The 71,323-nt window shown below is 49.8% G+C and overlaps 2 protein-coding genes across 2 annotated transcripts; one reads left to right on the top strand and one right to left on the bottom strand.

Annotated features, from left to right (window-relative positions):
* Positions 1 to 17,435: 17,435 nt before the first annotated feature.
* ZDHHC22 (zDHHC palmitoyltransferase 22) lies at positions 17,436 to 23,978 on the top strand (the record flags this gene model as incomplete). The annotated part of the gene is made up of 2 exons (XM_080707803.1): positions 17,436 to 17,961; positions 23,713 to 23,978. The coding sequence occupies 2 exons, from the start codon at positions 17,436 to 17,438 to the stop codon at positions 23,976 to 23,978; spliced, it is 792 nt and encodes a 263-aa protein (XP_080563929.1).
* Positions 23,979 to 40,811: 16,833 nt separating this feature from the next.
* CIPC (CLOCK interacting pacemaker) lies at positions 40,812 to 52,876 on the bottom strand (the record flags this gene model as incomplete). The annotated part of the gene is made up of 3 exons (XM_080707367.1): positions 40,812 to 41,705; positions 47,520 to 47,686; positions 52,741 to 52,876. The coding sequence occupies 3 exons, from the start codon at positions 52,874 to 52,876 to the stop codon at positions 40,812 to 40,814; spliced, it is 1,197 nt and encodes a 398-aa protein (XP_080563493.1).
* Positions 52,877 to 71,323: the final 18,447 nt, after the last annotated feature.

The raw sequence follows: 71,323 nt of genomic DNA, 5'->3' as shown, positions 1-71,323 counted from the left end.
GTGTGTGTGTGTGTGTGTGTAGCTCCTGTGTGCTAGCTGGAGGTGTGTGTGTGTGTGTGTGTGTGTGTAGCTCCTGTGTGCTAGCTGGAGGTGTGTGTGTGTGTGTGTGTGTGTGTGTGTGTGTGTGTGTATAGCTCCTGTGTGCTAGCTGGAGGGGTGTGTGTGTGTGTGTGTGTGTGTATAGCTCCTGTGTGCTAGCTGGAGGTGTGTGTGTGTGTAGCTCCTGTGTGCTAGCTGGAGGTGTGTGTGTGTGTGTGTGTGTGTGTGTGTGTGTGTGTGTGTGTAGCTCCTGTGTGCTAGCTGTCTCTCCCTTCCTCTCCCTCGCTCCCTCCCTCCACAGCGAGCCCCCCCCTGCAGCTCTGGGAATGACTCAGCGGGAAAGCCAGGCCTGCTCCTCCACTCTGAGGCCGGGCAGCTGTCCCGCTGGGCACCCAGTCCCTGGCTTCTCCTCATCGATGGGACCCAACCGACCCCAGTCACAAAGGCGGGGACTCCCCTGGCTGCCCCTCAGCTTCCTCCCAGGCTGCCAGGCCCCTCTCCCCTCCCCATTGCCCATTCCAGCTGCTTCTCCGCTGTGGTGGGGGATCCCAGCAGGATTTCACTCTGTCTTCAGAGGCCCTCTGACTATCTTCAGAGGGAGGGACGGGCTGCAGCTCACTCCCCCCACCCCCGTGGGCTGAAGGGCTGGAGGGACAGTAACCAAAGAACCATAGGTGGCAGCAGTAAAGAGCTAGAAACAGCTGGGAACAACCCAGGACACATTACGTAAATAATGGTGCGGCTGCACAGTGGGATAGCATGCAGCCATTAAAAAGGACAGGAGCTCTGCATGCAGGTGGAGTAGAGCAGTCAGGAGGCACAGTGAGAGAGCAGAGCGCAGAGGGGTGTGTGAGGAACTGGTGGCCCTGGGGAGGAAGCAGGAGGCTGCGGTGGGACTGGAAGATGAGGCACTACCCGGTTCAAATCCCAGAGAGAGCCTCTGAAAGTGAGAAACTTTCCAAGAGCGGGAATGCGGTGTGTTAGAGAAAACTGCGTCCGTCCAATTCCGAGAAGAGTTGGAACCTGTGTACATGTGTGTACATGTGTATACCTGCATGCCTGTTTCCCCATGTGCACGAATGTGTATTGTGTACTATGTGAGTACCAGTGTGCAGGGGTGTATTATAAAGGAGCAAATGCATTTGAACTTTCACCAGCTCCTGGCCCCCAAGGCCTGGTTCCGAGAGGTGGCCACAAGCCCTCCGAGGCAGCAGGAGGGAGCCAGAGGAGAGGGGAGGAAGCCTGTGTGTTTGGGAGCAGGGTGGGGGGAGCAGGCTGCCCGGGCTGGCCTCCTTGGCAGGACTCTCTGCTAAGCCAGCCCTGGTGGAGGGGGAAGGCACCCTTCCCCTTGGCCCATGGGTCCTCCCCAGCACCGCCCTGGTCTAGCAGCCTGAGGACCAAGGAGTGGAGGCAGGAAGACAGCCCAGAACAGAGCTGTGGGGGGCACAGGGGATGACAGGCAGCCAGCCGAGCCTCCTTTGCTGAGCAGAGGGGATTTGCTGGGCTTGGAGAGATTGGAGAGTGGGCAGAGCAGGGGTCCCTGGAGACCAGGTTTTGGGATGATGGAGAGGCTGCCTGGGTGGTACAAGGGTGGTGGTACCCACAGCCTTTGTCTACAGGGCTTGGGGCTTGCAGCAAGGTAGGATTGTCTCTCCCTTGTCCACACTTCCCTTGAAAGGCTATCAGGGATGCTGGGTGGTGTGCACACTCTCAGGCCCCCACTGTCTCTGCCAGTCAGGCTGTCTGCTTGAAATCCCACCATCAGATTCCTACCCGGAATGGAGAACTCATGGAGGCAGGTGGCTGTGGAGTCTGCTGCATAAAGATGCGCCCCATGGGCAGATGGTTCCTCACACGCAAAATGTGGTAGAGAGTCTCGTGCTTCATCAAGAACCACTCTCCCAAGCCTGGCGTGGTGGCGCATGCTTGCAATCCCAGCACTGGGAGGCTGAGACTGGAGGATCACGGTTTGCGGACAACCTCAGCTACTTAGTGAGGCCTTTTGCAACTCAGTGAGACCCTGTTTCAAAATAGAGAATAAGCCTTATATTTTTAAAACAGGGTTTCAAGCTGGGCGTGGTGGCGCACGCTTGTAATCCCCGCGCTTGGGAGGCGGAGACAGGAGGATTCCGCAGGTTCGCAGCCAGCCGCGCTGGCTTAAGAGACCCTGTTTCCAAATAAAAGATATAAAATGGGTCTGGGAGTGTAGCCCGGAGGTAGAAGGGCTTCCAGGAACCCCAGTACCCCCCCCCACACACAAATAGAGAATAAAAAAGTAGGGCTGGGGGTGTAGCTTGGAGGTAGAATGCCCCTGGGTTCCATCCCCAGTACTGAAAAAAAAAGAACCACTTTCCTAGGAATCAGACTCATCATTTTTAGCTAGGCATAGACCTAGCAGAAGGGCAGGGAGGTCCCACGGAGTCTCTTCTGCTAGGACCTCGGAGGGCGTTTACAATGGTGGAGGCCACACTAGTATCGAATCATGAGGCGGCCTCAGAACCAAAAAGGAAGAAACTGTGCAAGGATAATTCAGATTCAGAAACACGATGGCAGGGCTGGGGGTGTAGCTGAGGGGCAGAGCGCGTGTGTCTGTGTGAGGCCCTGAGTTCCATCCCCAGTGCAAAAAAAGGTCACTATGTTAATTGGATTGTTCTCATGGGACTGTAAGTAATCTGAGGGTAGAAACTAGCAAAAAGTACAGCTCAACAACTGTTTGTTGGCTGACCACCTGGCACACTGTGTGGAGGAGTTTAAAGTAGAGGCCAACTCCAAGGCTGGGATCAGAGCCTGCTGAGCGGTGTGGCTGGTACCAGGGCCAACAAGGCCAGGATCGGAGCCTGCTATGAGGCAAGGCCGGTGCTAGAGCCAGCGAGGCTGGATCAGAGTCTGCTGGGTGGCCCAGCCGGTACCGGTACCGGGGCCGTCAAGAGTGGGATCAGAACCTGCAATGCGGCATACACAGAGAAATATCACAGAAATTAAAAAACCAAATGCTTTCCCTAATATGCAAAAACTAGGAAGAAATGGGTAATAGGAGAAAATCTAGTTGAAGAAAGGGCCCTATGGAGGAGCAATTAAGGTGACCAATCAGAGGGGTTGGAATGGGGGAAGATGGAATCTCTTTAAATCACATGATGTACTTAAACAAATATATCAAAGTTAATCACTAAATCAAGCATGGGATCGAGGGACGGGGAGGGAATGGGATGGGGATTGGATAAAGGCTAATTGGATGATGTGTGCTTGTATATCCTCACAAGTCTTGTATAACATTGTGATGTTTGACTACAATGCACCAATAAAAAGATATTAAATAAAAAATAAAATAAAGTAGAGGCCAAAGCTCCCCCTGGGGACAGAGTAGTGGTGAAGGCGCAGGAGAGAGAATCTCATGAGAAGATGACTCAGGGACCTGTGACAAAGCTGGATTTACATGGGCGTGCCTGCACAAGCACACACACACACACCACACACACACACACACACACCACACCACACACACACACACCACACACACACACCCACACACACACCCACCACACACCACACACACACCACACACACACACCACACACACACACCACACACACACCACACACACACACCACACACACCACACACACACACCACACACACACCACACACACACACCACACACACACACCACACACACCACACACACACACCACACACACCACACACACACACACCACACACACCACACACACACACCACACACACACACCACACACACACCACACACACACCACACACACACACACCACACACACACCACACACACACACCACACACACCACACACACCACACACACACCACACACAGACACACCACACACACACCACACACACCACACAAACACACACCACACACCACACACACACACCACACACACACCACACACACACACACCACATACCACACACACACACCACACACCACACACACACACCACACACACACCACACACACACACCACACACACACCACACACACACCACACACCACACACACACACCACACACACACACCACACACACACACCACACACACACCACACACACACACACCACACACACACCACACACACACACACCACACACCACACACCACACACACACACACCACACACCACACACACACCACACACACACCACACACACACACCACACACACACACACACCACATCCTCCCTGCCGGGCTGGGCAAGCTGTGCATCTCTTGTCTTCTCTGTGGGGGACACTCTGCTGGGATGGGGTGCTGTGGAGCTAGTGACTTGTGGCCACGTTCAGGGAACATGTCCAAGTGTTCCCATAACCCCAAAGGCTGCAGCCCTACCAGAAGAGAAAGCTGGGCCCAGAACCCTGACGTCCAAGATCACTCACTAGGAAGCGCAGGAGCCGGACCTCGAGCCCCAGGCTTCTGAACATGAGCATCACCTTCTAGGGCCCAAGGCTGCAGGGAGACTCCCTGACTCCACAGCCTCTCCTAACTCCTCAGCCCAGCTGAGGCCCCGGGCAGAGTTTGGGGAACCCTGAAATGGAGAAGCGTGGGACAGGAGAGGGAAGAGCTGTCAGGACACCTCGCAACAGCTTAGCCAGCACCACCCAGACCACATACGGTGCCTTTGCACAAACAGGAAAAGGAGCCCTTAACTAAAGGTGCTTCACCGCCACCTACTGGAGCTGTTTCAGAATAAGCCATCAGCTGCCAGAACCTGAACCACTGTACAAAGCAGCCTTCTCTTGACTGAAAGCATGAAAACCAAAAACGAAGCCGCCCTGCCATCAGGGGCCCAGGTTCTGCCGCTTCCTTCTCTGGGGAGCCCCTGGCGCACAGAGGGTCTGTAGCAGTCTCTCTCCTGGCTCCATCTTCTAAGGCCTTGTAAATTTTTATTTTGTGGTACTGGGCATGGAACCCAGGGGCTTTCCCACCTCCAGCCTACACTCCCAGACCTATATTTTATACTTTATTTGGAAACAGGGTCTCACTAAGTTGCTGAGAGCCTCACTAAGTAGCTGAGGCTGGCTCTGAACCTGTACGATCCTCCTGTCTCAGCCTCCCAAGCGCTGGGATTACAAGCGTGCGCCACCACGCCCTGCAATCTAAGGCCCTGTAGAGTCCATCTGTCCCTCCATCCACCCCATGTATGTGCCCAGGTCCTTGTTTGAATTCTTCCCCATTTACAAACTGTGAGCTCTTGGGCATTTCCTTAAAATGCTGGCTCCTCCTCTGTTAGGTGGGATAATAGCTCAGCTACGTGCTAGCTCAAAAGCCAAGCCCGGAACAGAGCAGGCTTGGTAGGCACTGTTACCCGAGGCTGGATCCCAATGCAGGACGGGAGGGTCAAGGGGTCTGGGGATTTTGGAGATAGGAATAGGCAGATTTCATTTACCTGTAGGAAAAAATAATGTTGATTGTTCCTAGGCCAGGCTGCTGGGGGCCTTCATTAGGGCTATAAGCAGGGCTACTTGGCCCCCTGAGCTTCAGATTCTTTATGCATAAAAAGAGGCTAATCATACTTTCTTTGTATCGTTATTGCAAAGATTTGAATACCAGAGTCCACTACAGCCAGGCGTGGTTGTGCATGCTTGTAATCCCAGCATTCAGGAGGCTGAGACCAGAGGATTGTGGTTCACGGCCAGCCTCAGCAACTTAGTGAAGCCCTTTGCAACTCAGTGAGGCCTTGTTTCAAAAGTTTAAAAAAACTAAAAAATAGGGCTGGGTGTGTAGCTTGGAGGTACACTTCCCCTGGGTTCCATCTCTAGTACTGCAAAAAACATGAATCCACTACAATGTTGGAAAAAAGGTAAACATAAAATAAATGGTAGCTGCGATCACAATGGTGGGCTCCAGGGGGCGTGTGGAGCTTCTGGCTTCCAGCTGCCAACAAGGATTGGGTATAAAGATCCAAGCCAGGTGTGGTGGTGCATGCCTGTAATCCTAGTACGTGGGAAGCTGAGACAGGAGGATCACAGGTTTGAGGCCAGCCTCAGTAACCTAGCAGGACCTTCAGCAAATTAGTGAGATCCTGTTTCAAAGTTTTTAAAAACGCCTTTAAAAAAAGGGTTTGGGGTGTAATTTGGAGGTAGCATGCCCCTGGGGTTTAATTCTTAGTACAAAACATATAAATGAATGAATAAACAAATAAATGCAGGTGCAAAGCTGGAGAGAAGCCACGGTCTAAGCTCCTCACCCCACCCCACTCCGCTTATGGGAGGGAAGCGGGAACCAATGTTCTGAAGGGTACTTGGGCAATAGGGACTCTGGACCCAGCCACTCCACTTCCAGGAATCCAGACAAGGAAACGGCAGGCCCAGCAGAGCTGCTTGTGCTAGGACACTCACTGCAGCGCTGCTAATAATAGTGAGAAAGGGAAACGCTAGGAAGTTGGAGAGGCCTCGACACACATTTTGGTTGAAGGCCAGATGGTGAAGTGTTCAATACGGAGCCCAAGCCCAGGCCGGTGCCCAGCGTCACCTTCATGGAGAAAATGCCTTTGATAAAAAGAGTGCATTTAAAATTTTATCAGAGCTTGTTTGCAATGACAGTGCCCTTATTGACGATGAGTTTCACTGTTGATGTTTAACATGCAAGAACAATGCTTTCTTTTTATTTATTTTTTATTTATTTTCCAGTCCTGGGCATGGAACCCAGGGGCATTCTACCACCAGGCCACACCCCAGCCCTATTTTATTTTTCTTTGGAAACAGGGTCTCACCAGGTTGATGAGAATCTCACTGCTTGCTGAGGCTGGCCTCGAACCTGCAATCCTGCTGTCTCCGCCTCCCAAGTACTGGGATTATGAGCGTGGGCCACCACGCCGGGAACGACGCCTCCTTGGCAGCAGCAGTGTGGAGCTGGCCCCTGTGTTGCACACTGTGTGCATCTGACCTGATCAGCCGGTCGCTGGCTGCTGACAAGGGAGCAGGCGTGAGCCGCTTCACTTCTCCTTCACAGTCACTATAGTCCTTCCCGGGTTGGGTTAAATATAACTTGCTATGGGTATTATTAAATGTCATTTCAGAGTTTCCCCTTAGGAAATTAGATAGTCGACATTCTGTTTTTCAAAATCTTTACAAGATATTAATAATTACATTGGGGCTCTTTTTGGGGGGAGGTATTGATCCCAGGAGCATTTTACCTCCAAATGACAACTCTAGCCCTATTTATTTATTTACTTACTTGTTGTGGTACTGGGGATTGAAAAAAGGGGCATTCCACCTCTGAGCTTTACCCCCAGCTCTATTTTTATTATTATTTATTTATTTATTTTTTGGTACTGGGGATGGAACCCAGGGGCATTCTACCTCTGAGCTTTACTCCCAGCTCTTTTATTATTTTTATTTTTATTTTTTATTTTGTGTGGTACTGGGGGTGGAACCCAGAGGCTTTCTACCTCCAGGATATACTCTCAGACCTATTTTATACTTTATTTGGAAACAGGGTCTCACGAAGTTGCTGAGAGCCTCACTAAGTAGCTGAGGCTGGCTTCGAACCTGCACAATCCTCCTGTCTCAGCCTCCCAAGTGCTGGCATTACAAATAAACTTCCATTTTAGTTTAAGTGAGTATTTCTATTACATGCCAGAGATCCTAATAATAATTAATAATAATAGCTATTGCTTATGTGCTATGCTAGCCACCCTTCTATGTACTTTATGTTGTCTGGTTTAATCTACGTGACAACCCTATGTGGTGGGAACTGTAATCAACCCTGTGTCACCAATCAAGAAACTGAGGGGCAGCAGCTAACTGGTGCTGCGCTTTGAATGAGGTTCTCAAATCTCATGTGTAAGAAGCTTGGTCCCCAGTGCAGCAGTGTTGAGAGCTATGGCTTGGGGAAGGTGACTGGCTCACGAGACCTTGTAAGTGTATTATTCTATTCATGGGTTAATGGAGTAAAGGGTTTGAATGTGGCCTGTTCCCCAAACACTCACGTGTTGAAGACTTGATCCCAGGCCAGAGGGTAGGATTTGGGGAAGTGGTTGGATCATGAGGGCCCTGACCTGGTGGATGGATTCATCCATTCGATGGAGAAGTCATTTGGCTTTTTTTTTTTTTTTGGCTTTTCTACCTCCGGGCTAATATTTCCAAACCTATTTTTACTTTATTTGGAAACAGGGTCTCACAAAGTTGCTGAGAGCCTCACTAAGTAGCTGAGGCTGGCTTTGAACCTGTGCGATCCTCCTGTCTCAGCCTCCCAAGCGTGGGGATTACAAGCGTCCGCCACCACGCCGGATGGAGAAGTCATTTGAATGGACTACTGGGAAGAGGTGGACCTTGTAGGCGGGTGGGGTGTGGCTGGAGAATTGGCCTTGGGGACAGTAACTGCCTCTGGCCCCCTCTCCCCCCCCCCCTCTCTCCTTTCTGTCTGCTAGGAGCTGAGCAGTTTCCCTCTGCCACACCCTTCTGCCATGAAGTTCTGCCTCACCACAGGCCCAGAGCGATGGAGCCCGTCAGCCATGGACTGAGACCTCTGAAACCCTGAGCCAAAACAGAGCGTTCCTCCTCCAAACTGTTGATGTCGGGTATTTCAGTCCCAGCAATGAGAAGCTGAGTAGCACATGGGTTGTGGGCAGGGTGGCTTTGTCGTAACCATGAGTGGCTGTGGCTTGCTGGCTCTCACCCTGTGATGTCCACCGTGTTATGAACGCAGCAGACCCCTCCCCAGATGCCAGCACTGTGCTCTGGGGTGTACCAGCCTCTGGAACCATGAGCTAAGCAAACCTCTGTTCTTTACACATCGCCCGGTCTCTAAGAACAATCTCCTGGTTCCTATAGCAACAGGAAAAGGACCAGGACAACTGTGCTCCAGATTACACAATGCTTGGAGCTGAACAACGAGCGTAGGCCCCTGGACCCCAGCACCCTCTGGATGCTCTCAGGACCCCCTCTTATGATTCCCTTTTCATCCCGTCCCATCTACGCTTCTGCCCAACCATTGCAGACTATTTTCAACTCCGTCCCTCCTCCCATCCCACTCCTCCTCTCCAGTAAAAAGCCCCCTCTCTCACATCCTGCTTCACTGGGAAGACTGGCTGATTCACACTGCAGTGTGAGAGGTCGACATCAGCATAATGTTACCGCTCTGTAAGGAAAATAGGTTATTTATTTCTATATCCGTACAAAGGTTGGTGGGTGAGAGACATGGGGCTTTGCCAGGCGAGGCTCGGACCTTGAAATCGAGTGACTTGGGTTTTGCCGGCTGCCAGCAGCGTCGCCACCTTAGCACATCTCTTACCATCTGAGCCTACGTCAGGTTGGCAGAGTCTGACTTTCACGGGGCAGGGTTGCTGTCAGGATGAAATGAAATGAACAGTGTGTAGGTACCTGGCGTCCCAATGGCCGGCTCAGAAGAAACAGAAATCTTCAGTTGAATTCCTTTTACCAATCCCTCCCCTGAGTCCATTTTGTAAAGGTCAGGTATGGAGGTGGAATTTATTACTTATTTATAATTATACTTATTTATAACTTATTTATCCAAATGTTTATTGAGCACCCGCTGGTCCAGGCACTGTGTTAAGGTGCAGGCCACGGAAAGAAGCTGCCAAGAAAGTTCTTGGCCTCGGGGCTTTATAGATAGAAAGAGGCGGTAAGCAAGAAAATAAGCACAGGAGATCACGGCAGGACCGGGGAGCCCTGCCGCAGGCCCCGCACTGTGGTAGAGGCACCTGTGCGGCACAGTCAGGTGAGCGGGGCAGGAGCAGCCAACCTGACGTCTTTGCTGCTTAAGACTCATGACGAACTCTGCAAGTTAGCTAAAAAATCCCGTTTAATGGAGAGGGGATTTGAGGCTCAGAGAGGCTAAGTGGTTTGGTCAAGGACATACAGGGAGTAGATGGGAACATGGAGATTCAAGCCCAGGTCAGTGGCCGCCAAAATCTCCCGCTTTTTCATTATGCCACCTCCCCCCTCTCCCGGGCCCAGGGCCATCTCTACTGGGACAGGGGGAGGGAGTGCGGAGGGAGGCAGGAGGGCTCCTGGGGTGAGGTCTGTGCTGCCTGCTGCTCTGTGGACCCGGCAACCTACCCCAGAGGCCTCTAAACAGTCAAGGGAACTGTGGTGATCTTCCTTCCCGGCTTCCCTCCTCCTCTGATTGAGATGTCAGCCTTCTGCCTCAGTCCTTCCCATCCTGGACACCTGGCCTGGCAGGGCTCACCGCCGTGACAGCGGATGCCCCCTGCGCCTGGAACATCCTTCATCATGAAGACATACACCGTGGTGGGCCAGGCAGGTGTGCTCCCTCCTCCTCCTCATTTCCTCTCCCCTCTGCTCTCTCCCTCCCTCCTCTTCTTCCCCCTCTCCCTCCTCCCCCTTCCCCCTGCATGTTCCAGGACAAGCCAATTCATCTTGCTGCCACCAGCACGGCATAGCTGCTGGCCACGGCATCCCTACCAGGCCTGCTTATGTGGTCTCTGGAAAGTGAGACTAATTGGGAAGAGATTACACTCACTCTTCCACAGCCTGAGAGCTGCAAAAGCAGTTCTTCCCAGAAAACCCAAGATTTCCACCCTGATGCATCAATCACCAGGGAGACTCCGGGGCTACCTGTCACCCACAGGGTGTGTCTACCTTGGTGTACAGGCCTGGATGCTGAGCACCCCTGTCCCCCACACACATCCCACAAACATCAGAGCATGAGAACATTTGATTGCATGTTTCCTTATGCCTAGGATAGCCATTTGTTCATTTATTCAATGCTTGTTGATCTCCTAGTATGTACCAGGCACAGGGGATACCGCAGTAAACAATACGAGCCCAACACTGCTCTCCTGAATTGGCATTCCCATGGAGAGAGTTAGGCAGCAAGCAGATAAATATATACCATGTCAGATGGTGGTAAGTATTGTTGGGGACAAATAACAGAGTGTAGATGGGCTCAGGGTGAAGAGCAGTGTAGTTTTAGACAAAGGGAGAGTATGTAGGTCTTTTATTGGGGGAGGTATGTTATATACCTGCCTCCTTTATGTAAATACAGGTAAATGCCATCTTCCAGAAAGGTTAGGTATCCTGTGATATTTCATATGAAATCACATTTTATTTTATTTGTGGTGCTGGGGATTGAACCCAGAAGCCTTCTACCTCTGAGCCACATCCCCAACCCCATCTCATTATTCATTTTTTATTTTTATTTTTTGGCGGTACTGGGGATTGAATCCAAAGGCATTCTACCTCCAAGCCACACCCCCAGCCCTATTTTTTTATTCTTTATTTTGAAACAGGGTCTCACGATGTTGCAGAGGGCCTCACTAAGTAGCTGAGGCTGATCCTCCTGTCTCAGCCTCCCAAATGCTGAGGTTATAAGTGTGTGCCACCATGCCTGGCTCTTATTTTGAAACAGGGTCTTGCTAAGTTTCTGAGGCTTCACTAATTTGCTGAGGCTGGCTTTAATTTTTTTTTTTTTTTTGAGGTACCAGGGATGGAACCCAGGGGCATTCTACCTCTGAGCTACACCTCTAGCCCTATTTTTTATTCTTTATTTTGCAACAGGGTCTTACTGAGTTGCAAAGGGCCTCACTAAGTAGCTGAGGCTGGCCGTGAACCATGATCCTCCTGTCTCCACCTCCTTAATGCCGGGATTACAAGTGTGCAGCACACGCCTGGCTCTGAGGCTGGCTTTAAACCTGTGATTCTCTAATCCTCTCGTCTCAACCTCCCAAGTACTGGGCCTACAGGCCACTATGCCCAGCTTTTAAGCCTCATTTTAAATTGAATACAGACAAGGCTTGCAAATTAACATGCAGAAAATCTCCAAACCTCGGTCTCTTCATAAGACAAAAATGGGTTTAAGATTTCTTGCTCCAGTTAGCTGACAGAACTGTTGAGAGACCCACAGGATGAAATTTTAATTTTGTAGAGGTACTTTGTCACCTGCAAAGCACTTTATTACCTCAAAGTAATGTAATTGTTGTTAAAAAAAAAAAAAAAGGAAGGCAACATTGACAAAGTAAATTACCACTTCCAAATAGAAATTCTGTGATAATCCAATTTTCATGTATTCGGTTGGCTAAGATGCAGATTACACTTATATGTTTTCCAAATCCGGGCAGGCAGGGATGGCGTCTCATTAAGCCTTCTGAGGTTTGGGGAGCACTTTGTGGCCGCCCTTGGCTATGATTTGTTGTTGGCACCAAAAAGCATCCTGTCTGAGGCTATCTATTACAATCTTGATTTCAGAGCATCAGTTAACCTTGGGACCCCAGCCTATACTGGCCCTGGTCAGTCTGAAGTAAGAGCATGAGAATAAAAACGGAACCCCACCAGCCCTCTTCCAGGAGGCTCCCTGCAGCTTGCAATGGTCTCCATCCAAACATCGGGGAGGTGTGGGGCCTGACAGACACGGGGGAGGGTTGGTCCCTCACCCACGGGAGAAGCTGCTGCTGCCTGCTTCATTGAATTTCTTCCTTGCGTACAACATTTTGTAGCAAAATGGAATGATTGCCACTTGGAAGGGAATTCATTTTATTCAAATAACACCACTATATAGCAAGATTTATGACACATATCTCAGGGAAAGAGCTTGTCTGTGCTCCTACCCCCTTAGGACCACCTGCAGGGACGGATACAGCTTAACCATGAGGAAGGATGGCAGAGGGAAACAGGGAATGTGGTTTGTAGATTATTTTCTGACACTGTTTATGGAGGAGACTATCTAGTCAGAGTGGGTGGTGGCAGGAGCCAAGATCAATGGCAAGTGTGTCCTCACCAGACGTTTCAAAAACCTCAGAATACAGCTTTTCCTTGCAGAGAGAGCCCAGTATTGATTCATGAGTACATGTGGGTCTACTCTCGGCAAATCAGTCAAGACCCCAGAATATTTCCAATACAGGTCAGGAGTTCTCATTGTGTGTGTGTGTGTGTGTGTGTGTGTGTATGTGTGTGTATGTGTGTGTGTGTGTGTGTGTGTGTGTGTGTGTGTGTGTTTGCAGTACTGGGGATGGAACCCAGAGGCATTCTACCTCCAAGCTACACCCCAAGCCCTATTTTTTAGTCTCTTATTTTGAAACAGGGTCTCACTGAGTTGCAAAGGGCCTCACTAAGTAGCTGAGACTGTCCAGGAACCTCAATCCTCCTGTCTCAGCCTCCTAAATGCTGGGATTACAAGCGTGTGCCACCACGCCGGGCAAGAAGTTCCTGTGGATAAATACACAGAGCTTTAGTGTCGGGCGTGGTAGCGCACGCTTGTCATTCCAGCATTCGGGAGGCCGAGATAGGAGGACCACAGTTCGCGGACAGCCTCAGCTACTTAGTGAGTCCCTCTACAATTCAGTGAGACCCCGTTTCAAAATAAAAAATAAAAGAGGAGGCTGAGGGTGTGGCTCAGAGGTAGAATGCCCCTGGGCTCAAAAAAAAAAAGAAAAAAGAAAAACAGCTCAAAAGAGAAATTGGAGATGCAAAGCTGGCAGTGTCCAGCTTCCTGCTGAGTCCAAAGCACAATGCATGGTACTCCTTCCCCTGCACCACACAGCACCGCCAGGCCCATTTCACAGAGGAGACTGCGGAGGGCGGAGAGATTGGACGGCTTCACTCTGATAGGGCCAAGATCAAAGGGAAGTTTCAAATTGACCTGGCCTTTAATTTGGCCAGGGAGGAGCACTGATATTTAGAAAAACAAAACATTTGACTAGCTTATTTTTGCTCTGTTCCTTAAGGGGGTGCGGAGGAACCACTGGCTTTTCCGTCCACAGCTTTAACGTGCTTTCTGTTGATAACTATATTCTAAACAAGCGATTGTCCTCGCCCATCTGTATGAGCTCAGCTGGATCTCCCTCCTCTCTCCTGGCTGACTCTTCCCTTCCCCCACTGACATCTTCCCACGTTCGCTTAGCTTTTCCCTCTCTCTTTCTTCCCTCTCACACACAAATGCAGACACACACCTTCCCACCACACACCCATATGCAAAATAAAATTAGAAATACCACCCGACTCTCAAGGTATTTAAGGAATGGAGATCTTCAATCAATATGGCCCAAACCAAGCGCCCCAGGCTCCCTCCCTCCCGAGCCAGTGTGAGAGGCAGGCAGAGCTAGCCAAGGGGGTCAGACCGTCCTGCTGTCACGTGGAGCTGCTCCTCAGATGAAGAGGCCACTGCAGCTCACAGGGCTACCGGTCCTCGGAGGTCACGGCCTGGCCTGCTATGCTTATACGTAGGAGCCTTTCAGAACATGAAAAGGTTTCCTGGCCCCGTTTTTCATTTTTATGTATGCTGATAAAATACAGAGAAAACAGTGTCTGGTGATTCAGAAATAGAGGCTGAGCCGATCAGCATATGGCCCTCACTTCAAGGGATTGCTCTTGTTTTAATCAACCGGTTGAGAAAACAATAAACATTTATTTATTCGGCTTGCCTTTATGCAGAGGAGTGGAGCCGGGCATCTGGGTGAGTCTGATAGCCTGGGGAAACTGAGGCTCCCAAAGGCACCAGTATGCCTGCACTGGTTAGTGTTCTAAGGTGTTCTCAATCCCCCTGTGTTGCACACATGTGTCACTACCCTCTTGGTGTCCCAGAGCAGTCATCTGAGCATAGTGGAGTCCTGCAACGGGTAGGAAGTAAGGAGCAGGAGGCTGGGCTGGGGCTCCAAGCAGAAGCCCCTGGGTTCAAGCTCTGTTCTGGATAGACCTTGCTGTTGTCCTTTCTTACCCCAAAACAAAGCTGCCCCTGGGCCCCAGGGTGATGGTGGATTGTACACAGGCTGAGAGCAGCAGCAGCTGTACTAGAACTGGGTTCATACCCGGGGTCTGCCACTCGCCTGTGATATGACCTTGGGCATGTGGCTCAGCTTCCCTGAGTCCCAACCTTCTCACCCCAGCATGGGCTCATCCAGCTGCTTAGATCACGCAGAGAAGACTAATGAAGGTGCCTGGGACCTACAAAGGCCAGGTACGTAGTGCCAGTAACTGTGACCTACGACACAAATCAAATCATGCTGGTCCTGGGCAGGCTCATTCAAGGACTGTCTATTGCCACTGAATCCTCACCTCTCAGTTCTACAGATGAGGATGCTGGAATCTGGGACCACACAGCAGTGGATGGTGGCTATCCAAGGCCAGGCAGACAGGCGCAGAGCCAGGGCTTTTAACCCCTCGGTCCACAGCCCTCCTGAGAGGACACCTTCATGGGTGTTGCCCTGTGGGCTGAGTTATTAGACCCCCCCCACCTCTCCCAGGTTTCCCTCGGGCTAGAGCTCATGGCAGTGCCGATTATTGGTCATCGCCAGGAAGGAAGTGGGGAAGACAGGGTGATGGCTGGAGCATCCACATCAGGGCTGGATCCTGATCTCCCAGTTGGAACCACGGCTGAAGTCGGGCAGGGCGCCCCAACCCGCTCTAGGGGAAAAGAGGAAGGAGGCAAGTCCACAATGCTGAGCCAGTGGCCAGAGCGCCGCCCCCAGGAGCGGAGGGAGGGGGCGGGGCGGGGGGCAGCTGCCTTCCCCGCCGCCTTCTGGCCCCCACTCGCCGGCGCCCAAGTGGGAGGACGGCAGCTGCCCGCTCCCTCCTCCCCACACCCCCGCTACCTGCCCAGTCCCGAGGCGACGCGTGAGGAGGCTGCGAGCCAGCCGGGCCGAGCTCACAACTTTGCATCTTCTGGGAGCACAAGAGCAGGGCTCATCTTGTCTGCGACCGGGGAGCCTGGTGAGTTCTCTTCCCCACCCCTCTGCGGCGGTGGCGGCGGTGGCGCGGGGGGCGGCTTCCCGGCGTCTGGGAGGCAGTGGCCAGGGAGCCGGCGGCCGCCCGCCTCTGTAGGGCTCGGCTGTGCCGCCCTCCGCGGCCGGCGCCAGTGCTGAACGGACAGCTCCCCGCCTCCTGGACCTCCGGGGCGCTCTCCGCATCCCAGCCCCTGCACAGGCCCAGGCTGCGGCCGCCCGCCCAGCGCCCCTCGCTCCCCCAGCCCCGGTCCTTGCCTTCCAGAGCCGCCGCGGCGCATCTGGAGGCTGCTCCCGCGCCCCCCTGGCGACTGGCGCCGGGAACACACTCGCTTCTCCCGAGCCCCGGACCCAGGGCTCTCCGGGTGGGCAGCCCCGCCGCAGCCTCCGGGGGCGCATGGCTGGGGGCGCTGCTGCACCCCAGGACCATGCTCGGGCGCGCCCTGCGCTGCACCCCAGCTGCGGAGAGAGGCCTGCGCTCCCCGCCGCGGGTCCGGGGGGACGGAGGGGCATCACCTGCAAAGAGGATTCCAAGGTGACCATCTCTCAGTTCGGACGGGACAGCCTGGATCGAGGCCCTGTGGCATCCGTCCATCCCGGGTGCAGCCGCCTTCCCAGAACTTTTCTCGCGCCTCTGCCTGTCCGATTCCTCAGCCCCCGGAAAAGTTCTCTCCGCGCGCCGAGTCCTAGTGGCTTCTGAAGTTGGGCAGGGGCTGCGGTGGGGGGGTGGGGGGCGGGGATGTGGTGGGATGTGCTTCGGGGTGGAGGGGATGTCGATCCCAGGAAAGGCTGGCCAAACATTTACTCCTGTGCTCAAGGCGGGCTTGTTGGCCTCGGAAGGGTTTCGGCGCCATAGGGATTGTTTGGGTTTCTCCCGCCAGAAGGGCGAGAGGCGGGTGCGAAGAGGGGATTGTAATTTCGTTGCCTCAAAGGAAAACGCTTGTTGCAAACAAATAACCAGGGCGGCCAGCTTGGAGAGATGGGCTGAGCAGGAGGGGTGGGGGAGTATTCCAGCAGCGCCCCAACCCAACCCATTAGTGCCTAAGGGCTTGTGAATGTATCGATTGTTTCAATTGATTTTTTTTTTAAATAAAAAGCCAGGTGGAGGCAGCTACTGTGTGGGTACACACAAATACACACGCACACCAATACAGGTACCCAGGCGCGCGCAGATCACAGTACAGAGTACACACAAGGAAGTGCACCCACGTATGCACACACCCAACGGGCCCACACGCACACACACCCCCAAAGAGCCTGGGTAGCCCCCCAGTGAGGTCCCTGAGATTGGGGAAGGTGTATGGGGGGGATAAGGGGAAGTGAAGCGTGACTTCTAATAGGGTCAGTGATTCTCTCTGCCCCCGACCCCAGCCCTTTGCTTTCTCCTCCTAGGGAGGCCTGGACCAGAAATCCCGACCCCCCAGGCTCATTTCACTGCCACGAGGCACCGGCTAGAGACATAACCCTTCTCTCGAGAGCACTAAGGTCGCTCACCATCCAAGGGCGCAGGCTCCCCGGGAGCAGGACCTGCCCCGGGAGCCCGCCCTAGTCTCGGAGTCTTCTCGACCGCTTGGCCCGGGTTTGGGAAGCTGGTAGGGAAGACCCGAGGGGCAGGGGTTGGGGGCGCCGACGTGCCGACCGCCCTTCCGACGGCCGCGCAGAGCGCACCAGGGCGCCCCCTGGCCACCGCAGTCAGTCTCTCTCCTGCGCTCCTAGGAATGTAATCGAGGATGCTGGCCCTGCGGCTGCTCAACGTGGTGGCCCCCGCCTATTTCCTGTGCATCTCCCTGGTGACCTTCGTGCTGCAGCTCTTCCTCTTCCTGCCCAGCATGCGCGAGGACCCCGCGGCCGCTCCTCTCTTCCCGCCCGCCCTGCTCCACGGGGCGCTCTTCCTCTTCCTCTCAGCCAACGCCCTCGGCAATTACGTCCTGGTCATCCAGAACTCCCCGGACGACCTGGGCGCCGGCCAGGGGACCTCGGCCAGGAGGGCTCTCTGCCCCCCGCCCAGCACCCACTTCTGCCGCGTGTGCGCCCGGGTCACACTGAGGCACGACCACCACTGTTTCTTCACCGGCAACTGCATCGGCAGCAGGAACATGCGCAACTTCGTCCTGTTCTGCCTCTACACCTCCCTCGCCTGCCTCTACTCCATGGTGGCCGGCGTGGCCTACATCTCCGCCGTCCTCTCCATCTCCTTCGCGCACCCCCTAGCCTTCCTCACGCTTCTGCCCACCTCCATCAGCCAGTTCTTCTCGGGTGAGTAGGCCTCGGGCAGGTTCCGCAAGGAAGACTTCTCTTCCAACCCCAGGGAGTCCCATATTAGGCAAATAAGAGCCCAGGATGTCTAGCTAAATTAAAATGTGAGGCAGCCCGTTTTTTAGTACAACTATGTCCCAGTATTGCATAAGATATAACTATGAAGATGTAACTGGGGTCTACCTGAAACTCAAGTTAACTGGGCATGCTGTATTTTATCTGACAACCCCCAACACCTTCCTATCTATCATACTGTCCACTCATGCATAGAATCATGGCGTCCAGGCGATACACCTGCTCTGAGCCAGGCACCTTTGCAGCCCATGCCACGACCTCCCTTAGCCTGGACCCCAGTCCTACTCACATGGTGACTTTGCCCTCCAGCAGGCTTGCGAGCCAACCACAGTAAGAGTGCAGAAGACACCAGGCCAGCCTCAGCTAGATCCCATGCTCCTGTCCACTAGGTTTGGCCCCACAGGCCGTTCTGCAGCCTGTGGGTAGCTTAGAGCAGGGACCACTGTGCTTGGAGATGCAGCCATGTCTAATGGCTCCATACCCACAATGTGGAGCTTGGGTTTGGTGATACATCGGACCCTGGGGGCTGTTGTGACCTGCAGGACCAGCCATCACATAGGTGCCCACCTAGGCACCCTGGCGAGGACTGTACTTTGAATGGTCTGCCTCAAATAACACTCCCCAAGACCTGGCCTGGGAGACGTGGCTCCTGCTGGCAGTTCTTACTTCACCCGGCCTTATTTGCTCCTCCATTTTCTTCCACTCTTCTTCCATCTTGGCCCGTGAGTCTGACCAATTTGATTTCCGCAATTGTTAGTGAGCACACACACGTATGTGTGTGTGTGGATGTGCATGTGTACGTAGCATTATTAACTCCATTTCACAGATGAAGAAATTAAGGCTTAGATGGGACTGAATGGTCTTCCTGGCATCTCACTCCTACAGGGTAGAAGTCTCTGGCCCGCCCACAGGTCCGTATACCAGGTCTGTCCTCAGCAGCACAGGGACGAAGTTTCAAAACGCACTCACCTTTGAGGGACAAAGAAAGATGAGGCACAGCTATTTCCACGGAGAGCCCAAGATTGTCTTGATGCACCTGGACTGACCTGGGCTGGGCATTCCTAAAATTCTGTTCCATTCTTGGGAAAGACACCATTTTAGCCTTTGTCATGGCTGTAGCCCAGTTCTTCCCAAACACAGAACTATGGTGCCATTTGGCAATGAGAACGCAGAGGTCCAGAGAGGGCCCAGCCATCGGTGGCTGAGCTGGGCCGCAAACTGGGAGCTCTTGGGCCTTCTGGATCTCAGCTGGCTTAGGAGGCTGCCAGACCCAAAATAACCAGGATGGGGGAGGGTAGGTGGGCGGGCGGGGGTGGAGTGTGAGCACAGGCAGGTGGAGAGACGGGGAGAGCCAGAGAACCTGATTACACATCCCTTTCCAAGTAGTTTCACCAGCCATAAAAATGGGTGGTTCCAGAAGGAGAATCTTGAAATGGTTTGATTTGAGATAAATCTGGGCTTGAGGTCTGACCATATGTGCCAAGTTTGGGAGATGGGAGAGAAAGGAAGAAGGGCTTTTGCTTTCATCTGATGGGAGGCCAGGATCAGGCAGTGCCCACCTTGCGTGGGGGCCAGACTCCCGCCTGTTCCAGCACAAGGATGAGTCCTGCTGTCTTTCGCCTCCTCTCCATTCCCACTGGGAAGAGGTGGCCCAGACTTCCCATCTCCAGCTCTTTCATCTCACCTTCCTTCTTTGCTGACCATATGGCTGTCCCCCAGCTCTGCCCCCTCCCACTCTACCGCTCAGCTTGCCCCTTCTTATCCCTCCGCCCCCAACTCCCAGTCCAAATGGTCAAGAGCACACTCTCCCATCCTCTCAGGAGGACAGGGCAAAGGAAGGCAACTGAGCGTCCCCAGCTGTGGTCCCAACCCCGAGTCAGACCCAGCCAAGCACAGGATGGCTATGAATGGGGCTCTGAGAGCTAAAGGTGGGAGGGGTTGGGCGACTGCTGATCTGGGCCCTCAGCCAATGTCAAAGAGGGAGGGGCTGGCTTCTCAGAAGCCGTCCCTTCTTGGGGCTTTGTGCCAACTCCTTGAACCTCATTCTCATCTAGAAAATGGAGATGCCGCCACTAACCTGTATTTGTATGAGTGTGCCAGTTGGGAGGGCACTAGAGAGTTCAGTGGGAGGGAAGGAGGACTAACGTCTGCTGAGCACCTGTTATGTGTCACCTATGAGGCAGGTCTCACTTCATCTAAGTCTCATGGTAAGTCTGTGAGGCAGATATTGTCATATTTGTTCCAGTATTGGAGACCGAACCCAAGGGGCTTCCACATGCTAGGCAAGCGCTGTGCCTCTAGTGCTATATCTCCAGTCCTTTATTTATTTATTTATTTATTTATTTATTTATTTTTATTTATTTATTTTTTGCGGGTTTGGAGATGAAACCTAGGGGCATTCGACCTCTGAGCTACACCCCCTGCCCTATTTTTTTTTTTTTTTTTTTTTGGTGGTACTGGGGTTCGTGGAAGCCCTTCTACCTCAGGGCTACACTCCCAGACCTATTTTATTTTTGGAAACAGGGTCTCTTAAGCCAGCGCGGCTGGCTTCGAACCTGTGCGATCCTCCTGTCTCTGCCTCCCAAGCACGGGGATTACAAGTGTGAGCCACCACGTCCGGCTTTATTCTTTATTTTGAAACCGGGTCTCACTGTGTTGCAGAGGGCCTCACTAAGTAGCTGAGGCTGTCCACGAACCGTGATCCTCCAGTCTCAGCCTCCCGAATGCTGGGATTACAAGCGTGCGCCACCACGCCCAGCTTCCAGCCCTTTTAAATTTTATTTTGAGACAGGGTCTCAGCGTTTTCTAGACTGGCCCTGAACTTGAGATCTTCCTGCCTCAGCCTTCTGCCTTGCTAGGATTCTAGGCATGGACCACCAGGCCTGGCTCCCAGAGCCTTTTTTTAAGGCTCGGTAACCAAAGACTCAGCTAGTTAAGTTGCTTCAGAACTGCACAGCTTTGGACCGGAGGCTTTTGCCTACAAAGCCCACACTCTTCCTGCTACTCCACACTGCCTCTCTGGGGCCGCCTCTCTGATGCTGTTTCTTGATGAATGAGGCGCTTTGGGAGGCAGGGATCTTCTTGTCTCTGGATATGTTCAAGAAGATGCGGGTGATGATCTGTCAAAGGAGTTATAGATGGTTGGTGGGAGGCAGGGGCAGGAGAGATCAGATGATATAAGCTTTTAGGAAAATTCTATGGTTTTCTGAAAGAAGCAAAACTATTATTAAATAGTTAAGAGGAGCTGAAGCAGCCAGGCTAGGTAACTTTAAACACTTCAAGAGAAAGTAGGTCCCCTGAATAGCCTTTTGTGGCTGCCGTATGGGGCCAGGGAAAGGCCGCAAGGTCTTTTCCTCAACCCTTGATTTAATGTCAGAAAAAGGCCTGTGGGAAACAGCTTCCATCCACCAGGCTTGTTCCTGGGGCTCAGTTGCGAGGCTGCCGAGCTTGGCGGCTCTGAAGCTCTTACATCCCAGCTGGAGGGCCGTCTCTGCCCATCAGCAGTTCTCCAGCCCAAAGGGCACCGCGGCCCCAGCATCCTCCGCCCTGCACGTGGCTGCCACACTAATCTGGGCTGACAAGGAAGAAGTGGGTCAGGAGAGGGCACAGCCCATGTGAGCCTCGGCCCCTGGAGGTCCCCATGTTAGCTGAGGGCCCGCTCTAAAAGCCAGCTGTAGTGAAGGTTTATCCCCTGGGCAGCTGCACCTATTTGTCTTCAACTTTGTAAAGAAAAACCTGTTGTCAAAGTTGTCAGAAAGAAGGGAAGAGGAGGCTGCTGATGAACAGACCAGAACCAGGTCCCCACCCTTCCTGGCTACTGAGTCCATACGACCCATACTGGACAAGTGGTTAAAGCCCCGTTCTCAGGGGTCTGAGGACTGGAGCCTGGGGAGTCCGTGGAAGATGTGGGCTGGAGGAAGGGAGGAAGGTGATGGATTTGCGGAGGCAGCATAGACCACTCCCTGGCACGGTCACCCCAAACCTCACTGGAGGAGAAGGTGGAGGTGGCGTTGCCTTACGGGGAGCAAAGGGCCAAGGGGGGCTTTTGAGTTCTGTCCTGGACCCGCTGCCCTGCCAGGCAGGTAGATCAAGAAAAGTATCTTCCCTACAGCTCTCTTTCCTATCAAGACTTGGAGTTCTAGAAAATGGAGAAAGCTCAGTGGTTGTAGGAATTTAAACTTGAACCCTTTTTTGTCTGATTTCCTCCTCTGCGTGGTAACCAGCAGGGACGCTGCATGAAGCGCAAACCAGGTTGCCTTCCATTTGGCACATCCTTTCCTTGAATCTCGCACCTATGAAATTGTTATTGTGCCCGTTTTGCAGATGAGCAAACTACAACTCAGAGAGGCTGAGAGACTTGGACAGGTCCATACAGACAGAAGACTCTAACCAAGCGTGGACTGATCCCCCAAACTGAACAAGTGGGTAGGGTCTCTTACTAAGTAAATGTTTAAAACCAGCAATAGAACCAGATGTGGTGGTGCACACCTGTAATCCCAGCATTTGGGAGGCTGAGACAGGAGGATCCTGGTTCAAGAACAGCTTCAGCTACTTAGTGAGGCCATTTGCAACTCAGTGAGACCCTGTTTCAAAATAAAGAGTAAAAAATAGGGCTGGGAGTGGGGCTCAGAGGTTGAATGTCCCTGGGTTCCATCCCCAGTACCACAAAATAAGTAAGTAAGTAAGTAAATAAATAAATAAATACAGTAATGGCCAGGCGTGGTGGCCCATGCTTGCAATCCCAGTACTTGGGAGGCTGAGACAGGAAGATGGAGGGCTCCTGGCCAGCCTCCAAAGCTTAGTGAGGCTTTGTTTCAAAATTAAAAAAAAAAGATAAAATTGGGCTGGGGTGTAGTTCAGAGAACAAGTCATAGAAAGCACTTGGTTTAGGGGAGGCGGCGCCCCACTGCAGAGGCTGAACTGGTGAGCATGGGGGCCTCACCAGCCTTAGCAAACGCTGGCTGATCGGACAGCTCTAGCTGAGGTTCTTGTGTCACCAGTGAGGACTGAATTGCTCTCCAGGTCTGAGCTCTGCGCCGCCCTTGAGGCCGAGCTCCTGACCCGATAGCTAGGTCCAGTTCTCCATCATGCTGCCACTTGCCGAAGCCCTCCCAGACAGTGCTCCCGGCCCTGGAGGGAGAGGCGCTGCAGTCTAGACAGCTCCCCAGGCATCGGCTCCTCTGCAGGGTCCTCAGCTTATCCCCGTCTCCTCCTGAGAAAAACCCCCTTCTCCCTGGTTTAAGGCGAGAAAGAGGGAGAGAGGGAGAGAGGGAGAGAGGGAGAGAGAGAGAGAGAGAGAGAGAGAGAGAGAGAGAAAGAAAGAAAGAAAGGCCCACGAGGGCATTTCTGCCTATGCAGAAAGGCAAACCGCATCCAGGCTGTACCCAGAGAAGCCGAGGGCTCTCCTTGCTGAGCTCATCAGGCCTCCTTCCCTTCTCCCCCCAGGTCCCCAGTTCTCCCCTCTCGCCTCAGGAGCCAGCAGCGCTAAGGAAAAGTTGGGGCGACTCGTTCATCTTGCCTCTCCCTCGCTGCTGTGTGCGATAGCTATAGAACGAACGTAGCTCACCCCTGTCCCTCCCTCCCAGAGGAGCGCGCCTGCCGCCGCTTGCCTGCCCGCTCGCCCTGCTGTACGTGGCCTGGGTGTAAAGTGGCTCTGGCGTCTCCCCTCCCCCACAGGAGCCGTCCTCGGTTCTGAGATGTTCGTCATCCTGATGCTCTACCTCTGGTTTGCCGTCGGCCTGGCCTGCGCCGGCTTCTGCTGCCACCAGCTGCTGTTGATCCTCCGGGGGCAGACCCGCCACCAGGCCCGAAAGGGGGTTGCGGTGAGGGCCGGACCCTGGCGCAAGAACTTACAGGAGGTCTTTGGGAAGAGGTGGCTGCTGGGCCTGCTGGTACCCACGCTCAATGTAGGAAGCGAGAGCTCTAAGCAGCAGGACAAGTAGCAGCCAGGCACCTCCACCGTTGCTCTCCGTGTCTCGATTCCTCCTGAACATACAAGACCACGGCACCTTTCTCTTCACTCACCACCCGCTACGACCTTGGGCTGGTAAGGTCCTGCACCCACCCCGATCTTCAATCCCTAGAGAACAGCGTTAGTGGTGGATCACGACAAGGAGGAAAAATAACCCCCCCCCCCCCCGGCACTGCCGGGCTGCTCACCGGCCAGCGGGCCAGCGGGTGGAGGCTAACTGTTAGGATGCCTCTCTCCATTCCTCTTCCTTCTTCCCCCCTCGGCCTCGCCCATCCTCTCTCCACAGCATCTTCAGTCTTCACCGCTGTCTGAACGTGCGGGGGAGTGGGAGTGGATTCTTGCTCTGGTAGGAGGCTCCCCAGGACCTGCAGGCCAGCAATTGCTTAAAATTACCACGTGTGAGAGGCAGCCAAGTCAGCTCTGCCAGCCGCTAGCGGAGTTGGGAAGGGCGGGCATGTGTCCGCGTCCTCCGTGGGAGTGTGGGCATCGAGGGGAAGGAGAGCAAAGGGAGAGCTTCAGGGCTCAAGGCCCCTCCTCTAGAGACAGACACCAATAGCCTCGTGTTTCCACGAGCTGTTCTCTGTCCACCTGCCTCAGCTGGCCAGCTCGGCCCGGCCCAGGACCTGGCTGGGTACCTCCTGGACCTGGAACTCTCCCAGCCTTTCCCTTTGGTCTCCAGCCTCCAGGATTTGCCAGATGTTGGGAAGGGAAGGAAGAGGGAGAGGGAAAGGGGAGTTACCAAAATATGTTACCAAATGAGGTTTTACAGGGTGTGTGTGTGTGTGTGTGTGTGTGTGTGTGTGTGTTTGTGTGTGTGTGTGTGTGAGAGAGAGAGAGAGAGAGAGAGAGAGAGAGAGAGAGAGAGAGAGAGAGAGAGGAGTGTTTGTTATAAACAGAGGGCTAATGCACAGGGGGGGGGGGGAGGAGTGTTGGATTCATTTATGCCTTGTATAAAGGACATTCTAGCAGCCAAAACCGCTCACTGTTGGAATGGCTACCTGGGGACATGGTGAGTGCCCCAACACTGGAGGGATTCCAGCAGGGTCTAGGCAGTTATCTGCCGGGCATGCTGTACGAGGGATTTTTGCACAAGAGATTTCTTCCCACTTCCAAGATTCCAGCTCCTGACTGCTGGGCCCAGAGGCCAGATCTGCAGGGATGCTTGTGAGCTACTTTTAGGACCCAACCCAACCACCCAGGAGAGAGTCTCTGGCTGCACCCAGCCACTTAGGAGAGGACCACCCAGATGTTCACAGAGGTCAAGGGGGCTGACATTCCAAGACAGGGGAGGAAGAGTGTCAGGGTCATGGGGAGGGCTGAAGGTCTTGCTCAACCTTGAGGGAGGAGACTGGGGAATGAAGGCTGGGTTTGGGGAATGACCAGAATATGAGGGTGTGATGCAGGCCATCTCTGCATCTGACTAGCTCTGGGTGGGCAGTGCTATATGTTATGGACCTAGAGGATTAGACCCCTGGAGCAGATTAGGGAGAGGGAACAATACAAGCCCCTCCTCCTGACTGGGTCCCAAGGCCATCAGGGGAGCAGCAGGGCTGAAGGTCAGGCCCTGCCCTGCCCAGTGGGTGACCACAGCCTTCCCTCTTTCTGGACAGCAGTCTGGACTCCAGAGCTGGGCATGGGCGGACTTCACCAGGTCCTGCCTCTGCGCCCTCTAGAGGGCCAGTGTGTAACTGGCCTGGCTGCACACACTTCTGTCCATTCTTTCAGTCGCCCATCCATTCGCCCTACCTGTATTTATCAAGTACCAATGATGTGCCACATCGCGGCATGGGTGATACAGTGGTGATCCCTGCCACGGAGACGCCTGGCCACTGCCCCCTGCACACGGACTCCTGCCCTTTGACAAGTGGTCACTCTGCTGTCGTGGTGGTCAGCATGGCAGCCTACTTGGAGGGAGAGGATGTGGCAGGGAGGTCTGGAGAGGAGCCCACTCTTCCTTGATGGAGGAGTCTTGGGGAGCACCCTCACTCCCAAGCCTTCTTGAGCAGTGGGAGTGGTGAGGGAGGGAAGAGGCCTGAACCAGGCAGGCCTTGGCAGTCTTTGCAAGCTTGGGAGGCAGCCCACCAGGTCCAGACTCCTGAAGGCTCAACAGTGCGAGGCCTGGCATTCAGGGGTGGGGGGAAGGGAGACCCCCAGCGGGTCAGCACCGTAAACGCTGGAAGGTGACTGTGGGGAGGCCGCCAGGCTTGGGACCTGAGTAGTGTGTGTGCACATGGTCCTGTATTGTCAGTGAAGAACACCAATAAAACGTGCAGCTTTGAATTTGACTCAATACTATTGCATGGGCGCTGTGGTTGGTAACAGGGCTGCAGGACGCCAATACAGTCACCCTAGCTGTGCAAAGGTTTAAAGCGAGTGTACTTCTGCCCTGGTTGGTAAATAACCATGGCCTAGATTCCCTGACACACAGCCCCAGGCCCCAGCTCCCTTGAGCATACAGCAGCTAATCCGGGGTCCCGCCCAGCCTTTGCCAGTGTCCAGTTTATCAGTGCCACGCTGTGTAGTGATAAAAAAACAAAACAAAACTATAGTACCAGTGCCGGGTCAGTGTATCCACGGAGACCAGGGATGGACTGCCTTACCTGGGAATCTCCCTCTCCCTCCTCCTCATGTCAGAGCGGGTGTAGAAAGAAATCACGAGAAGAGCCCATCTGCTGCTCTGAGGCCCCAGTCAGAGCTGACTGCCCCTGAGGACCAGCCAGGCCCCTGCCCTCTGAGCCCTGTGACAGCCAGAGATCTTGGACTGCCAGCTCCGGGAGCAGCCAGGAAGCCATGAACGCTGCAGGGAGTGCCCCTGAGCCTGTCAGTGGACGTGGCCTCTGATGCCTCCTGGACTGGTGGGGTTATGACCGCAAAGTGCGGGTTCTGTCTGAGCTGTCAGAGAACCTGCAGCTCCGGCCAGCCTGGCAAGGGTCTGGATTCCCTAAACACATGCTCTGGGCGGCCAGATGTGCTGTGAGCTGGATGAAGGGAGCGGTGGCTACTTACACTGCCCAGGGCAGGTACCGCACCTGCCCTTTTCGCTATTATTTCCTCGGTGTTGAGGCGGGCACCTAGGAGGGGCTCGGTGATTGCTGACTGACTGAACGCCCTTATTTTGTGCCCACCTGCTCGCTTCATGGCACTTATTTCCTGATGTGCCCAGCACTGTGCTCTGCACATTATGAGACAACGCTGATCGTGACCCTGAGAGAGGCGCCTGGGAGTGCTCACGCTCAGAGGAGGGTGAGAGCACACTTAGCACCACCAGGACGGTGAAGGGTCTATTTGTTTCTTTTTTCTTTTTCCTTTTTTCTTTTTTCTTTCTTTTTTTTTTTTTTTTTTTTGTGGTACTGGGGGTGGAACCTAGGGGCTTTTCTACCTCCGGGCTATACTCCCAGACCTATTTTATACTTTATTTGGAAACAGGGTTTCACTAAGTTGCTGAGGGCCTCACTCAGTAGCTGAGCCTGGCTTTGAACCTGTCTCAGCCCCCCAAGCGCTAGGATTACAAGCGTGCACCCCCACGCCTGGCTGAAGGGTCCATTTGTGTCTGGAAAGGTGGATGCGATTTCAGCAGTGGGAAGGGACAGGGAGGGCTTTCCATGTAGAGGGCCAGACCTGGGCCTTGGAGCGCAGGGGCGGAGAGTGGGTGGGAGTCAAGCTGGGAGCTGGGTCCCAGCAGGGGGGTCTCTGAACTTGGCCAAGCTAAGGGCTCTGCAGAGACCCTGACAGGCAACAGGGAAGCACGGAAGGCTCTGAGCAAGGGATCAGGCTCGGGTTCATAAAGCTGCTCCTTGGAGGATAGAGGAAGTGGAGGAGCTAGAGTGAGGGTGCTGGTGACACACATATGCCAGGCCTAAGTGAGATGTAGCAGGGTCGGGGTGAGGACAGGGCTGTGGGCTGGTAAGGAAGGCAAGGCGATCACAGGCACATCTCAGACATGAGGCATGACTGCAGGGGACAGGGCCCAAGATGGCCCTGAAGGCTGAGTGGGGGTGGTGAGTATGACCTCAAAGGCTGTAGGGAGCACTGTAGTGTAGTGAAGGTTGTGGTTCAGGGCCACCCAAAGCATCTCTGGCTCAGAGGACATCCACAAGCCGCACTTTGTAGCAAAGCTCTGATGCCCAAAGCTGGGGTAGAGCCATCTGCCTGTGGCAGGAGGAGTCCTGACTCCTCTGGCCTCTACATGCAGCACGGGAGTGAGACAGTTGGCTCCTGGCCTCAGTGTACCCATCCAGAAAGCGGCACTCTGCTTCAGCCCTAGTGGAGGCTCAGGCAAAGTATGAACCCATCGGCCTTGAACCCGTGGCCCCTCTGCTGTAACAAGACCATCTCTAGGTCCTGGGGATACGTCTTCTTCCCTAGGAACAGGTTAGTCCTCGTCACTGTGCCTGCCCTGGCTCCATTTTGAACACGGTGTCCTCCACATGGCCTCGTGACTCATGAAAGTCCCTGCCATCTCCTCCCGCCCTGCCTCTGGGCATGCCCGCAGGGATGCTGGGGAGGTGGCCCCTCTGCAGGGAGAGGAGGAGGGAGGCGAGGGGAGCGAGGATGCTCTGGCCTCACTGAGTGCTTTATAGATGAGGCAGAGGCCCGGGCGGCTCCTAGCCAGGGTGGGCCTGCTGGTGGTGAACTGGCTGCTCCGGTGAGCGGGTGACATGGCCTCTGCTGTGGGCCCGGCTCTCTCCTGTTCCCCAAACATTCACTGATGTTGACCCTGTGCCAGGCACAATGCCAGGAACCAGGAAAGCAAAGGTGAGTCCCAGGACAGAGCTCCTGCGGAAGAGGACAGGCCATGGTGTTGGTGATTCAGGGCCTGAGCCCACTGCTGGGTGGACAGGTGCCCAGAAGCCTCAGGAGGGCACGGGCTCGGCCGAGCGTGGACCGGAAGGCTTCCCAGGGAGGCAGCCTCTGGCTCAGGCGGGATAAACGGGCGCTGGCCGGGGCTGTGGTGGGAGTGGAGGAAGTGTGTGGGAGTGGGAGGCAGAGGCCCATGGCTTCTGGGAATTGCAGGTCCTCGTTTAGGAGTCATGGGATGTGAGGTCCTGCGACCAGGGTTGGAGATCCTGTCCTCAAGCCACATTTCAGATCCTCGGATCACTTCATACAGAGCCCTGGCTCACTCCAACTCAGCGTGTCCTCTTTGGGTGAGCGGAGTGGGAATCGATGTTTAAGCGATCTACGGGGTCCTGCTGAAGAATTCAACTGAAATAGCGGAGACCCCTCAACTCTGCACCCAAAGAGGGAGCTCCCCACCTGCTTGCCTTCCTGCACAGCTGGAGGGCAGCCTTCCTTCCAAATGGCTTCTGGGAGCTGGAGCAGAACTGGACGGGCCAGAGCCTTGACATGCAGGAAGCAGCCTTTCCTCACGCTGGATGTCCCTTCCTGGTTGGCAAGGGGGTTCCCTGGGTAGCCCTCTGTGCCCCAGTGGACCCCCTGTCCCACATACCTCCCTTTAGCCTAGGCCTCTCCCTGACGCTCCAGGCCACAGCTCTCCATAGGGCCTTCTTTCCACAGGTCCAGAACCTACCAAGTCTTTTCTGGGGGGAGAAGAGCTGGGGGGACATTCTACTCTGAGCCACACCCCCAGCCTTTTTTATTTTGACACAGGATCTTACTAAGTTGCTAAGGGTCTCAGGTTGCTGAGACTGGACTGGAACCTGTGATCCTCCTGCCTAAAACTCCAAAGCACTACCCCATGCCCGGCCCCTGCCAAATCTTCTGACCAGATTCCCACTGCCCTGGCCCTCTCTGCCACTCTGACCCCCCACCCCCTGTGGGTTTTGGCTCCCAGCTATATTACTCACCCTTGAAGGGCAGGAGAATCCTTTTTGTTTTTCCCCCAGTACCTACCACGGTGTAGTACACTGATAGTATATTTCTTTCTTTTTCTTTTTGGTACTAGGGATTGAGCCCAGGGGTGTTCTACTTCTGAACCATATCCCCAGTCCTTTGTATTTTTTATTTTAAAACAAAGTCTTGCTAAGTTGCTGAAGGCCTAAGTTGCTTGAGTCTAGCTTCCATCCTGCAATTCTCTTACTGGGACTACAAGCGTGTATCACTGTGCCCAGGACTGACATTATTTTTGATGCAGTGATTCTACTACTAATAGTAATAACAATCAACATTGACTGAACACCCGCTCCATGTCAGGCCCTTGTCAGACATGCACTTTACCTGTGTGAACTCATCTATTCTTCAGAGGAACCCTCTGAGGCATATTATAGGCCCCCTATTTTCCAGGTGAAGAGTAACTTGTCCAAAGTCTCACAGCCAGTAAGTGGCAGAGCTGGTGCTTCCAACCCAGGCTGCCTGCTCCAGGATCTGTCCTTTCAACCCAAACACTAGACTGTCTTTCTGTTGTGGTATATTGTAGACACCCAATCAAATGACCACTGAAAAAGTAACCTGCCCTCAAGTTTCCATGCATTAAAGTATTGATTCACTCATCTAATACATGGATTGAGCACCTACTATGTAACAGGCACTGGTGGACGCAGAGAAAAGAACGAGGTTCCGCCCCTCATGTGCACAGCTGAAAGCTTACTGTGTATCTGCAGGTAAAAGCAGGCGTGCTGGGCTCCTCCCAGACTAGGACTGTTAGCAAGTCACACAGGAGAAGCAGCTTCTCTGGAGAAGCGTCTGGAGGTGTGGGCGCAGTCTGGGCCAAGAGTGGACAGACCCCAGGTCTGGAGGGAACACTGGGCAAGTCCAGCCTCGGGGCTCTGCCCAGGCCCAAGGGTGCTGCTTCATCAGGGGAAATGGGGCTCTTTCTGGAGGTCACCCTCCCAGGTGGTGCCTGGGTGGGGCAGGAAGGGACCAGGCACTGAAGCGGGCCCAGCATGGCCAGGCTTGTCTCCACACCCACTCCCTGGACACCCTACAGTGGAGTGGGGCCCAAGGGGGGACACTTGCACAAGGTAACCTAGGTGACATTGGGAAAGGGGAGCCTCAGGGGTGGCTGGAGGTGGGGGCTCGCTTATGAAGTGCCCCCCACTGTTGATGGCATGGGTGCAAAGCTCTGCAGGCCTGGAGCAGGGTACTGACCTGGAACCCCAGAGAAGCCAAGCAGAGGTGGGCTGAGAGGCACTGTGAGGCCTTCCAGACAGAAGGCAGTCCCATGTGTGGGCTCCTCCTGGCCTTCCTGTCTCAGAAGGCCCCTTTCTGATCTGCTTGTACACCTGAAATCCTCACCACTAACATCTCCTTAAAGCCGGGCATAGTGGCACACACCTGTAATTCTAGTACTTGGGAGATTGAGACAGGAAAATTGCAGGTCAGAAGCCGCCTCAGCATCTTAGGCACTCAGCAATTTAGCGAAAACCTGTTTCCAAATAAAAAATAAGCAGGAAGCCAGGCGTGGTGGCACATGCTTGTAATCCCAGTGTTTGGGACGCTGAGACAGGAGGATCACAGGTTTGCAGCTAGGCTCTTCACAACTTAGTGAGACCCTGTTTCCAAATAAGAAATAAAATTGGGCTGGGCTGTGGGTTAGCTCAGAGGTAGAATGCCTCTGGGTTCAATCCCCAGTGCCACACACACAAAAAAAACTTAAATACATTAAATAAATAGGGCCAGGAGTATAGCTCAGAGATAGGATGTCCCTGTGTTGAATCTCCAGCGCACACACACACACACACACACACACACACACACACACACGAGCGCACGCAGCTGTAGGGGATACAATTTCATTATTGTAAAGACAGGGGAGTTGAGAAGACACAATTTGATTTTGATGAACCCAGTTGCAGAGGCCCCAGCAGCAGGAGAGGCTTGTTCTCACGTTTCCTCCAAGACTGAAGGGTTGCTTTCATGACCAGGTGCAAATAGAGGGAGGCAAGTCCTCCGGAGAGGCCCAGGAGGCGGCAGATGAGGAGGGGCGAGGCCACATACCGGGAATTCCCTGCATACTGGTAACTAATACACTGAGCAGCAGGGGTGGGGTGCGACCACTCGCGGAGAAATAACTTAATTAGCAGCGCTTTCGGGAGAGAAAATTAAATTACAGGAACTAACGGTGCACTCCGAGGACCACGGAACCCCTACACGGATTCCTCAGACGCGTGCGCGAGGGCGGCATCTCTGCGACCCAGAGGGACCAGGACCCGCAGAGCCGGCGGCCCGCTGCAGTGGCTCGGGCCTGCCGGAAGGGGGCGCCAGATGCCGCCCGCCACGCCTGGCTCTCCAGGCTCCGCGGCGTGGGGAGGGGGACAGACCCCGGGCCTGAAGGGACTGCTGGGCGCTTGCCTCGCAGAGCCACAAAAGGTTTCAGGGGGAAAAGGGCAGGATCGGGGGCCCGAGTTCTTGCTACCCATATGGTCTGGCCCGGCCAGTAAAATGGGGAGAACGGCCCGATCCCGGGAGCCCACGTCCGGGCAAGCCGGACTGGGGCAGCAGGGTCCCGCCGCCGCGCCCCTCCTCAGGGGCCACATGAGCCGCTCTCTCCCACCACTCCTTTCTCCCCGCCGCCCCAGGTGTTTTTGTCACAGTCACGGCTGTTCTGAGCTCGTGCTAGATCCAGGCCTGGTGAGGACTTGGCTTAGAAAAGCTCAATCGTGACCGCAACCAGGGCTTGGTGGTTATTAGTCCTGCGCCGCAGAAGCGGAAACTAGTGCTCAGAGAGGCTGAGGAAGGAGTCCAGGAACACACAGCAGGTAAGTGATGAGGTTGACATCCACATCCCGTGGCGTCTGTGCTCTTACCCCGAGGGGCAGCACCTGCTTTCACCCCAGGCCCTAGCACAGAGCTTCTCACATAGGCGCTCATGGGGATTTGTTGAGGTTTGTCAAAGGCGTGCCCTAGCTGAATGAGATGCTGTGCTGTAAAACACCCGGCACCGCCCTTGGACCATCCAGAGCCTTTAGTAAAAGCTGGCGCCAATGTTCCCCATACTTGTAGGTCTGAGAATCAAGGTGATCTTGTTAAAAAGCATCAGACTCTAGGTGATGGCGATGCTGCTGGTCGCACGATGCTCTTGCAGCCACGCTGGGGAGCCATTGCTGTAGTTCCCGGCTTTGCACATTTGCAGAGGAGGTTTGAGATGCTCGCGTGAGACAGATGTGGAGGAGGGATTGTGTGGGAGGCTGGAGGCTGAGTCACCAGCCAGGAGGCTGGGCCTGGCGTGAGACTGAGGGTCCTGGCGAGGATGAGGCTGATAGCCAGTGCTCCTGATTCCTCTGCAGCTCCCCACCTGCTGGCTGCAGGGCTCTGGAGAGGGGCGAGGTGAGCTGCCCTGGGAGAGCTGCAGCGCTTGGCAGGTATCCTGCAGGGTGTGCAGTAAGGAAGGACTCCGATCTGAGTGCTGCGGGGTGCCAGAGGCAGGCAGGGAGCTGGCTGATTTGCCTGTCACTACCTGGAAGTACAAAATGGAACGCTGGCCTTGGGCCGAGCCAGCCCAGTCATTCCTCAAACAGCAGTAACAATTTTAAGATCACTGTTACTGAATGGGGCCGCCGTACTAGGCACTTTACGCTAAAGCTCGACAATCTTTCAGCGTTGATGGGGAGTGGCTCAACAGATGAGGAAACAGGCCCAGAGAGATTATGTAACTTGCCGGAGTCACACGGAGACCAGCTTGAGACTGAGATATTTCTATCTCACCATCAGACGTCTACTCATGCTCTTCCCTTTGGTTAAAATGCTGTTCCGGGTCCTCTTGGTTTACCTAAGCTGCACCGTGTGCCAAGGTAGAGCTCAAATCTCAGCTAACCCCGAGTTCTTCCCCAGGCCTGGCGGAGCTCCCGCGGCTCTGTCTGGAACTTGTCTTGGGCACCAGGCACAACCTCGCATCACAGCTCTCCCGAGGGCCAGGGGCTCCAGGCTCAGGTGCCAGGCCCCCCCCAGGCAGGGGCCACAAGTACCTTTCTATAGATCCTGGGACTTAACAAGCATTCGGTGCTGCCCGGCCCGGCCCGAGATGAGGGTGAGGCTGGGGAGGGAACACATGGAAGACTCTGCTGGAGGAAGCTGGGGCAGGCCAGAGGAGAGCAGGCAGGTGCTGCTGTGGGTGGGGCCACAAGTCTAGAGGTGAGCTGCCTGCCGAGCAGGACAATCCACCTCCCAGAACTCTCCCCAGGTGCTTGGGCCGTGTTGGGGTGGACTTATCGATGAATCCATATCCTGGGGCGGTTGCAACACTTCTTGGCTTAGTAGTTCATCATAAGGACTTCTGCCCTCATCAAAGGCTGCTCACCCAAAGGTGATAACGCGCTGATCTGTGAGATAAAAGTAGGTGCAAGCAGGAGGCAGCGCCTCCCCCAGGCCCACACACCCAGCTGTGGGTGTGTAGAACCTAGTGAGAGGGCTCACTAGCTCAGGGCAGAAAGCCTCTGGGTTCAATCCCCAGTAACAGACACACACACACCCTCCCACACACCTATAATCCCAGTACTTGCGGCTGAGAAACGGAGGATCCAAGGTTCAAGGACGGCCTCAGCCACTTACAAGGCCCTCGGCAGCTTAGAGAGACCCTGTTTCAAAATGAAAAATAAAATGGAGCTGGAGATACAGGTCTGGGGAAGAAAGCCCCTGTGCTCAATCCCCACACACATGCAGCCCACCCCCCAGGCCATGCATGCTACTGAGTCTCTGGGCTGCTGGTAGTGCAGTCCACCGCCCTTCCACTGTGTATGTCGCTTAGGTGGGCACTCATTCGCATCTCCAGAGCAGAGAGCAGGAGCAGAGGCTCTAAGGCTGGCTGGAGATCAGAGGGAAGCAGGATGAACCGTCCCGGGAGGCTTTCCTGCCTGTTAAAGATGCTGCGGGATCTTCTGAGGTGCCAGGTCCTATTTGTGTTTACCATCTTCCAGCTTCTTCTCTTCCTCTGAGGGGTGAGAGATCCCAGAGCTGTCACCCCCAAAATATGGTACCCTGGTAATTTTAGGTTAAAGGTTCTCGGGAGAGGAACAGGTGTTGGAAGAGGCTGGACTCTGATATTCCCTATCAACAGCCTGGGCCTGCCAAAGAGGAAAACGTTTGCCTTCTGTCCTCTCTCTGAGGTTTCACTTTAAACTATTGCAGGAAGTGAGACTGTAGACTGTCACCACACCTCACCCGACTGTGTCACAAGCTGCTACCTCCCAGGCCCATTCATTCTTCCAAAGAAAATCATTTACAGATCACTCCGTTCACGCCTCAAAAATCATTTACTACCTGTCCGGCTTGTCTCTATCTTGCATTTCCCTCTCCCCAGCGAGGAGGGCGATTGAGCACCTGAACCTTCCGCCCCTCTGGCTACCAGGCAGTCACTCCCCTGTGATTCGCCCCTCCCCATGCACGTTAATAAATTGCATGCCCTTCTTCCTGACTGAGCTGGTCTCAGTTCATTCCAGCAAACCTTTGGAGGGCCACAGGGAGCTCTCCCCTTGCTGCTCCAGGGGCAATTTACCCATTTGCAGCAGAGGAAATGGTGATTTCAATCCAACTCTCTGTAGAGACATGTTAAAGTTTACCATCTACAAGTAGTAGCAGGTCCTGGTTTTTTCAGGGTTGCTAGGGTTTCACTCTCCTGCCCAAATGGAGGGCAGACTCCAAGCCAAGGGCTCCCATCTGCCCACCCAGCGGGCAAAGCTTGCGGGCTGTTGCCAGAGAACTGGGGCCCCAGCTCTCCTCTGTTCTGAGAACAGTTACCAGAATAAGCGAGCACCCATTTGAGGCCCCTGAAATTCCTAAGATGAAGTGAGTCTTTAGGAAAATTAGAGGCAGCTATTTTTACTCTCAGGCTCTCGAGACACGCTGACGGCTGCGTTTGGAACACCGATCACTCAGCTTGACTGGGGCCCTCACGCGGGCTGGCCTCGGGATCCTGCTTTGGGTGTTCATTCCCCTCCACTTCCCAGCAGCTTCCGCCCACGCCTGTGTTCACTTGGTACTCCACGGGCTTCTCTAGCTTTCTTGCTCATCTCCTCCAGCTGCTGTAATTTGAGGCAGGAATCATGCCGACTGTTCTCTCAAGCAATTCTCTAACGTCTTGCATAACCATCCTTCATAAAGAGAGGCAAGCCACGTGCTCTAAGAACGAAGGAGGGATTTTGACAGGAAAAGCCCAGCATTCACACATGGCCCACAGAACAGAGTAACTGCCCTGGCTTGGCATTTATTTGCTCTTTTTTTGTAAACTGTAAGTGAGATTGGGATAGAAGAACACAGGCGTGCACACTTATACTTGGGTGGCAGAGGCAGGAGAATCTAAGATTCAAGGCCAGCCTCAGCAACTTACTGAGACCCCTCAACAACTTAATGAGACCCTGTTTCAAAATAAAAAATAAGCCGGGTGTGCTGTGCACGCTCATAATCCCAGCATTTAAGAGGCTGAGACAGGAGGATCGCGATTCGTGGATAGCCTCGGCTACTAGTGAGGCCCTATGCAACTCAGTGAGACCCTGTTTCAAAATAAGGAATTAAGGCCGGGCGTGGTGGCGCACGCTTGTAATTCCCGCACTTGGGAGGCGGAGACAGGAAGATCGCGCTGGTTCCGAGCCAGCCTCTCTGGCTTGAGGCCCTGTTTCCAAATTTAAAAAAATATAAAATAGGTCTGGGAGTATAGCCCGGAGGTAGAAGGGCTTCCAGGAACCCCAGTACCACCAGGGGAAAAAAAAAAAATAGGGCTGGAAGTGTAGCCTGGAGGTAGAATGCCCGAGTTTCATCCCTAGTACCACAAAATAATAAAAAAATAAAAAATAGGGCTGGGAGTGTAGCTCAGAGGTAGAATGCTTCTGGGGCAAATCTCTAGTACAACAATAACAAGGCCAACCAGGAGGGGTTGCTGACTGTCCTGAGAGGCAGGGAGGACACCGCATGCCCCTGTGGAGAGCCTCTTGGTGAGCTTTAACAAGGAGCTGAGCCTCAGAGAGAATGCACACAGGAAGGCTCTACCATGTTCTTACTGAGGACTTCCGTGTTGGAGGAAGAACAATGTGCCTTTAGTTTATCTCAGTATACAACTGTATAGTTTTGTCATTTAAAAGTTCTATTTCTAGCCAGGCACGGTGGTGCATGCTTGTAATTCCAGTACTTGGGAGGCTGAGACAGGAGGATTGCAGGTTCGAGGACAGTCTCAGCTGCTTAGGCCCTCTGCAACTTAGTGAGAACTTGTTTCAAAATAAAGAATTAAAAAAAAAAAAAAAACTGGGCGTGGTGGCGCACGCTTGTAATCCCAGCGCTCAGGAGGCTGAGACAGAAGGATCACACAGGTTCTAAGCCAGCCTCAGCTACTTAGTGAGGCTCTCAGCAACTTAGAGACCCTGTTTCCAAATAAAGTATAAAAGAGGTCTGGGAGTATAGCCTGAAGGTAGAAAAGCCCCTGGGTTCCACCCCCAGTACCACAAAAAATAAAGGAAGGAAGGATAAAAAATAGGGTTGGAGGTGTAGCTCAAATGTAGAATGCCCCTGGGTTCTATTTCCAGTACCGCAAAAAAAAAAAAAAAAAGTTCTATTTCTGAACTGATGGAAGAAATCACTGGACTGATCCCTCCACTCACGTCTCCCAGCTGCCAGAGCGTAAACCTCCGACTCTGGGGAGAGACTGGCCACACTCATCTACCTAACGACCGACCACATTTCCTTTGAGTCCACACTGCTGAAAGTCTGACAATGAATTTCCACACATTCAGTATCCGATCCCAACATTCCCAAATGGCATGAGTATCTACACTGGACACTTAAGTCAACTCAAGCATTTGCTGTAGACGTCTCAGTATTTTTAAGCAGTTACAAAGCAAAAAAAAGCCTAATCGCTTTCAAATAAGTGACTTTTATTTTTCTCTGACATTTCACAGTCAATTTCTACATAACTTCATACGTTCTAAAAGAATTCACATTTGGTAAATAAATTTCTACTCTAAAGAATTCATAGCTGGAAAACCACTTCAATATATGCATGAGAGTTGCTTTTCTGCTAAAAGAATTATAGTAGAGAAGAAACATCAGACAATACTATCATCAATAAAAAGCAACAAGAGTGTAATAAATTACTAATGCCATTAAACTCCATTCCCATAACTAATTCAATCAGGAACTTTTTCTGGATGTACTTTACTATTGCCAATAAAATCTGCCAAACGTTCTCTTAAGGGCTGGTTTGAGCTAAAATTGGCTTCTTATTTTCAAAAAAACAGTAGCTCTGCCACTCTACTCCAAACCAGATCACATCATGCATCGCTAAGGCAATTACTACTTACAGCCTTGTGCAACCAATGGAGATTTTTCTGGTCAACTCCAAGGTCTCACCACTTGCTGACCTGGCCTGAGTGGGTCTCTCCGTCCACGATCTGGTTCTCTACTTGGGTTCACGCACCTCCAGCTCCACTAGGGAAAGAATGCCCGTGCTAACAGCCTGGGGACTTCTGACTCGAGTTTCAAATCAGAGTGGATCTGGGGAGGGGGCTGTCCCCCCTGCCTCAGCAGTGAGGATCCATGGTGGCTTTCTTCATCTTTTACCGTGACAGGAAAGGAAATGCAAGCCCTGATCTAGGAACAAGAGTCCAAGAGGCTTAGAGCTCCGCAGAGGGTTTTTCCAGTGGAATACATTTGGTTCTCAGCAAGTGTTTTCAGATTTTTGACACTCAGTAAGACTCATGACTGGTGCCCAGGCTGTTCTGAATGCACCTGTTTCTACAGCTTTGCTGCCAAACAAGTATTCTGCCAAAAAGGAAGCTTCCGAGCACGGTGCAGAGTGGATGGTTATAGTACCATACAGATTCAAAGGAGGCAGAGAGAGTGGGCCAAGAGAAAAATACTACAAGAGGCTGAGTCTGCTTAGGGACACACTTGCTCTGACTTTGGAAACCTTCAGAAAGCAAATAGCAGATAATTCTGTGCTGATCAGGAGTGTAGAGAGTTTGCCGAGTTGTTTATTTCTAAATAAACAAGTTTGTGAACGTAGTATAGGCAATCTGAAGCCTTAGAAATACCTAAACTATGTTAAGAGTTACAACTACCTAGTAAATATGATCATCAGCTTCTGGGCTTAGTAAAACCTCAACAACATTTCCTTTGCAGAAAAGATAAAGCAGATCATAAGACGTTATTAAGGTAATTTGTAAAGAACTAAGATTTTCAAAAGGATGACATTTTTAAATGAGAGGATGAAAGCCAGTTGTGGTGGCGCACGCTTGTAATCTCAGCATTCAAGAGGCTGAGACAGGAGGATCGTGGTTCACGGGCAGCCTCAGCTACAGGAGGATCATGGTTCGCGGACAGCCTCAGCTACTTAGTGAGGCGTTTGCAACTCAGTGAGACCCTCTTTCTAAAAAATAAAAAATAGGGCTGGGGCGTAGCTCAGAGGTATAATGCCCCTGGGTTCCATCCCCAATACCACAAAAAAAGAGAAAAAAAATTAGGAGATGAAATATTTTGAGACTTGGCTATTTAGACTTCTCATTGGATAATGAGAAGTATGGATATACAATGAGGCTGAAGAACGTGTATCCTCTAGAAACACTCATCAGTGTCCATTGTGAGCCGAGCACCAGGACCAACTTCATGCCTTGGACTTTGCTGCCGACATCCAACACACTAGAGACCCAAGACCCTGCTCCACAGTAGCCCCTCATCACCATGATACAGAGGAAAACTCAAGATATGAAAAACGGAAGAAAGCTTTCCAACTTTTTGTGGCCTTATTATAACCTTGGGATGATTTTATTTAAAGTTTACAAGCAGAATCATTTCTTCCCTCTTTTATAAAAAAACAAAAGGTGGGGAAAAAAAAAAAAAAAACAACCAAGGTAGCAGCAAAAAGGGTAACTTTTCCCACTCAGGATCTATGGAAGCTAGCCTTGAGCTTTCCAGACATAAAACAGATTGCGCTGTTTCAAGAGAGTAACTGGAATCTTCCAGCTGCTGACCAAGAGATACTGGCCATGCCTATTTCTTCAGTCTCTCAGCCAAAAAGGCAACGCATCTGCTACAATTCCAGATAGTACTGCATCTATTCCATACCTTAAGAATTTGAAGCCAGGCGCGGTGGCGCATGCTTTTAATCCCAGCATTTGGGAGGCTGAGACCGGAGGATCGCGGTTCGCGGACAGCCTCAGCTACTTAGTGAGGCCCTCTGCAACTCAGTGAGACCCGGTTTCAAAATAAAGAATAAAAAATAGGGCAAGGGGTGTAGCTCGGAGGTTGAATGCCCCTGGGTTCCATCCCCAGACCCGCAAAAAAAAAAAAAAAAAAGAATTTGAAGTACTTTGTCTACTTATTAAGTGAAATCTGGTTTGTGATTACATTGTATGAGTCAAATGGTACTGCCCTTTCCCCTTGACTTTCAAGTTTAAAAAAAACAAAGCTTTATGGGATTGATGGTTTGCACTCAGGCGTGACCTGTGCCCAAAGCCTTTTAGGTCTTGCCCAACTGGCATGCCTTGTAGAATGCAAACACACCTCCTATTTTTCTCTGTGACTAAGACACTCAAGGGAAGATCCATGAAGGGATCCTGTGTCCCTTACTCCTGGCTGGCTGGTGTCACCCTGTAAGCTCATGTTATGGCACCCTTGAGCCCAGTTAGCAAGTGGTATGGTGGGAAGTGAGAAACGCTCCACACTCATCTCTGCTGCTCGGCCCCGTGATCGCTCGCCTATAGGCTAAGGAAAAGGGACTCGAGGTCACTCACAACCGGGGCTCCCCAGCAGAACGGAGGCATCCATAACCTATGCACAGACCACAGGTTAAGGGAGCAGCTGGGAACTGGCACGTGGCTTCATGAGTTGAGAAGGAAAAGCTCTCACGTAAGCCTGGGGACACAAGTGCGGGTAACAGCAAGGGTGAAAAGAACCACACAAACCACCAGAAGATGTGTCCTCTGGGCTAAATGTCTGGGCGATCAGAGAATGCATCTAGGTCGCTGGTGGAGTGGCTGGACCCAGATGTCAGCGATGCCTGCAGCTTGGCCCAGGCCTGGGGAGCCCTGCTCTTGGTGGCCTCTAGGAACAGCTGAGTTTGCTCCTTCAGCTGGTCTAGTTCCACCTGGGTTGCCTGGTTCTGACGAATCAACTCCTTGGTTTTCAAAGTGATCTCCAGCAAGCCAGACTTGTGCAGGACTACGAGGGTATTCTGAAAGCGCCTATGCTTGCTCTGCTGCTGCTCTGAGAAGAGGTCTGGGCTGCGGCAGAGGTGTTCCGCCGCCCACAGAGGTGAGCCGTAACTGGCCGACAGGGGTGACAGGGGTGAGTTGCTCTCCAGGCCATGCGGAGTACTGTCAGAGGCGCACACAGGACTGGCGGGGGAAGCAAAGGTCAGACTGGGAGCCTTAGCCACATGGCTGCTGGACACTGGCTGGAGAGTCTGTGGACTTCCGCCTGCCGCCAGAGAGGGCACACCCTGCAGAGCTGAGTCCTCAGCGAGTTTGGCGCTGGCTGGGGCCGGAGTGGAGGGACTGGCCGGTACAGCGCCAGTCTTGGACGGCTCGCTGGGAGACAAGCCAGGCCCCAGTCTCTCAGTGCAGATTTTCTTCTGCATTCCACTGGCTCCTCTTTCTTCTGGGCTGAGGGAAAGGCCCCTTTTGCCGGGGTGTGGGGCTATTTTGGTGTAAGAATTCAGAATGGGCAAGTAGTTTCTGGAGTCTGACTTTTTCTCGCTGGTATGACATGGGCTGACGGGAGATGGCACCGGTGGGTGGAGGACGAAGAGCTGTGGCTGTGCTGAGATCACTTCCAAGGAGGGCTGGACAGTCCATGACTGGAGCTGGGATGAGCCGCTGCCCTGCAAGCACAGGAAGAGAGCAGCTGCTTATTCAGGATGGAGGAGTGCAGCTTCCGTGGCGGGGCAAAGCAGACACTCAGCGACCTGTGCCCGCTTCAGGTGGGCACGTCTAATCTCTACCCTCATGCACGGGTAGCCCTGGCCAACGTGGCTAGGGAAGTAGCCTGAAAACCTGCTTGTGACTGAGAACACACTCTTATTTTTAAATTTTTTATTTTTACTGTGGTTTTTTTTTTTTTTTTTTTTTTGTGGTACTGGGGTTCCTGGAAGCCCTTCTACCTCCGGGCTACACTCCCAGACCTATTTTTATATTTTTATTTGGAAACAGGGTCTCTTAAGCCAGAGCAAGCAGCTGGCTTCGAACCTACGTGATCCTCCTGTCTCCGCCTCCCAAGCGCGGGGATTACAAGCGTGCACCACCACGCCCGGCTTATTTTACTTTTTTTTATGTGTGGTACTGGGGATGCAGCCCAGGGGCTTTCTACCTCCGGCCTACACCCCTATCTACTTTATATTTTATTTGGAAACAGGGTCTCACTATGTTGCTGAGAGCCTAAGTAGTTAAGGCTGGCTTCCAACTTAAGTGATCCTCCTGTCTCAGCCTCCCAAGTACTGGGATTACAAGAGTGTGCCACCACACCTGGCTGAGAACACACTTTAAATAAACTTACTAAGGAAAACTCGAGGAAATAAATCAGTTTTTATTCAAATGGTTTCATTCAGAAATTGTAGATAGATGAAGTAATGACAGTGGTTAAGGTCACAACTGAAGCAATAAAAATAGGCATAGTACAGTGTCCTGGCACAAATTAACGTGTTAATCTCAAGGCTAGAATGTGACTTTATACCAAAATCTATCTTTACTTACTTATGCGGGAACCTCTCACCTGAAAACAACTTTTGATCAAAAAGTTACATCTTGTCAGGTGTCTCTGGGCTCCTGATTTTAAGGCCAACAGATGTCAAACCATTCAAAACAGCAATGGCTACAACCTGTGGTGCCCACTGTGCTGGCTGACATATGGGTTTCACATGGGCTACCTCATTTAATCCCCATAACAACCCCATCACATGTTACTACTTACCTTCATAAATAGAGAGCTGAGGCTTAGACGGTTGATATGACTTGCTTTAAGTTCCCTAGCTTATAGGTGATACAGCTAGGATTCCATCCTCTAAGGTCCATCTTAACTAACAGCTGTCCTCAACTTTCATTACTCCTCAACTATACAATTTTTTTTTAATCAAAGTACCCATTCAGGTGTAATCTAAGCGAGGAGGACATGACTACTGTCTCCAACATTATAAAGTCAGGCCAGCTCCAAACCATTCCCAAAGATGGGATGAAGATGAGGCTGGGCAAAGTGAGCCTTGGAGGTTCCTGGCAGGGTGGCCACATGGCAGCGTCTGCTCCAAGGGGAGCAGCTCACAGACTATCTCCCCACTGTGCACATGCACACCGCTCTGCACACACCTTGGCCTCATGGATGCCGGATCAGGAACTTAGACCAACCATAGTTCTTCTCCAGCGTGAAGGCTGGATGATACAGGGAACCCATTCTGGAGCCCACCTGGTATTCAAATATATCTGGGATGTACAAAAGCAAGCAATGTGAGGCCCAGGAGACACGTTTCTTTGTTAGAGGAAATCAGCCAGTTCAGTTCAGGCAGGAGCAAAACTTCAGGCTATCCCCAAAATATCCAATACATCGTTTCCCAAGATGATATTTACTAGGCTGTTTTTTCTGATGCTGCTGATAATTTCTTTCTAATTACTAGCTTTGAAAAATTGTATTTTGCAGGTTGAAGTCATCTGAGGGGAACACATGACAAAATTTCATACTTGGGAGAAGACCTCAGAATCATCTCACATTAAGATTTCGTGTTTGAGATGTAGAAATGGAAATTCATGGTGGCTAATTGTGTGCAAGATCATAACCGTTTAATGGCAGAAATGGGATCAGATCCTTGAAAGAATCATTTCTAAAATCAAGCAGTAATAGTCAAGATATACAATAAGAATAAGCAGATTTATTTTTTAAAAAGAATGTTATTATTTTAGTTTTAGAATGTGCTAGATTCTAAAATTTTGAAAAAACCAAACTCCTAGACGAGGAGGCCAGCTCGTCTCCAAGCCTCTCATCCCTTGCCAGTGGATCTCTGTCTAGAGGATGCGGCTCTGCTGAAAAAGCCTACCCACTCCTGAGTGTAGGCTGCCAGCCTCGCCTGAGACAAAGGCTCATCAACACAGCCACATAAGAAAGAGTAACGAGGGAGCCAGAGCGCGAGGCAGCAAGAAAAACAGCGGGAGAAAGGATGCCCAGAAGCCTGGGCAGCATCAGCGGGGACAGGCCAATCCCACTTGGGCTCCATCTCCTTCCTGTCTTTATTCTCTCTTCTCCTTTCAGTAAGAACTGAGGTTCCATCTGAGATGTGATTTGCCAAGCGAAAATCTTCTAGTTCTTTTTCTGAATGCCTGAAGCTGCCTTGATGGTACTCAGTTTGGGCTCCTCAGAAATACCCAGCTGACAATGAGGACAGAAAGGTTCCAGCACACTGCAGCCATGTTCTTCTAACCTTTGACAGGGCAAGTTCAACATGACCGCCAGGTTTCAAATCTCCCCATCTTTAAGTAGCCTCACTGAGGCTCCCAGGTGAGAACTGTGATATATATATATATATATACATATTTTCAACATCAAGTATAAACAGGATAAGTTTAAACATTCTTTAGCTAAAACCAATCTTTCCTATTTCGTGTACTTCTCTATTCTAACTTAAGCAGGTTCATAGGATTGGGTTCTCATCTTCAGACACTGAAGCTTAACTCAGACTCTCATCCAAGTTGTCTCCTCTTTCATATCTAGACAGTAATCACGTACAGTGCATGGTTTTACAGTAAATCCCAAAACAGTATTCAACTCTGCAACGCGCTGTGTGAACTGCTGGTACAACCATTCTCAAACAGAACAGCTGCCAAGACCAGCGACATGGCTTTAACTTGATCACTATGAAATGCTCACAATGTGACATACCCTGAAAAGGGCCTCCACTTTTTTTGTGTGTGTGGTACTGGAGATGGAACCCAGGGGCATTCTACCTCTGAGGTATACTTCCAGCCCTATTTTTTATTCTTTATTTTGTTTTTTTGGTGGTACTAGGGGTGGAACCCAGAGGCTTTCTAACCCCGAGCTATACTCCCAGACCCATTTTATATTTTATTTGAAAACTGGGTCTTGCTAAGTTGTTGAGACTCACTAAGTAGCTGAGGCTGGCTTTGAACCTGTGCGATCCTCCTGTCTCAGCCTCCCAAGTGCAGGGATTACAAGTGTGCGCCACCACGCCCAGCTTTTTATTCTTTATTTTGAAACAGGGTCTCACTGAGTTACAAAGGACCTCACTAAGTAGCTGAGGTTGTCTGTGAACCATGATCCTCCTGTTTCAGCCTCCAAAATGCTGGGATTACAAGCGTGCACCACCACGGCTGGCTAATGCCTCCACTTTTTTGTGTGTGTGTGGTACTGGGGATGGAACCCTTCTACCTCGGGCTACACTTCCAAACCTATTTTATATTTTTTTAAATTTGGAAACAGGGTCTCTTAAGCCAGTGAGGCTGGCTTCGAACCTGCGCAATCCTCCTGTCTCTACTTCCCCAGAGTGGAGATTACAAGCGTGCACCACCACACCTGGCCAGCTTCCACTTTTGAAACAAATAAATGTGCCCTATATTTCTAAATTCCCAGGGCAAGTCACACTAAAGAGATGCTTTTATTTCTACCCTAAACTCTGCCGTGTGCTAGAATGCACTACTGAAGTGATGATATTTCAGCTTGGTTCCTTCATATATGAGTAAAGCATTTAAGGATATTTTGGATAAACTACAAATATAGATAAAAGCCAGGCGTGGTGGCGCACGCTTGTAATCCCAGCATTCGGGAGGCTGAGACCAAAGGATCGCGGTTTGCAGACAGCCTCAGCTACTTAGTGAGGCCCTCTGCAACTCAGTGAGACCCTGTTTCAAAAATAAAAAAGACGCCAGGCATGGTGGCGCACGCTTGTAATCCCCACGCTTGGGAGGCAGAGACAGGAAGATAGCACAGGTTTGAAGCCAGCCGCACTGGCTTAAGAGACCCTGTTTCCAAATAAAAAAAGTATAAATATAGGTCTGAGAGTGTAGCCCAGAGGTAGAAGGGTTTCCAGGAACCCCAGTACCACCAAAAAATAAAACAAAAGTAAAAAAGACAAGCTGGGCGTGGTGGTGCATGCTTGTTATCCCAGTGCTTGGGAGACAGAGACAGGAGGATTGCACAGGTTCGAAGCCAGCCTCAGCTACTTAGTGAAGCTCTCAGCAACTTAGTGAGACCCTGTTTCCAAATAAAGTATAAAATAGGTCTGGGAGTATAACCCAGAGGTAGAAAAGTCCCTGGGTTCCACCCCAGTACCAACATAAATAAATAAATAAATTAATAAATAAATAATTAAAATAGGCCTGGGGTATAGCTTGGAAGTACAATGCCCCTGAAGAAAGTGAGACTTTCTTCAACCTAGTACCGCAAAAATAAAATAAAATAAAATAAAATAAAAGGAACAAATACAGAAATAAAGCTGGGGACAGTGGCACATACCTCTAACCCCAGTTATGCAGAAGGATGAGGCAGGAGAATCACAAGTTTGAGACCAGATTGGGTAACTTAGTGATATTCTGTTTCAAAATAAAATAAAAAGAGCTGGGGTTGTAGCTCAGTAGTAGAGCACTAACTTACAATGTATTAGGCCCTGGATTCCATCCCCAGAACAGCAAGGAAGGGGAGGGAGAGAAAGCAGCCCAGAAATAATAAAAGACTGTCTCAAAACTGAGAATAGGCCAGGCGTGGTGGTGTACACTTGTAATCCCAGCATTTAGGAGGCTGAGACAGGAGGATCATGGTTCGAGGACAGCCTCAGCTACTACTTAGTGAGGCCCTTTGCAACTCAGTGAGACCCCGTTTCAAAATAAAGAATAAAAAATAGGGCTGGGGGTGTAGCTCAGAGGTAAAATGCCCCTTGGCTCCATCCCCAGTACTGAAAAAAAAAAAAAAATGAGAAGAACATACATCAGGCCTCTTATACTCTTTCTTGTGTGTCTGAGGATTAAATCTAGGGCCTCAGGCATGCTAGCCAAGTGCTCTTCCCTTAAGCTACTTCCCAGATCCCTGTACTCCTTTCTGTAACAGTGTCAGGGGCAGGCACATCGGCTCATGCCTGTAATCTCAGTACTTGGGAGGCTGAGACAGGAAGATCGAAGGCTTGATGCCAGCCTTAGCAATTTAGTCAGAACCTCAGCAATTTAGAGACCTTGTTTCAAAATAAACATAAAAAGGGCTGGGGGTGTAGCTCAGAGGTAGAACAACCCTGGGTTCAATCCCCTGTACCAAAAAATAAATAAGGAAAATAAAATGGCATCAGTGATTAAAAGGTCACATCCCAAAGCCGGGCGTGGTGGCACATACTTGTAATCCCTGTGCTCGGGAGGCTGAGACAGGAGGATCGCACAGGTTCGAAGCCAGCCTCAGCTACGTAGTGAGGCTCTCAGCAACTTAGTCAGACCCTGTTTCCAAATAAAATATAAAATAGGTCTGCGAGTTTAGCTCGAAGGTAGAAAAGCCCCTGGGTTCCACCCCCAGCACCACAAAAAATAAATAAGTAAATAAAATAAAGGGCACATCCTCTCCCCAGGACAGAAAGTAGGCATCCATGTGGCTTGAGAAAAAGTGTGTACACAGGAGGCTCAGAGCCTTCATCTTTTAAGACCTGGGGCCAGGCAGTCCTCCCCACCTGTTTGACCAGCACATTCTTCATGACCACCATGGGCGGCAGTGTAGGGAAGGCGCTTGCCGCTTTAGAACTCTGCCGTGGCCTGTCTTCTCGGCTCCAGCCGAAGGCGCTCAGCATGTCCTCGGACTCCATCTGCTCGGCAGAGCTCAGACATTCGGAGCTCCCATCTGCTGGGCAGAAGAATGGTCAGTTTGCTTAGGTTCTAGGTGAGGTGCTTTTAACCCAGCTCCTAAGGTGCCACCGACCCCTTCAAATAGAAAGGTATTTTGTGAATTTTTCTGAGGTCTTTAGCTTTCATTGGCTTTTCAATGGGATCTATAACTATCCTTCCCACTCCAGAAGACTCAGAATCACTTCTCAGCTTGATTGATTTCCTTCCTAACCCTCTTACAGGAAGAAGAAAAAAAAAACAAAAAACCTCATCAATTAGGGTGCATATGAAAATATTCACCACCAGTTTACAGGAGAAATGAGCTGAAGGTTTCAAAGTTAGTCATTAGCCAGGCATGGTGCCGCACACTTGTGATCCCAGTACTTGGGAGGCTAAAACAGGAGGATCACAGGTTCGAGGATAGGCTCAGGAGGTAGTGAGACTTTCTTCAATCTAGTGAGATCTTGTTTCAATATAAAACTAAAAAATAGGGCTGGGGGTGTAGCTCAGAGGTAGAATGCCTCTGGGTTCAATCTCCAGTACCACAAAAAACAACAACAATAAAAAAAAAAGTTAGTCACTACTTTCATTGAGAAGAGAGGGAAGTGTCTGTCCATAGGCAGGAATAAAACTTTTAGAGATTTTCTAGGTACCACAAGATATAATAAAAACAGAACCAATCTATAAATCTCAAAGTCTATATCCATGCTGAAGTTAAAATAGCTTCTTCCTGAATTTCCTAACTATGAAATTCTGAATAAACTTGTCAAAGCTGACAAGTTTCTCTGCTGTTCTCCTCCTCCTTGGTAAGGCTTCTTTCACTGTCTTAAGCGCATCAGAGATCCTGCACACCAAGGGATGTAGGAATGCATTCCTAGGCAAAGAAAACAGGGTACCTGTGTAAACTCCATACAAAAAGGATGCAGCTAAGATTCCCTCTTGGAATTAACCAAGAGGATGTTGTTTCCAGCTACTGAGGTGTCTGGGGCTATCTGAAATGCTCATTAAGAATCTCAGAGTAGCCGGGTGTGGTGGCGCACGCTTGTAATCCCTGCGGCGCTTGGGAGGCGGAGACAGGAGGATCGCGCAGGTTCAAAGCCAGGCTTAAGAGACCCTGTTTCCAAAATTAAGAAAAGTATAAAAATAGGTTTGGGAGTGTAGCCCGTAGGTAGAAGGGCTTCCAGGAACCCCAGTACCACCAAAAAAAATAAAGAAAGAATCTCAGAGTGGCCGGGAGTGGTGGCACACTCTTATAATCCCAGCATTTGGGAGGCTCTGAGACAGGAGGTTCGGGTTCAGGCCAGCCTCAACTACTTAGTAAGGCCCTCCACGACTTAGTGAGACCTGTTTCAAAATAAAGAATAAAAAAACCAGGCTGAAGTTGTAGCTCAGAAGTAGACTGCTCCTGGGTTCAACCCCCAGCACCACACATTAATAGTAACAATAATAATAATAATAATAATAATAATAACAACAGTAACAACCACAATCTCAGAGTAATCTGGACAAAGCAAGACTAAAATATAAATGAATGCAACTATCAAACAATTACATATTTTGCAGCTTGGCAAAGAATGTGATCAGAAAGGCATTTATCAACAGAGGTGCAATTCAGAATCTCCAGTGAGGCTTCTCAAATTATGGGTGTTGGGTCCTCCTCTTGAACCAACTTGATCTGATTTACCTGGTGCCCAGAAAAGTGTATTTTCACAAAGCACAAGTAACCAAATTTGAACCTCTAGTTAAAAATACTAGGCCCCAAACAAGTGATTCCAGGAGCAATGTGTATACCTAGTACCTAGATCTTGGTTTCTCCATGCTATTCTGCACATGAAGGAAACCAGGGGGCCTGGGGCAAACAGCTGATTCCAAATCTTTTGCAGAGAAGGTTCAAGATTAGCCTGGACAGTTTGTTGTCCCAGAAAGCAAGATGGTGCTAAAAACACTAATGGAGACATGTCAAAAAGACATTGGGGCTAGATGGAACTCCCACTAGCCAAATTTGGGATAATTCAAGTATCAGAAGTAATGATGTTATGGTGTCAATATGGTGGTGCAGGTTTGTAATCCCAGTACTTGGGAGGCTGATATAGGAGGATCACAGGTTTGTGGCCAGCCGCAGCAACTGGTGAGGCTCTCCACAACTTAATGAGACCCTGTTCCAAAGCAAAGAATAAAATAGGCTGGGGACATAACTCAGCGGTAGAATGCCCCTGGGTTCAATCCTCAGTAACACACACACACACACACACACACACACACACACACACACACAAAACCAGAAATAATGATGTTAATGGCTTGACAAATCAAATTACAAAAGAATCCCATAATGATACTCAGAAAAGGCAACAGAGAAAGAAGTTCTTTAGTACTGCAAGGGTGGGGGTGGGGTCGTCTGGGGATCACTAAGCTTCATGATACGAAAAAAACAGACAAAAAACAAACATATTAAAAGAAAAGGAGACACTAGGCCTGCAGTGTTTCCAAAACCTGTCGTCTAATTGTATGACAGAGACACTTTAAAAGTCCCCCTTTCCAAGCCCTCTCCCAGCCCCTGGGTATCAGAATCTCCAGGAGAGGGTCTGGGATCAGGGGTTTTAATGATCACCAGGAGTGAGCCCCACAATGAGGCACGTCTGGGAGGCAATGCTATGAGACCAAGAAGAAAACCCCAGGCACTGCAGGGCGGCCGGCCCGTGCTTCCTGGACGGCCAGCTAATTCCTCTTATTCTAATCTCTTGGTCAGTGCTCTGTTCCTCTCTGAGTAACAGTCTATTTATAAATTGGCTTCTCACTCATCATGTCTATGAGGTGAAAATACATCAATCTAAGGATGGAAGAGTTCTAGTTTTCCTAACAGCTGCATTTCTAACTGTAATTTTTTTTTTTTTTTTTTTTTTTTTTTTTGCGGGTTTGGGGATGGAGCCCAGGGGCATTCAATCTCATTAAGTAGCTGAGGCTGTCCACAAACTGCAATCCTCCAGTCTCAGCCTGCCGAATGCTGGGATTACAAGCGTGCCCCACTACGCCTGGCTCTCACTGTAAATTTATAAATCATCAAAATTTTTTGAAAATCTGTCTCTGTGAATTTGAATAATATAAGTCTTCCCCTAGAGAAGTTCTACTCTCAAGATGATGGCTCAGCATAAATTTCCTAGCATCAACCTTCTGCAGCCCCTGGGCCAAAAATGATGACACTGGTTCAACATTTGAGGGCCCCTCAAGCCACTACCCTCAGACCTGGAAATGAATACGAACCTCAGCACAAAATTAAAAATGGTTCATGGAGGATGTAGCTGGCTCCTCTGGGTACGCTAGTGAGGAACTGGGCATGGTGGCACACACCTGCAATCCCAGTCCTCGGGAGGTTGAGACGGGAGGATTGCAGGTTCACTGCCAGTCTTAGCAACCTATAGTGAGGCCCTCCACAATGTAGTGAGACCCTGTTTCAAGATAAAGCGTGGTGGCGCAGGCTTGTAATCCCTGCGCTTGGGGGGCTGAGCCAGGAGGATCGCACAGTTTCGAAGCCAGCCTCAGCTACTTAATTAGGCTCTCAGGAACTTAGTGAGACCCTGTTTCCAAATAAAATATAAAATAGGTCTAGGAGTATAGCCTGGAGGTAGAAAGCCCCTGGGTTCCACCCCCAGTACCACACATACACACAAAAAAGAAACAAAATAAAAAATAAAATAGGGCTCTGGGGAAGTAGTTCAGAGGCAGAATGCCCCTGGGTCCAATCCCCAGGGATGGACACACACAGACACACGCCAACGGACACACACACACACTAAGGAATACATGGAGTGTTGTGTGCGTGTGTTTGTATCACTTTGAGCTTCACTATGATGTATAAATTACAGTGCGCCAATAAAGTAAGGAAGGAAAAGCTCGTAAGAAAAAAGCTGTTCTACTTTCTTGTCTCTAGTAGATACTCAAGTATGGTGGGTCAAGTGGCTCACGGTCCAAATATCACACGTAGATACGGGAAGGAGAGACTGTTGGAGGAATGGACTTTTAAGCACAGTAAAATTACTTTCTTAGCAAAAAGTTATCTTAACATGATTTAGTTGTACATCATGTAACAGTGCTCCATCACTGATGGACCACATAGGACAGACCATGTAGCCTAGCTCGGTAGTGGGCTACACCAGCTCAGCTTGTGTAAGTACACCCTGTAGTGTTCACACAATAAACAATAGCACTTAAGGATGAGTTTCTCAGGACATATAACTCTCACTAAGCGACTCATGACTGTATTACTTTTACCTGGCAGTCTTTAAATTTGGTAGAGTGACAAAGTGCACTTATGATTTTTTCCCTGCAGTCTAACTATTCCTATGAAAAAGGAGCTAATACAACAGAACTACAAGTATTTAATATTCTTTTCCTTTTCTTTTTTTGCTGGGGATGGAACCCAGGGGCATTCTACCTCCGAGCTACAACCCCAGCTATATTCTTTGTTCTTTTTTTTTTTTTTTTTTTTTGCAGGTCTGCGGATAGAACCCAGGGGCACTCGAGCTATACCCTCTGCCCTATTTTTTATTCTTTATTTTGAAACAGGGTCTCACTAAGTTGCGGAGGGCCTCACTAAGTAGCTGAGGCTGTCTGCGAACCGCGATCCTCTGGTCTCAGCCTTCCGAATGCTGAGATTACAAGTGTGCACCACCATGCTCGGCTTATATATTATTTTCTAATGATCATCGGTAGCAGTTGAAAATATTCGATTTAAGGTTGAGAGCCTTGGTCTGAGGATGTAACTCAGTAGTACAGCATTTGCCTAGAGTGTATGAGGCCCTTGGGTTCCATCCCTAGCACTGCAAAAAATAAATAAGATTAGGAGTTTAAGTTGAAACAAGATGTCAAATCCCTCTTTCAGAGCAAACCCCACAGCTGCTTGGACAGCTACTTGCCACTGCACCATAATGGCCATCTTAAGAGATCAGATAATCATTTATCTTATACATGAAAGCTTCCCAGACTAATCACTCAAGTGAGTGTCAGGGAGGGAATGATTTTTTTTTAGGAAAACCATTCATTATAATGTAGAAAGAATAAGATATTTTTAACCTGAAAATCCAGAGTCCTTGTCTGACTCGGAGGCCAGCAGGCCAAGCTGACGAGCCGCCTTCTTCATGTCTGTGCCTCTGCCCGGCTTGGCCGAGGGTCTCCTGGGGCTCTCTCTGGACGGGGGTTTCCTCTCCATGTTTTACTGGGCTGGAAGCAGGTTCGTCTGTACTCTTTTCATCTGGATTGCCCTATGAAAAATAGCAATTACATAAGAAGTCCCTGCTTGGAGAGCTAAGATAGGTGAGCCAAATGGCACATAAAGCTAAGGGCAAAGAACACCGGCCTCGCCCACTTCAACTATATTTTCTCAGCTGTCTCAACTGACAAAAGCTTCAAGTTTACTAAACAGAATGTTTCCCTCCCAAAAGGAGATTCACAGTCCTCTCCTGCCCTCTAATTCCATTACAAATTCAAAGCACACAAACCGCATTCAGTGGGAGCTTTGTGAACTGCTAACAAAGGCACATTTAATTAGGCTTTTGGGAATGGATAACCAAATCGACTCGCCCTCCTCCTCCCTGAGGAGAGGTAACATCAACCAACAAGGCTGGCTTTCCTGGTAGATCTAGGCTCATGACCCACTGCCACCTCTCACAGGAGGGGGTTTATTTCTCGTATAAACTTCTCAGTTCTTTGGGTGAAGTATTGAGCAGAGTAAAAATAGCTTACATATGCATGGTACTGTTTGGCTTAAAAAAAAACATTTATGGGGTGAGGGGTATCAGCTCAGTGGTAAAAGTGTTTGTCTAGTACAAGTGAGACCCTGGGTTTGAGTCTCAGCACCAAAAACCAAACCAAACAAACGAACAGACCCACTTTTATGTGCAAATAACATTTGAGGCTTGGGGAAGTTATAGTCATTTAAAAATATTTATCAAGTGCTCCCTACAAATCAGGCACTGTGCTAAGACTGGGATTAGAGTGGACAAGACAGGCATGTTTGCTCACTTCCTTGTGATCCAGAGAGAGGCAGATAACAACCAAGTACTGGTACTACCCATGACTACTTTGGTAGGAGCTGTGAAGGGGGCAGTCTGTTAGCTGGATCTGGAGGATGAGGGGTTAACAGGAGTTAGCCAGGTGAAGGTGACAGGTGGGCTGCAGGTGTGCTCCCGGCAGTGTGAATGTCCTAAGGGAGCAAGGAGCTTGGCACACTCAGAGCTGACTGGCAGGGAGGCCAGAGCACAGTACAGAGCAGTAGAATGCCATGCATGGGCACGGGGGTTGGGGGGAGGACAGACAGGCAGTGCTGTGGCATCCATATTGCAAAGACAATATTAAAATTAAGAGCAGCGAGTGAGCCGGGCGTGGTGGCGCACGCTTGTAATCCCTGTGCTTGGGAGGCTAAGACAGGAGGATCGCGCAGGTTCGAAGCCAGCCTCAGCTGGTTTAAGAGAGCCTGTTTCCAAATAAAATATAAAATAGGTCTGGGAGTGTAGCCCAGAGGTAGAAGGCCCCTGGGTTCCATCCCCACTACCACCAAAAAATTAAAAATAAGAGCAGTGGGAGCCACAGGAGTTCAACTGTAATGGTGGCGTGATCAGATCTGCATGTTAAAACCTCTTGTGCACTGCGGCTAAAGCAGAGAGGCTGCAGTGGTACTGAGATCCTTTGGGTGCGACCACTGCGGTCCAGGTGGCCCTGGAGATGGAGAGAAGGGAAACACAGAGGCTGACCGGATGGGACTTAATTATTATATGGGACAAGGGTTGCCAGTGATACTAGTTTCGAAACCAGGGAGCCCAGGAAGAGCACAGGAGAGCGCTGAGTGGGGTGAACAGGCTTGGCTAGGCGAGTTCAGGGTTTTGTTTCTTTGGTACTGGGGACTGAACCAGGGGCCTTCTTACCTCTAGGCTATACCCACAGTCGAGTTTTACTTTTTTATTTTGAAACAGAATCTCCTTAGCTGCTGAGGGCCTAAGTTGCTGAGGCCGACCTCAAACCTATGATCCTCCCGTCTCAGCCTCCCAAGTACTGAGATTACAGGCATGCATTACCACACCCGGCTGCTGGTTCAGTTTTGCTCACCTAGGGGCTGAAACAACTGTGGGTCATCCAGTGGAGACGCTGGGTAGGAAGCCACAAGTAAGTCTAAAGCCAAGGGAAGAAGTCTGTTTGCCCCAGTGACACACAGCGAGTCCACAACACTCCCAGACTTAAACTAACAGTGCGAGAAGGAGACCAATAAGGCCGATGAAGGGCTGGCGGAAGCTAAGAACATTCTGGATGTTTTAACAAATATTTGAGTCACCAAGGAGTGGTAGTGAGGATAGAATGATAAGAACACAAAGCATACTTCAGGGACAAAGAGAACCAGGGAGCTCACAGAGCAAGTGGGCAGGGTAAGCAAAACCTGGAGACACTCTAATTCCCAACCCGCTCCTGACTCCCTCTCATTGTCCTTCTGAGTGGAGAGCAGCAGGGTCCCAGTCCAAGGGTGCTGCCCGGAATGCCTTCCGAGAGAAGCCGACGTCTCTGCTGACAGAGGGTCTAGTGAGGAGCATGAGGAAAGGGATTCACAACGAAGCTAAGCAGGAGACAAGGACGCTTCCGTGCGCCCTCGAGCAGCCTCTAGCTCACACTTCTGCACACAGCTGAAGGAACTAAAGGAACACAAAGTGTTCTGAGTGAGAGCGAACTGTGAGCGCAACTCCAAGTAAACATTACTTTGCCCACCTCTAACTCATTGAACTGGCGTCTTCATTCACTTCACGTCAAATCGAGCACTCTTCCACAGGCCACCTGCTTAATCTTATGCGCATAAGAGATAAACAATGGCACCGTCACACCTGACGAGCACTGTGCAAAAGTAATGCCTGTTTGACAGCTATGATACTTGACAGAATGGACAACCCAGTTTAAAAAGCAGACTAAAATGTAAAACTGTATACCTAATTAAATCAGGAGCCTTTTGTATGAAACCCAACAAGTGTGCACAATGCAATTTTCCTAAAATAACACTGTCCAAAAGTGACTACGTACCTTCTTCAACATGGAAGTTGATGTGGATTACGGAAGGGCATTCAGACTAATGCAGATCTGACTAGGCTGCTCAGATTAGGAAGGCAGCTCATTTTAGGGGCAACCAATTGAGAACAAGACAAAACTCCCCATTATCTGAACATAGATTATTTTATGGGTGCTTTAGAGAAAGCACCCAGTTCAGTCTTCTACAACTCTCACGACAAAACAATGAAAAAGATCTTGCTATAAAGTGTGGTCAGCAGAGCTACAGAAAATGAACTGGAATTTATTCTGGCTCATAGAGAATCTGCAGGATAATATTGATGTGGAATAAGAATACTGAAACACTGACAAAACGGTTAAAAGGAGAATAGATGCTAAAGTTTTAGACCCTGGGGAGTTGGTGGCAGTTGGAAAGAATACATTATTTATTTGTTTATTTATTTATTTATTTATTTATTTATGCAGTACTGGGGATTGAACCCAGGGCATTCTACCTCCAATTGACAACTCCAGCCCTATTTTTAATTCTTCATTTTGAAACAGAGTCTCACTGAATTGCAAAGGGCCTCACACTAAGTAGCTGAGGCTGTCAGCAAGCTGAGATCTTCCTGTCTCAGCCTCCCAAATGCTGGGATTACAAGCGTGCCCACCACGCCTGGCTCATACTTGATTTTAGAATGGTAAATTGACCTGGGGTGGGGGCGGTTCTGGGGATGAAACCCAGGGGGATTCTACCTCTGAGCCACATCCCCAGCCCTGTTTTATTTTTTGTTTTGAAACAGGGTCTCACTACGTTGCAGAGGGCCACACTGTAAATTGTAGAGGCTGGTGGTGAACCTGTGATCCTCCCATCTCTGCCTCCCAAGTACTGACTGGGATTACAGCCATGTACCACCATGCTCAGCTAAACTGACTATTTTGTCCTGAATAAAGTTCTCTTTAAGCAGCAGGAAGCCTTAGCATCCCAGGCAGGGAGGCACACGTGGGAGGGAGCCTAAGAAGCTATATTCCTTCCCACCTCTCTGCTTTGGAAGGGAGTAGGCTGAGAGCATCGATGAGCCAGTAACATCAGACAAATATATTATATCATATTAACTTCATATAATGCTGGGTACATAGAATTATATGAAGACAAAGACAGAGGAGCAGAGCGATGGCTTTTACTACCAGTGCTTCTCAAGTCCAGGGCCATACAAATGGTAAAGCCTAAAAACCTCAAAACGCTGGAATATTTTCCTTTTTGGCATTACTTTACAAAAAAGTTAAGATGGTCACAAGCTGATGCGCAGTTGAAAATGAGTTACTAAGCTCTCACAGGCTATCTCACTAACATTGCTTAGAATTGGCCTTAATTAATTGGGCGTGGTGGCGCACACTTGTAATCCTAGTACTTGAGAGGCTGAGACTGGAGGATCTCAGTTCGCAGACAGCCTCAAGTACTTAGTGAGGCCCTCTACAACCTAGCAAGACCTTGTTTCAAAAATAAAGAGTAAAGCTGAGTGTGGTGGTGCACGCTTGTAATCCCAGCATTTGGGAGGCTGAGACCAGAGGACCGTGGCTCGCGGACAGTCTCAGCTACTTAGTGAGGTCCTTTGCAACTCAGTGAGACCCAGTTTCAAAATAAAGAATAAAAAAAATAGGGCTGGTGGTGTAGCTTGGGGGTCGATTGCCCCTGGGTTCCATCCCCCGACCTGCAAAAAATAAAAAAAAAACCGTAAAATATCGGGCTGGGGGTGTAAATCGGAGGTAGAATGCCCCTGAGCTCAATCTCCAGCACCACAAATAATAAATAAATAAATAAATAAATAAATAAATAAATAAATGGCCCTAATTGGGCTTATGGACATATACGTAACATACTGTCCAAAAGGTTCCCAGAGAGGATGGTACACGCTGAAATTCATATTGAAAAGGTAACCAATAAATACATGGGGCTATATAAGTAGGTATAAATTCTAGCTGGGTGTGGTGGCCCACGCTTATAATCCCAGTCAGCTACTTAGTGAGGCCCTCCTCAACTTAGTGAGATCCTGTTTCAAAAATAAAGAATAAGCCGGGTGTGGTGGTACTTTCTTGTAATCCTAGTACCTGGGAGGTACTGAGACAGGAGGATCCGTATTTGAGGCCAGCCTCAGTTACTTAGTGCGGCCTCCTGCAAGTTAGTGACACCCTATTTCAAAATAAAGAATAAAAAATAGGGCTGGGGGTGTAGCTCAGAAGTAGAATGACCCTGGGTTCAATCCTTGGCAACACACACACACACACACACACACACACACACACACACAAAATCTGGCTGGAGGTGTATCTTGGAGATAGAATCTCCCTAGGTTCAATCTCCAGTACTACCAAAAAAAAAAAAATATATATATATATATATATATATATGCATAAATTCTAGCAAGTGCTCCACAGCACTTGGTGCTCACTTCTATTTTTGCACTTCTTACGCCAGAATCTAATTATTTGTTTGCCTCCTCGAACTCAAAGGTTGTTTTTTCCCATCTTTTCCAACCTCAGCTCTCAACAATGAACATGTGAGATATTCAAGAGAATAATAAATTCCACCAAATCTCTGTCCTGCTGAGTCTCTTCTGATAGCCCAGGCAGCTTAGCTGTCAACAAAATACTTCAACAGTTTGAAGGTCAAGACTACATTTCCAAACACCCTGGTCACCTCAAAATCTAACCTGAGGTCTAGTTCCATGCACCAAACAGATATCTAATCTACCCCTTATTCTAAGCTGAAACCTGTGTCAAACCCACCAACCAAATTAAAGGTTGGTGTAATCCAGAATCTCCATGGAGACTTGAATTTATCAAAAAAAAAAAAAAAAAAAAGACTTAATGGTTACCAGGAAGGACCTGAAGTGCAGCTCTCAGCGCTCTCCCTTTAGATACTTGGCAACATTCCTGAGAGCTCACGTTCCTTTAAAATATGTCACGTGTATAACATGCGTGCAGAGGGAGGTGTGAGGTAAAAGCCCCAGCAGAGGCTTAACTATGATAATGTGCTAACACCATAGGAAATAAAGAGAAATAAAGAATCGACAGCGGCAAAACCATGAGTAATTTCAATGAAAATTACAAATATGTTACTAGGTGTTCTCTGGAGTCATGGTCTTTGGGTCAGCATATTCAGAGATACCATTTGGGGAGAATGTCAGTATATTTTAATGGTGGAAAAACTCCATCTAACTAAATCTCTAATATTCATCTTCCCCTTCATATTTATTCCCATTTTCCAACTTGGCTGAAAATTCATGTCAAAGATCCTGAAGCTTGATTCTATAAAATTTCCTGTGTTCGAAACCAGGTATGTCTCTCTCCCTCATCACCTTTCAAAGGGACCGGCGGATTAGAGAACTTTTCAAATCCCCTTCTACAAAGAGTTCACAGTCACAGTGCCCACCTATCCATTCGCACCAGCCCACACTGCATCTGTGCCAGACAGCATGTGCACCCTCCAGGCATCCGCCAGCCTGCCAGCTCAGCAGGGCAGAACTGGGCAGACCCTAGCACAGGCGCTGTGACTGGCATACCACCAGTCTCCCAGGGTGAACGCGGGGTCGATGTGTACTGCCAGGGCTTGGGCAGTAACAGGGAGCCTGGCTGCAGCCTGGGCCGGGACGAGAACTACCCCCAACCCACCCACTAACTCCTTACTTAGCACTGCCCGCCTTCTTCCTCACGCCCCTACCCTTGACAAGCTGGCCACCCAGAGGAAATAACCAACAGAGGGGGATGCGGCAGGTCTCTGGAAGTGTCCACATACTTGTGTCCCGGGCCCAGAGCAGCTCCTACCTGGAGGAGCACAGCCCTCATAGCGTCGGCAGCTCTGTGCCCACTCACCTGCCCATTCCCCGGCCCTCTACTCGCAACCCACAGGCCTCCAGGCTCTCCCTCGCGTGGTCGCCCAGCTGTCCCCTGTCCCCAGGGCTTGACCCTAAGGAACCCACCCCACTTACTGCTCACCCAAGCCCCCTCCCCACGCACGGCCCCCTCTTCACCCACGAGTCCCTTTCCCACGCAGGCCCGCCGCTCACCACAAACCAACTAAATGGGGCAGAGAATGGTACCTCCCTCTGCTCCAAATATTTGTGCCCGTGTCCCCCGAAAGTCCCAATTGTCCCTCTTGTCCACCTCGTTCCCCTTCCTCTCTCCCCCGCTCCCACCTGCTTTCCCAGTGCTCCTCGCCCAAACCCTCCCGGGTCGCGCCTTCCTTGCTCGCCTCCCTCTGGGCCATACCCTCCCTTCCTCACCCGGGGCCGGGGTCGCGGCTCCTCTACCAGCCCGCGGGTCAGGTGGCGCATGCGCAAGTCCGGCCCCACGGCTCCATGACAACCCGGTCCCCGCCGGGGCTCCAGCTATCCCCTCGGCCTCCCGCCCATTTCTCCTCCCCCCGCCTCCGCGAGGGGTTTCGTCAGACACGTGACCTGCTCGGAGGACTCAGTACCATAGAGACTGCCCCGCCACTCTTCTAGAGAAGCCACTCTTGCCTCGCCCCCCCCCCCCCGCCGGCTGGGTGTTGCAAGGAGGCCTCCGCTCTTTCCGCCCAGGCGGGCGTCTCTATGGTCGGTTCCGGAAGCCGCGCCGCCATGTTGGAGGGGTCTGAGCAATGGGCGGTGTGAGCGCGGTCTGGGGGCGGGGCTTCGATGTGCGGTGGGCGGGCTGGTCCCGGGTGCGGGAGGAGGCGCGGGTCCTCCAGGGTAATGGGGGAGCAGCTCTCGTGGGTGCCCCTGGGACGCGGTGAGGGGTGGGGACCTGGGCCGGCCATGCTGGGGTGCGGCCCGGCGCCGGGCGGGCCTGTGCCCCGCCCCGCCTCGCCCAGCTCACATTTTCGCCACGCCAGTAGCAAGGTGTGTTTGCATTCCCGTCAGCCCGCTCCGGCTGCACGAGGCCAAGACGCCACGAGCAGTAGGATGATTTCATGTCACTTGCTGTTTCTCTCCCGCTGACATTGCCCAAGATGTTGTTTTTTGTGGACACAGTTTCTCTTGTGTCCACAGGAGTTGCCCTGTGAACACCTAAAGAAAAAAGGGAGGTCAGGATCAGAAACGGTCAGCCAGGATTACTTTGTAAAGGAAATAGGATTCTGTCGCAAATGAAAAAGAGGACACAGGCGAGTTTAAAAGTTGCTGAGAGCGCGGCAGGGTGGTGCACGCCTGTAAACTCAGTATTTGTGAGTCTGCGGAGGATCGAAGGTTCGAAGCCAGCCTCAGTCACTTGGGCCCTGTGCAACTTAGACCTGTTTCCAAGTAAAAAGTAAGACTGGTGTGTAGCTCAAAGGTAGAAAGCCCACAAAAATAAAATAATAAGTAAAGTTTGTTGAGAGGCCGAGACAGGTTATGGAACTGTACTGTTCAATACAGATTGTCAACACAAAGAGCTCTTAAATAAAATGGGCAGAGCTCTTGCAAAGCATGCCTAGCATACAACAAAAATAAACGAGTGAATTAAATAAGAAAATTCAATTTCGGTTGTACTAGTAGCGTTTCAAGAGTTCAATAGCCACATATGGTTAAAGGCTACTTTATTGGACAGTAAAATAATATTATACAGTGTCAGCATTGCACAAAGTTAAATTGGACAGCGCTGATCTAGGTGGAGGAATTGTCCTATATTGGTAATCCAAGGTTTAAAGTGTCGCTAGGTTATAATCACATTAGTTCTCTGGACTATCTCTGGACACAGATAAGGCTAATATAATAGTTATGGTTGTACTTATTAACATAAGCTCTATCAACAAATAATGGGTGAATGTTGGTAGCATTTAAGACTGTTTTGGAGATGGGGGGATGAAGACAATAGTTGACCGTTTTCAAATGATTAAGAGCCAGCACCTTTACAAGCATGCTCTTATGTCTGAATTTCTGGTATAAGTGTTACTGGCAGCCAAGCCAGGGAGGTTGGATTTATTCTAATACTCCATTATTATTATTATTATTAATTTTTGGTGGTACTGGGGGTAGAACCCAGAGGCTTTCTACCTCCAGGCTATACTCCCACACCCATTTTATATTTTATTTGGAAACAGGGTCTCACTAAGTTGCTGAGAGCCTCACTAAGTAGCTGAGGCTGGCTTCGAACCTGCGCGATCCTCCTGTCTCAGCCTCCCAAGCGCTGGGATTACAAGTGTGCGCCACCACGCCCGGCCTTAATACTCAACTATTTGACCACCCCCATGCACAAGAAATAAGTAAGGGATGTAAAAAGGAAAAATTAATTTTATGCAGTTTGATCAAACTGGAGAGAAGCAGGGGTGGTGGTGGAGGGTTGAGACAGGGAACTCCTGGACTTCCTCATTCTGAGGATAGAAACTACCCCCTGGCTGGCACCTTGAAGAACTGTAATGTTTCTGATTAACACAGCCTAGCTAGATCCACATAACTCTATCACCTGGCTTTTGTTTCTATAAATTATAACCACTTCTGTGGGACTGGAGGAGGAGAAGCAACCTAGCTGCTTCCCTCCAGTTTAATCAAACTGCATGAAATTCATTTTTCTTTTTTACATTATTTGCTTATTATGCATGTGGGTGGCCAATGAATCTGGTCAGCTGGGATCCAGGTAGGTTCCCTGGCTTGGCTGCCTGTAAGACAGGTGCTGCTATTCTCAGTTTAAAAAGGGGAACTGAAGTTTGTGTCCATGGTAACACAGCTACTAAATGGGAACTTTTAACCATGAAAAGATATTGCCTGTTTTTGAGAGACTAAAATGGTCTTTGCTTTTAGATAACTTAAAATCTGACATAGGAAATAGGACATGCTCTAATAAGCAATGTGAATATAAGTGCCAGAAGATTCTGAGCCAGAATAAGGGAGGGGAAAAAAAACCTATTTATATCGATTTTTTGTTTGTGGGAATAGGAAGAGACCAGCAGATAATGCTTGAAGACACCTATCAGTAGGATTCACAGTACTAAAAGTGGTTGAAGATGGGCGTGGTGGTGCACGCTTGTAATCCCAGTACTTGAGAGGCTGACACAGGAGGATCACAGTTTCATTGCCAGCCTCAGCTACTTAGTGAGGCTCTCTGCAACTTAGTGAGACCCTGTTTCAAAATAAAGAATAAAAAATAGAGTTGGAAGTGTAGTTCAGAGGTAGAATGCCCCTAGGTTCAATTCCCAGTAACAAACACACACACACACACACACACACACACACACACACACACAAATGGTTGTTGAGGACATAGTGCATACAGGCAAAAAAGAATAAATAAAATAGGCAAAAGTATGCGGGCAGCCTTATCTTGGTCTCCCAAAGGGGAAAAATAATGATTTTACCTGTAGATGAGCATAGAGCCATGTTCTATCAACAATTTGAATTTCAAAGACAATTTTAGCACCAAATGAATCAGACCTGTTTACTGATAGATGTAACCCTCATTATCTTACTATGTAATTCGACATAACTATGCAGAATAAACAGCCCATGAAAATAGATGATGAATATTTTTGTATAGCCAAATCACTGTAAATTTTTTCTTTGTAATTTTCTTTTACTAGGGTTTGTAAATCCACATCTTTACTGATTATTTCCTGGTGCCATGAGTTCTTTAATCTTTGTCCTCACAATCTTGGTTACACTAAGGTCCCTGTGATGGAGAATAGATTAAAAAATAAAAAAATATAACAGAGCTGGGGGTGTATCTCAGAGGTAGACCATCCCTGGGTTCAATCCCCAGTACCACTAAAACAAACAAAAAAGAGTAGATTTCAAAGCACCATTTCTTTTCCTTTCTCTTTCTTTCTTTCCTTCCTTCCTTCCTTCCTTCCTTTCTTCTTTCTCTCTTTCTTTCTTCCTTCCTTTTCTTTCTTCCTTCCTTCCTTCTCTTTCTTTCTTTCTTTCTTTCTCTTTCTTTCTTTCTTTCTTTCTTTTCTTTCTTTTTCTTTCTTTCTTTCTTTCTCTTGGGGAATTCTATCTCCGAGCTACATCCCCACCCCTATTTTTCGCTCTTTTATTTTTGAAACAGAGTCTCACTGAGTTGCAAAGCGCCTCACTAAGCAGCTGAGGCTGTCCGCCTTACTACGCAGCTGAGGCTGTCCCCAACCGGGATCCTCTTGTCTCAGCCTCCCACATGCTGGGATTACAGGCGTGTGTGCCACCACGCCCCGCTTCAAAGCACCATTTCTTGTAGGGTCCTATTGGATGGGGTTTCCCCACTTCCATTTGTGGCTCAACACTCTTTTTGCCACCACAGTTGCCAGCAGGGGGAGACATGCCCCCTTAAATCTGCACTTAGAGATTTGGCCTTAGTTTTCCTTCTTTCAATCTAGAGAGGTAGGTCAGGAACTTCAATGGCACCCAGTCCACTTCATCAAGTTGTTACCTGCCCTTTCCACGTGAGAATTTGAGTTTTTAATCCTGCATAAATGAAAAAGTTAATATGAAAAGTTATTATGCTGAGTTCCATTTGAAGCTACTTCAGAATATACTTATTTTGTGATGTGTAACGAAGTATTTATAAATAATTGTTCAGTAATTACTTTGGCTGGGCACAGTGGTACATGTTATAATCCCAGCTACTCAGCAGGCTGAGGCAGGAAGATTGCTTGAGATAAAGAGTTCAAGGCCAGCATGGGCAACACAGCAAGACTGTTTCAAAGATTTTTTTAAATAATTATTTTGAGCCAGGCATGGTGATACATACTTATAATCCCATCATTTGGGAAGCTGAGGCAGGAGTACTGTGGTTCGCAGACAGCCTCAGCTACTTAGGCCCTCCGCAACTTAGACCCTGTTTCAAAATAAAGAATAAAAAATAGGGCAGGGGGTGTAGCTTGGAGGCCGAATGCCCCTGGGTTTCATCCCCAGACCCACACACACAAAAAATAAATAAATAAAAATAAATATTTTTATATTTAATATTAAAGTTATTTATTTATTTTTGTGGTACCGGGGATTGAACCTAGGGACATTCTACCTCTGATATACCTATTTTATTTTACTTTAAACAGGGTTTCTCTAAGTTACCACTTGCTGGCCTTAAAACTGAGAACCTTCTGTCCCAGCCTTTCACGTACTGGGATTATAGGTGTGCACCACTCCGCGTGGCTTAAAGTTATGTTTGAATTATTTTTAAATAATTAAAACACCAGTAAAAGATCTAGTTCCAAGTCCTAGCTCCTATCAGTATTTTATGAAAGAACGAGCATCTGGATATCCTCCCTATCTAGACAGGAAGGAAGATAGGACACAATCTCACAATGTAAAAATTGATTTTAACCTTATGAAAGACTGCATTGTTCTTATTTTTCCAGTTTTGCTGAGGAACAGTATCAATACTCCAGTACTGGCATCAGTTCTTGGCCCAGCTTTTGGGAACCCCTTATTTCATTTTTCTGAAACGCATTTGGCCATCTATAAAATAGTCATCCTCTAGTCTGAATCGGCACCTAGTATTCTTGATACTAACTGCTTCTTAGAGTTTTTAAAAAGGATTCACTGTGGAGCCGGGCTTGGTGGCGCACGCTTGTATTCCCCATGCTTGGGAGGCTGAGACTGGAGGATCGCAGATTCGAAGCCAGCCTCAGCAACTTAGTGAGGCTCTCAGGAACTTCGTATGACCCTGTTTCCAAATAAAGTATAAAATAGGTCTGGGAGTGTGTAGCCCAGAGGTAGAAAAGCCCCTGGGTTCTGCCCCCAGTACCACAAAAAAAAAAGGAAAAAGAAAAAAGAAAAAAAAAAAAAAAAAAGATCCTGAGCATGGGCAGAGGGAGCTAGAGCGCCACACTGGCAGAGGCAGAGGTTGGTGGTAGCAGGATGCAAGACCTGTCTTCATTAGCAGTGGCCGATGAGGCCCACCAGCCTGGTTGGTTTTGGGCTCGTTTTCTTAAGGGAGTGTCTGAAAGAGTGGGAACATGAATGAGGCAATACTCAGATTACATTCAGGATATCGATACGTAGGCGCAGCTTTGATTCTACAGGCAAGGGAGACTCCTCCCCAAAGAGCTCTCTATCTCCTTGTTGTTACTTGAAGTTCCTTTGAGTGTAAGTGCTCAAATAATCTGGCACCCAAGACAGGTTCTTTCATAAGAAGTAACACAGAACCTTTCTATTTGCCAGACACTGTACATAATTTACCTAGATTTATTCATTTACTCTTTTCACAGTCCTACCAGATGGGTGTAGAATCATTATTTTCCATTGACAAAGGGGGAAACTGAACTAGAGAGGCCGTGCCACTTGCCAAGGCCACCAGTGGTAGGTGGTAGAGCCAGGAATAGAATTCCAGACGAAATGTGCTAAGAGTGGAAATGAGTAATGCCACACCCTGCCCCGCTGTGCCGAGGCGGCCGTGGAGAGCCAGACGCACCAGGGACAGCACTTGTTTGGGAGCGATGCCAGCACTGGAGGCTGGGTATTCCAAAGGCAGACTCCACAGACGTGCCTCAGCTGGTCTTTTTCTCTCACTCTGCACTATTTGTTGTCTGTGAGAAGTACGTGCTGATTTCAACCCATGTGTCCTTCCCAAACAAACACTCAGCAGAAGCTGCTTTGGGTCTCTGCTACCTAGAATTTTTTTTTCTTTTTTTTTTTTCAGGACTGGGGATGGAACCCAGGGGCATTCTATCTTTGAGCTACACCCCTAGCCCTATTTTTTATTCTTTATTTTGAAACAAGGTCTCACTGAGTTGCAAAGGGCCTCACTAAGTAGCCAAGGCTGGCCTCAAACCTGTGGTCTTCCTGTCTCAGCCTTCCCAAGTACTGGGATTACAAACGCGCACCTCCACACCAGGCTAAAAAAAGCTTTTGAAACTATCATGTGTTCATGCACGGTGGCACACACCTTGTAATCCCAGTAATTAGAAGGCTGGGATAGGAGGGTTACAAGTTCAAGGTCAGCCTCTGTAACTTAGTGAGACCCTGTTTCAAAATAAAAAATAAAAAGGTCTGGGGTTGCAGCTTACTGGTGGAGAGCCCCTGGGTTCCATCCCCAGTACTGCAATAAATAAATGAGTAATTATGATGTGAAACTATAAAAGCATATTAAATAAAAGCATATTAAAAGTAAATAAATGAATAAATACAAAGCTATCATCTGCCCCCACTGAATATGAAGTCTTTGATTTAAACTCACAACTTCTCTCTTTCATTAGGTGAATCAGAAATCTGTTAAGTGGAATGATTGATTATATGGAACCATTTGGCTTCTGGTTTGGAGATGATCCTTGGCTTCATCCCTGGCCTCACAGGTCGGCCTTCCTTCCTTCCTTCCTTCCTTCCTTCCTTCCTTCCTTCCTTCCTTCCTTTTTCCTGTGGTACTGAGGATTGAACTCAGGGGCATTCTACCTCCAAGTTACACTCCCAGTCTTTTTTTATTTTTATTTTTGAAACAGGGTCTTGCTGGGTTGATGAAAGCCTCACTATTTGCCAAGGCTGTCCTTGAACCTGTGATCCTCCTATCTCAGCCTCCCAAGTACTGCGATTATAGGTATGTGCCACCATGCCCAGCCCTCTCCCTTCTTAATTTTTATTTATGTATTTATTTTTTTTGTGGTACTGGGGATTGAACCCAGGGACATTCTACCTCTGAGCTACATCTCCAGCCCTATTTTTTATTCTTTATTTTGAAACAGGGCCTCACTAAGTTGCTGAGGCTGGCTGCAAACCCGTGATCCTCCTGTCTCAGCTTCCCAAGTACTAGGTGTATGCCACCACACCTGGATCTCCCTTTTTTTTTTTTTTTTTTTTTTTTTTTTGCTGTGCTGTACTGGAGATGGAACCCAGAGGCATTGCACCTCCAAGCTACATCCCATCCCTATTTTTTATTCTTTATTTTCACTGATTTGCGAAGGGCCTCGCTAAGTAGCTGAGGCTGTCCGCAAACCACGATCCCCCGGTCTCCACCTCCCGAATGCTGGGTCTCTTGCTTCTTTAAACCCTCTTTGGATCTCAGTTGTGCTCACCAGCATGGGATTGACAAAAGGCAGACCACCAAGTTCGAAAGCCAGATGGGCTGGAGCTCTTTAGTGGAAATTGACACTTCAGTAACAGGAAGCTGGCTGTAAAGCTCAAGATGAGGCCTCCACACAGAAATTAATTGTTCACAATATTGAGAGCTTTGTGTCTCTGTAGCTTTATCTAGACTGCTCACACTTGCGAAGAGAACCTATTTGTCTCTCCCTACAGTCTAACCTCTTTAAGGGCTGGGTTTGTTTTGTTTTGCTTTGTTTTTTGCTGTACAGGGGATGGAACCCAGGAGCACTCTACCTTCAAGCTACACTCCCAGCCCTATTTTTTATTCTTCATTTTGAAACAGGGTCTCACTGAGTTGCAAAGGGCCTCACTAAGTAGCTGAGGTTGTCCACGAACTATGATCCACCTGTCTCAGCCTCCCAAATGCTGGGATTACAAGCGTGCGCCACCACACTGGCTTAAGGGCTGGATTTATATTTCATGGTTTCTCCTACAAAGCAAATTCCACGTGGTAGGTGTCTGAACAATTTGGTATTGGTAGGACCCAAACTTTCCGAACACTTAACAGTGTGCTCACACATCTCTGACAAGTACCAGAGAAGGAAAAGACTACTGGGCAGGAGAGTGAGTAGCTTCCCTGGCCCCTGGGGCCAGAGCGAGCAGGAGGCCTCCCGCTCTCTCCCACCTGCAGGCCTTTTGAACACAACTGTAGGTGGCCACTGGAACATGTTGAAAGGCGGGTAAAGTTAACTGCTGACTCCCCCAGGGCTTGCACCAGACTTAGAATTTTGGCAAAGAAATTCCAGAACCCCATTATCCCTCCTACCCCTCTGAATCATTGGCGGGTCTTTTCCAATTTGAACATTTACTTAAGAATGCCCTGAATCCTCCTCTCTGACACTTCATTTAGCTCATGACCGACTCTATTTGGAATTCCATAAAGAGTCTTATAAAACCTGGTAGTCAGTAGAGATGATGGATGTCATGGATATACTTTGTGGACAGAGACATGCCTAAGAACTTTGCACATCAACATTCCTCTTCCCAGTCCTGGGAGGCAGGGCTGGGCTTTTTGATGAGCTTTGCTCTACACAGAAGCCAGCTGGGCTTGTTTCAGTTAGCATAAAAACAGGTTGGATAGACTGGCACCAAATATTGGGTTGAAGCCTTACTCAGTTGTTCATCAAGACTACCTGGTTGATTTTATCTTGACTCAGAATCTTATTTCTCTCCCAGCACCTAAAAGCTCAGAGCTAAATATCAAACAAGAGACTGAAATGCGAGCTGGGTGTGGTGGCTCACGCTTGTAATCCCAGCTCTCAGGAGGCTGAGACAGGAGGATTGGACAGGTTTGAAGCCAGCCTCCCTCAACTACTTAGGCTCTCAGCAACTTAGTTAGACCCTGTTTCCAAATAAAGTATTAAAAAATAGGTCTGGGAGTATAGCCCAGAGGTAAAAAAAAAAAAAAAAAAGCCCCTGAGTTCTACCCCCAGTACCACAAAAAAAATAAAAAATAAAAAACTGAAATGCAGTCAATTTCCAAAGAAGAATTCAATATGATATTTCAAATGGGTGGGCACTTAAAAAAGAACTAGGAAGGGGTGTTCTTCTGAAAGTTCGAATGAAAAAGATGAGTCCTCCCAGCCTTCCAAATTTGAAATACAATTTAAATTTGAGTTCTCTTTTTCTTGCTAATGTCAAAAAGGTTAGAGACATTCCTTATTCATTCTCCACAGCTTTATCGTGTTTTCAGCCTATTTTAGAGACAATGATGTCAAGACCTATATAGTGAGGTGGATTTTTTTATAAGACAGCTCATTTGTCTAAAGTGTCTTGGAAATGATGTGCAAAAAAAGAAATTATTAAGAACATTTTCTTCAGGTATTAAAAAAAAAAGTGTGGTTTGCTCATCCAGAACTTGGGTTCCTCAGATGGTGGGTGTCCTTGAAATCTTACAAGGCCACTTTTATCTGGTACAGTTTCATCCCAGCTGGCGCCAGGGGACACGCGGATCTGGCGCGCCTTGAGTGAACTGACAGCCATCCGCGTGCAAAGGCGCGGCGCTTTCAGCCTCCTGCTTTGTGGACAGGGCTAACAGGAAGCCACAGGGTAAACCCAAGGAAATCCACTTCCATGTCTTGTGTTCATAGTTTAATGAAATTCTCCCTGCAGCAGTTTCTGACAGGGCATGGGGGGTCTCTCCCGTGTCATCACACAGCAGCAAGAGTGATTGTGTCGTGCAGGTGCGGGTTGCTCGGCTGTCCTTTACCTGTTGTCTCCTCGTGTCACATAGAGCCGAGAAAGCAGATGACAGGTTCATCTCTGTTACATGGGGAATTACCAAGTGGTTGCCTAGCAACTCTCACAGGCGATCGACATGGTGTCTGTTGTGGAATGTAGAGTGGTTGGCTTTCCTTTCAAGAATGACTGTATTTGCATATTTCTTTAGGGTTTCTGGGGAAATAGGCATGTTTTGCTGCATTTGAGGCTATTAAAATGCTCTTTTGTATTGCTTTCCCCCAGTGTTCATTCTGTGGTAGTTCATTATGATCACAAATGACAATTACCTGATCACATCGTTAATACCACAATTGCTTCAATTAAATCCAGCTCAGTAAGCATCTTGCCGTGTTAGACACTGTAAGGAATAACAAGCACGAGCAAGCGTGGTCTCTAATCTCAGCAAAAACAAAACTTACTGAAGATGACTGTGTCGTTCGTAGATTTGTAGAAATCATTTGTTGTTTACACATGTGAAACAACTATATGTATATGTGAAATAGAGGTATTTTTATCTAGAAGAATTCCTTTGTGTTTGATCAAAGGAGGTTTGGCTTTTATTTAGATTCCTGCCTTTATAGCTTACAGCTGCAATCAGTTCAAAAAGCTGTAATCAGTTCAAAATCACTTTTAAGACATAGCTCCTATTGGAATCTAAATAATTAGCAGCTCTTAAACAGCTCTTACTGGAACACAGGGCTGCGGTGTTGTCAGGCTGGTGCTGCTCCGCCTCTGCTGCAGTCGGCCTGCAGAATTGCTGCTGTGGCTTCACGGCCTCCCACCTCTGTTTTACACACTCCAGTTTAAAAGCAGCCCCTTGCCTTTCTTTGTCTACTTTGCAGCAACGTGACTGCTTCTTTCCACCTAAGGAAGGACTTTGGCGTGTCCCAAATCTTGCACTAGGGAATCCTTTGATTAGTTGAACTGACTGCTTTCCCACTGGGGAGACGTTGCTAGACAGACTCTGGGATTTCACCACCCCACCCCACCCCACCCCACCCCCCGCTCCCAGGAGCTGGCTTCTCAGGGGAATTATTTTGGCATCTCTTTCGTCCTCAGGGGACTGTTCACTGACACCTGGGCACACACTTATTAGATGCTCCTACCAACTGGACTATACTGGGAAGTCACAAATAAAATGAGGTTTTTATGAAGAGTCCTGTCCACAGCATCGGAATTTGCCACCTTATTTTGCTAGCACACTTTGGATTCTGTGCTCACCTTCCCAACCCCTGTGCAGGACCCGCTGCTTCTTGACCATCTATCATCCAGTTCCCTGGGATCCCCCGAGAAGTCATTCAGACCTCTCGTCTTTACATAGAATCGCTGACTGCTCCCTACTCCAGTGTCAGAAGGAAGAGGACGAAGGTAGAGGTGGTAGGAGGCCAGAGGCAGTGCGTGGTCCTGATGCT

This window comes from Muscardinus avellanarius (genome assembly GCF_963383645.1).
Source record: "Muscardinus avellanarius genome assembly, chromosome: 12".
Taxonomy (NCBI): domain Eukaryota; kingdom Metazoa; phylum Chordata; class Mammalia; order Rodentia; family Gliridae; genus Muscardinus; species Muscardinus avellanarius.
Note: the sequence above shows the minus strand (reverse complement) of the source record. Positions and strands in the feature narration are given on the sequence as shown.